General features: G+C 54.7%; 1 protein-coding gene across 1 annotated transcript; it reads left to right on the forward strand.

Annotated features, from left to right (window-relative positions):
* The first annotated feature begins 18,701 nt into the window (after positions 1 to 18,701).
* On the forward strand, positions 18,702 to 45,555 carry OLFM1 (olfactomedin 1). The gene is made up of 6 exons (XM_053558750.1): positions 18,702 to 19,173; positions 21,128 to 21,277; positions 25,868 to 26,023; positions 27,943 to 28,162; positions 35,597 to 35,703; positions 43,878 to 45,555. The coding sequence occupies exons 1-6, from the start codon at positions 19,024 to 19,026 to the stop codon at positions 44,550 to 44,552; spliced, it is 1,458 nt and encodes a 485-aa protein (XP_053414725.1). The 5' UTR covers positions 18,702 to 19,023; the 3' UTR covers positions 44,553 to 45,555.
* The last annotated feature ends 24,480 nt before the right edge of the window (positions 45,556 to 70,035 follow it).

The following is a 70,035-nucleotide window of genomic DNA, read 5'->3' on the forward strand; positions in this document are numbered from 1 at the left end:
AGGCTGACACATGAACCATATTAGATAATAAATCCAGGTTTCCTTCCCTCTCCCTCTACCAGGAGGAAACCTGGGCACTGGGCTGGCCTCCAGAACACAAATCCCAGCGCAGAGGCCCAGGGGCCTTCAGGTTGAAGGGCTGGGGGGCAGGGGGCTCTCAAGCAAGACTCCAGGGCCACTAAGCTGGGGCCAGTCACATCAGCAATTTGCTGGGATGCCCTGGCCTGGGCTTGGGCAGGGAGGGGCTCCCACTGGCTCTGAACATGGAGGCCGAGCCATCACCTGGGGCCCTGAGCTCCTCCCAGCATTGAGGCACAGTGCCAGCTGGGGGGAACCCACCAAGGACGTCCTGGTGGCATCAGCACTGATTGCCTCAGGACTGCTTCTGCTGCCTGGCCTGCCCTGTGGCCCTAGACTTGGGCCTGGTTCATGGGGGACATCCCCACCCCTCCACTCCTCATCTTCAAACTTCACTTCCTGCTTCTCTCCAGGGAGGGGTGAGTGGCTCACGGCATCTTGTCTACCTGTCTCCACGGACATCTCACCAGAGGAGCCCAGCACGCTGTGTCCACTGTGGCCTCACTCGGGACTGCAGATGGCTCTGGCCTCCACCTTCTCGGCATCTCTACTTGGAATCTCCTCCCAGGCTCTCACTCCTATGATGTCCCACGCCGACATGGGCCTCCCTCTCTTTAACCTGCCTCTCTCTGTCTTTCTCCCAGCAATGGGAGCCCCTTACCCGAAGGAGCCCCAAACCGAATGTGTAAGCCATGAACCCCTTTACACTGTCGGGAAGCAGGGAAGGCTTTCTAGAAGATTGCGTCTGAGCGGAGGCCTGAATGAAGCCAGGAAAAAGATCAATCTATGGCTGGGACAACAACTGCCTGGTGGGGAAAGCTGGCACGTCCCCAAGGAGTCCCAGGCCAGGGCAAGGAGGGGCAGCCAGACAGGGCCAAACAAGGAGCAGAGGAGAGGGGACCAGGCAGGAGAGGGGCAGAGGCTGCCCCACAATGGAGGGGTGCTGTTTACTACGTGAGAGGTTCTGCAGGGTTGGGACCTTGGGGCTTCGTGGGACCTGCTGGCCGCAGGGACCTGGGGGATGGGATGAGCAGCTGAGGGCTATGCAAGGCTGTCCCAAGTGATGTGCTGATGGGTTGGTTGTGTGTGAGGTCTGAGGGAAGCTGGGTCCCAGGCAGAACTCCCGGGGTTCCAGCATGAGCAGGGGGGAGAGAAGACTTGGTCTCTCCAGGCCGGGTCTGGAGGGAGATGTGGGGACTGTTGCTATCAGGGTGGAAGGCAGCTGGGCATCAGCCTGGAGCTCAGGGAGGAGGCTGTGCCCAGGACAACGGGGGCAATGGAGGAGACTCTGGCAGAGGGACCTTGGGGGTGCCGTCCTGCATCATGTCAACCTTTAGAGGGTGGGAAACAGTGAGGTCCGGCAGGGAGCCCGAGGTGGGATGAGGGGCCCAGGGAGGGTGTGCCCAGCTCTGCTATTCATTCAAATTGGATGAAGGTTCATGTCCTGACTGCTGGGCTGGCAGCATGGTAGTCCTGGGGAGCCTGCCCAGAGCAGGTGGCCCAAGAGGCTGGCAGGAGAGGACGTGACGCAGTGACAGAAGGTTGTGGCTGGCCACAGGGCTGAAGGGCTAGAGGCCTCTTTGTGTAAGATGGGTGTGGAGTTTGTGGCTGGTGGGAATAGTTCCGTGGAGAAGAGGGACAGGTGTGTAAGAGGCAGAGGGAAGGGCTCCTGGGCACAGAGGCATGGTGGTCTGGGAAGGGACAATTCAGGTCCTTGGAAGAGCAAAGCTGAGCTGGGGGAGATAGATCTTGTGATGAGGCCATGGAAGCTCTTCTGAGCTCAGCTTGTCTGCTCCCAGGGCAGCAAGCATCACAACACCTGTGGGGAAGGAAGCGTGGGGAGGAGTCATGTGGAGCAGGGAGGATGCTGTGAGCACCTGGAGGACGGCCCAGGCTGCGGGCAGGGAAGGTGGGATTTCTGGGAGCATCAAGGCCCCTCGGGGCGGGAGGTCATGACTCCAAAGTGGATTACAGGGCAGTGTGATCTCTGTAGCCCTGCTTGGTTATCTGGGAGCTGGGGGTGTCTCCAGGAAGATAGAGGAGCATGAAAAGCCCAGGGGCTGAGAAAGCAGGAGTGACCCCAAGGCTGGGTCATAGGGAAGAAGGGGAGACCCTAAAGAGGGGTCTTGGCACTGCTGACCTGGATGGACACCTGAAGTCTTACACCTGTGGGCATCACAGGGCCAAGTTCCCTCCAAGGGGACATGTGAGACCTCAGCACTGGCCCGACAGGCAGTGGGACTAACAATTCCCATCGCCCCAGGAGGTCCCGGCCATGTGGGGTCTCCCACGTTCCCGGGAGTGGAACCAGCTTCCTTCCATGCCAGCTTCCAAACAGAAGGAGCTGGCCGCTGAGCACCAGTCCTTGGAGCTGAAAAGGCGAGGCAGCCTTGAGTCCTTGGTGTAAGTCCATTCACTGTGGCCCAAGGCTGGTGACTCCTGTGGCTGGGGTGGGAGGTGGCAGTGAGGTGGGGGCTATCGGCACCCTTGCTCAGCTCAGTGGTACCTGGAGAGGTGGGTGTTGGCAGCCTGAAGGCACAGAACACAGGCGGCCACTGGGCCACGCGGCCACTCCTGTGGGTTTCAGGCCCAATTTGCTGGGAAATTCACAGAGAGGAGGGGAAGAGTTGTCGCTGTTGCCTTGGCAACGCTCTGTCACATTATAATGAGGCTCAGCAGCAGAAGCAGCCTCGCCTTAAAGGAGCACGAAGCTTATCGATTTGCTGGTGTCCTGAGGCAACTCAGCAGGGAAGTGGCTGCTTCTCTGGTGCCTGCTGGCCTAAGTTCCATCAGGAAGGCAGCGGGAGTGAAGGGGGCCGGTGGGGGTGCCCCAGGACCAGAGAGCTCTTCCCAGGGCAACTGAGGGTCTCCAGGCTGGTGTGGAAGAGGCAGGCAGCTGTCCCAGACTGACGGAAGCCCTGAATCCACGCCCCATGCCTACTTCCACATGGAACAAATATAAATATTATAAACTCTGACAGGTTAAAAATAATACAGGCAGGGCTGCGCCAGTGGCTCAAAGGGGTAGGGCGCCAGCACCATATGCCAGAGGTGGCAGGTTCAAACCCAGCCCCCGCAAAAAAAAAAAAACTGCAAAAAAACAAAATAATAATAATACAGGCAACACAATTCAGAGCAAGGACAGAGAGGTCAGAGGAAGAGGAACTAAAAATCGTCCAGCCTTTCAAAACATGAAGGGGCCAATGTGGTAAAAAAAAAAAAAAAAAAAATGGGAACATGGGATAGGAACATGGTTAACAGGCATCACAGACTTTTCGTTCTCAAGCTCAGAAGGCCATTCTAAGAAACAGTATCTCGCATGCTGAAGATTAATGAGTTCACAGTTAGCAATGTCTCAGTTTTGCTTCGGTTTCCCTCCTTCTTTAAATTCAAGTAATATTTCGAAGTTGTGGAGAGTGGGCAGAATGATCTCATCTTTTACACAGGTGTTTGCTCATCTTGCCTGTCGGATTTGTTTCCAGACACAGTTCTAGGCATTTTCTGCCTGCAGCTCCCTGCCTCCACTTGTGCCCAGATCTCAAAATCCCCCCAAAGGCCATCAGGGAGCTGAGTCCGATGCAAAAGCAAAAGGGCCTTTTATTGCAAGCTCGAACTTGGGCTCCCGGGGACTCCGCTGCAACGGATCCGAGCCAGGAGCCCCAGGCTCTGGAGCAGGGGGTTCTTAGAGTCCTATGCAGCAGGTGGGCGTGCACAGTTTGAAACAAAGGGGGCACTTCTGGATTGGTTAGGTGGGGGGTCCCTGATTGGTGGGCGGTTGTCTCATGATTTCAGGGAATTGCCTGGGCTTGTCTGGAAAGTGAAACTTACTGAGTGAAATGGCAGGGAAAGTGAAACGTAACTCTTAAGATGGCACTGGTCTGATTCTTTCACACTCAGTAGGGCTGCCATCGTCCACCCCCAGGAGGTAAGTGGGCACAAGGAGGTGACTTGCCAAAGAGGGGTCACAGCAGCTCCTAAAAGGCAGGTCTGGACTGGAACTCAGCCACGTGGTTTCAGAGGCCGCCATCTTCCTTGCACATTTCACCTCCTCTGACTCCACCCAAAAGCCATAACCACCTGGCACCAACAGGGCTGATTCTGGGTTAGGCGGGTTTGTTGTTGTGAGCTCTTCTTAGCATCCTGTTTGTTTTCTTTTTAAAGTCATGCAATAATGAGACTGCATAAGTTTTTAAAAACTGCTTTGTTAAGATATTTATATAATTAACATATCATACAACTCCCTCATTGGAAGTATACAAGTCAATAGTTTTCAATGTTTTACATTATTATAGCTTTTAAATTATGGCTATATACTAGTCTATCTAGAACATAAAGTTTACCATTTTAACCTTTTTTAAGTGTACAATTTAGTAACATCAACTACTTCCACAGTATTGTGCAGCCACGGCTCACTAAATAGGCAATAGGTTCACTGCCTATTTCTGAACCTCTTTCATCACTCCAAACACAAACATGTCCCTGTGAAATAATCAGCCCCACCCTTCTCCTTCCCCTGAGTCCCTGGCAGCCTCTGATCTACTTTCTGTTGCTATGAACTTAACTTCTCTAGGTCCCTCACAGACATGAAGTCACATAGTACTTGGCCTTGACGGGCTTATGTCACTTAGCGTAACGCCCTCAAGGTTCATGCGCACGGTATCCTGTGTCCGACTGTCCTTCCTTTTTATGCTTAATGGTCCATCGGGTGAATGGACACATTTGTTTGGGCATCGTGTGCTCTGCTCTGGCCCCAGTGAATGATGCTGCTGTGCGTAGGGGTACGCAGACATCTGCTCCAGTCCTCACTCCCAGCTCCCTTGGATGTATACCCAGAAGTGGAATCCCTGGGTCATATGGTTGTATGATTTAAAAAATAAAAACAATTATTGCTAAAATCAGATCCTAGGTCTCGGTCCACCTGAGGTAATCAGTGTAGCCTTTCTTCCCAGCTGGCAGAAACCAAATCTCAAGGACTGGGGCTAGGCTTGCACCCCAGCTCCTTGGGAGACCATGCCCTGTGTCTTCCCAAGCCTATTTCCTCTACCCCAGTGAATGTCAGCAGCCCCTGCAGAGCACGGAAGGGAAAGGTGAGCAAAGCCAAGGTGTGGGGCGGGCGCCTGGTGTGTGGAATGTGGTCAGTGCACTCCCAGAACCTTCCATACAGACCTTTTGAGTTTACAAAGTACTTTGACTATTCCTGTAGTTGATCTTCCCAACACCTCGTGGACGTGAATTACCAGCACCATCCATTCATTCCCATTCTACAGATATGGAAACCAAAGTGCATAAAGTCACTCCTTGGGAGAGTCAGCACAAGATGCCAGCTCCCTCCAGCGTCAAACAGAGTGTTCTCTCCAGCCCCTGCTGCCTCGTTCAGTGATCATAGTGAGGCCAAAAGGCCAGGGCTTACAAATAGCCTTCGTTCTATGACTATGAGAACATTTCGGGTAACAAAAGAAATTGGAGGAATAGAGAGAAAAGGAACACCACATCTCCACCCCTTATTTTCTCCCAGAACCATCTGGTCTCAGAACCTCAGGGGCATCCAGCTGGCATGCCCCCAGGAACTCTCTCTGCTTAAATCCCTTCAGGGCTGGGGAGCCCAGCCTTGTTTCCCCAGTTGAAGCTCTGTTCTGGGGTTCAGAGAACAAGTCCCCAGGGCAAAGCTCCTGAGAGAGTGAAGGGCCTGACACTCCTGTCCTCTCAAAGTACATAAGCCCCGCTCCTCCACTCAGTGCCCTGAGGATGCCTCCCAGGTGCTGGCCAGCATGATACCGGGGCAGGAGGTGGCAACCTAGTCTGCTCTGGAACTCCCAGGTGTTATTCCACAGGCTCCAGTGTCCTCATTCTCCCAAGCATCTCGGCCACCTGTGGTCATTGGGTCTGAAGCCTCTTGCCATCAGATATTTTCCTTTTAGAGTTTATTTTCCAAAGACTGAAAACTAATCAATGGGGAACAGATATGAGATTCATCTAGATACCTATGGCAACCTTGTCTTCTCAGAAAACAGAGGTGTTGGGGAACTTCTCCCCAAAAATGGAGAACTTAAAAATGTGGCCCCTGGGACCAGCTTCCCTAGTCAAAGGCAATGCATGTGTGTGTGAAGGAGGGCAGAAGGTGAGGGGACGCTGAGAAGGAAGAAGGGGCAGCCCACCTCTAGCCCAGCTGGAAGGTGGTCTCTAGGCCAGGGGTAAGTGGTGGCTGGGAAGATAAGCCAGGCCCAAAGGGGTCTGGAAGCTCCCTGCTCCGCTGGGAGAGCTCCTCTTCTAGGCTCTTGGTTCCAGAAACAGGTCTGGGCGGGCAGAGCAGTGTCACAGGGATTCTAAACAGGCATGTATGTTTCCACCCCCACAATCACAGACAGACCCTTATCTATACCCTGCCTGGGGGCAGGAACCCCACACTAATGCTGGTTCCCTGGCCACCCATGCTGACCATCTCACCAGAACAGCTGACCTGGATCCCAGTCTTTGCTTCCTCTCTGACCCCTGCTCCTGGAAACATCCCTCCCGGCTCTGAGACTCAGTTTGCCTCCTTAATGGTGACTTCTAAGGATCTGTTCAGCTTCGTCTCCTCTAACTCCTTACCACCCTAGACCTGTCCGCAGCTGTCATGGCCGCTCCCCTCTGCGGTCCACTCATTGTCCCAGGGCTCAGCCTCAACGTCGGCCACCCCTCTATCCTGGCCCCAGGCACCTGGAGCCCGCCTGGCTCCGTGGCCAGGATGGAGTTCTCTATCCCATTCAATTTCCCCCGCCTTTTTGATGTCACATCCTGTCCCAGCCTGCTTCCCCGCCGGCCGCCGACGCCCTCCTCCTCCCCGCGCGATCAAGGCGCGGGTCCCTCGCGCCACCCCCACCCCCGCCCCTTCCCGAGCAAACTTTTGGCACCCACCGCAGCCGAGCGCGCGTTCGTGCTCCGCAAGGCGCGCCTCGCTCCGCCAATGCCAGGCGCGCGGGGGAGCCATTAGGAGGCGAGGGGGAGAGGAGGGCGCAGCCCGCGCCCAGCCCAGCCCAGCCCTGCCCAGCCCTGCCCGGGAGGCAGGCGCGCCGGAACCGGGACGCGATAAATATGCAGAGCGGAGGCTCCGCGCAGCACAGCCCGCGCGCCGCCTGCCCCGGGTGCTGAATCCAGGCGCCGCCGCGGGAGCCCGGCGAGTCGGAGCCCGAGCGCGTCCGCGTCCACGCAGCCGCCGGCCGGCCAGCACCCAGGGCCCTGCGTGCCAGGTCGTTGGAGGTGGCAGAGAGACATGCCACCGGCCCGGAAGCTCCTCAGCCTCCTCTTCCTCATCCTGATGGGCACTGAACTCACTCAAGTACGTGCATCCAACGCCATTTTCCTCCCTGCCAGGCGCCCAGCCTGGCCCCGGGGGAGCCCCGCCAAGTCGGGAGAGGCTCAGCGCCACCTCGCGCCCCCCGGTCCCAGCGCCTGAGCCCCGAGATTGGGGAGGGGGCCCCGAGTGCCGGGACGACCTGGGTGCAGGGAGGGAGCAGGCTGACAGGAGACTGTGTTCCCTCCAGCCCTGGCCCAGTGGGGGGCCGTGCTGCCCCCCACACCTGGCTAAGTTCAGAGGGCAGCCTGGGTCTTGGGCTGTTTTCACCTGAGGAAAGCCTGAGAGCCAGTAGCCAAGCCCCCAGGCATTCTCAGGTAGGGGGACCTAACTCCTTCCCTCTAACACCTAACCCCTCCCTTTGGGCATAGTGCTGCCCTTGGGAGCTCCCTAAAATAGGCAGTGGTAGTTGTGCCACCCAAGACCTGCCTAGAAGGGTGGCAGGTGTGGGCTGGGGCTCGTTGTTGGCTTAATGTGCGGGCCGGGGCTGTGGCCACATGCTTGGCAGGAAGTGTGAGTGACAAGCCCCAGTGGTGTGTGCGGGGACCATTGGGCATTCCAAGAGGCTTATCTTCCCCTGAACAATGTATGGGTAGAGAACGTGTCTCTGGATGGTATTCTCCATTTTAAAATGCATCTTAGGGCTGGCGGTCTGGGAGGAGGGGAACGGCCGTCTGGGAGCATTGAGCTGGGAGGGCTGCTTTGGCATCAGGGTACCTGGGACAGCCTGACAGCTCCTGGAGCCTCACTGCTCAGGAGTGACATTAAAATGCCCTTTTGACGGTGCCACTGTGCCACACTCTGAGCTGGGAAACTCTGGCCCTTTGGAGTTGCGGATCCAAGAGGTGGGCAACCAGCAGCGGGTGTCAAGCCTTAGTTGCCCCAGCTGTCCCAACCCTCCTTCCCCCTACCCCCGCCTCCCTCTCCCTCTGTGGGAATAAAGGAGGAAACAAAGGAGAAGGGATGGGAGGAAAGGACCACGGGAGAGGGGACACTGGAACAAGCTTCCCTTGTGTGGCTTGGAAGCCCTTGCTGGCTCCCTGGCTGTCTCTCCAAACCCCAACCCAACAGTGGCATTTTGTCATCTCACTCTTCCTCAGAACCCCTCTGCCCAGGTGCTGCCCAGACACTTGGTAGTCCCCTCCCCCAAGGAGGTTCTGCATGGCCTCCAGGAGAGAAGTTTTCTCCGCCCCAGGAGGGCCTGGCCGAGGGGTGGTGGCTGTGCACTGTGGCTGGACAGATGCGTGTGTGGGTGTGCACACACACAGAGATGAGAATAAACACACAGGTCACTGCAAGTGGCAAACTGCCCCACAAGGGCTCTGCTTGTGTCTTAAGGAGAGACATCTTGGCAAAGAGCTGACTGGTTCTGAGTGGCTCTGGAGGTGGCAGCCCCTAAGGGCCCTCTATGCCTTCTAGGTATCCCTAAGCCTCCCTTCCCAGACCATAAGTTGCCCTTTCTCCATAAATTCTCCTATTCAGGTCTTTTTTAAAGATCCCCTATTCTGGGGAGAAACTTTTTTCAACTCCAGTTAGAAGCTTTGTCTCAATGGTGAAAATGTTTGCTCAGATGTGCTGAAGGTGCTGGACATTCGGACCTCAGCCAGCCCCGTGCACACACACCTGCACCCTCAGGCTTTGGAGACAGGGCCAGCTGGCTGCCTTCAGTAACCTGGTCAGTTCCCCCAGGTCACTGAAGCCCTGGGATCCCGCAGGGAAATGATGTTTTCTTTGTTTGCCTCAGAGGCTGAGCCTCAAGATTTCTCAGGAGAATATGTCCCTCAACTCAGCAGGAGACACCTTCTACCTTGCATCGCAGCTCCACCCTCCCTGGGCCAGCCCCTGAAAGTCATGCTTTCAGAATTTTGTGCTGAAGGCCAATTAGCCCCAATGGTGGTGGAATTTTAGAGAAAAGTCTCACTAGTTAAAATCATCACCTTAACCTTTTTGAGTAAAGGAAGGGGTCAGAGAGTGGCTTGGCATGGTGCCCAGCTCCTGCGATCCTGGTTGCCCTGGGTCCACCTGTGTGGGCTCCACTGGAGTCAAGCCCGGTGACTCCCACCTTTAGCAGGGACCTCTAAGGTAGAGCCTGGGGTTGGGAGTGGGTGTGGGTGAGGGACTCAGCTGCCCTGAATTGAAAGCTGTTTGGGGACATCCATATCCAAGAATCCGGCTTTCTTTAACCCACTGTGATTTGTGGTTGGGTGACCTGAGCACTTCACTTGTGAAGTGAATGAAGAAACACCTCCTGGCTTCAGGGAAGGGTGATTGAGCTGTCTGGTGTTTGTCTCCCACAGCCACTGTAGGTAAATTGCTCTCCACAGCCACCCTCTTGCTCTTAGATCCTTCCAAGGACAAGGACACACCATTCTGGGGCCACTGTGTTCATAGATCAGCATATGTCAAAATGGGAACAAGTGGGAAACGTATAGATTTTACCTGCACTTCATAAACGCTGCTTGCAGGATTCAGGCAGACAGGCAGGGGGAGTGGAGCACATGGCCGGGCCATCTGTTCTGCTTGCTTACGATGAGACACTCCATCCGATGCCAGCCATTGATTGATGGCCTACTGTGTGCAAGGCTGTGGGGCCAGATGAACTTTGTCCTTAGACGGAAAGACGTTTTACATGGTTTTGCTCTGTGATTATCAGTGAGAGGCTGTTACTCTGTGCCTTGTGGGAAGCAAGGTGAGGTGGCACCGTATTGAGCTTCCTGGCCAGGGAGCTGAGGGTTGATCTCTCAGCCCTCAGGAGCCGAGCCAGAGCAGGGGCTCCCTGAGCTACAGGCCTCCCCCTTAGGGAGAAGCATGTTTCTTGCATGCAATAATGTGAACCGGGCTCAGAAGCTCTGTAGCAATGACCTTGAACCGAGTTGTCTTACTCTTGCCACAATCCCACCAGGCACTGGCTGGGTGCATTGCAGAAGGGCCCTTAACCTCTCTGAGCATGAGCTTCTCTGTCCTTGTAAACAAGGAGGATTAAAGTAACTGATTCTCTAGGACATCTTCCAGCTATAGACCCCCAATCCTATTCTTTCATTCCCTCACTCATCCTCTCCTTTAACAAGCCTCTCTCGGCTACCAACTGGTTGGAATGAACTCAGTCAAATCCAGACTTACAGTGTTGAATAGTCCAAACCTACAGTTGGGCATCCAAGGGGAGCATCTTTGTTGGAAGGCCTGAGGCTCTGTTGGCTTGTTTTAGCGCTGCAAGCACTATGTGCTCCACGTGCTGTGGAAGGGAGTGGAGGAGAGAGTTCTGTCTCACTGCTGGAGAGAGCTTTGGAGAGGGCATGATGTGCAGTCTGGGGCCAAGGTTGCATCTTGCTCTGTTAGTAAGCTCAGGCTGCAGCAGGGAGAAGGGCCGGGAGACCAGGATTCTCATATCCAATGCTTGACAAATGTGTTGAGAGTATTCGATTCATTTTAAGACTCTTGTGGACCTCTTCTCATGAGCAACACACACTCCAGGCTGGGCTGGTATTAATGATGTGACACTTCTGGACGTTCCTGGTGGGGTTCAAGGTGTAAATGAACGTGGAACAGCCTTGAGTGCCAACTGTTACTGTGGTTGCCATTTGCCTTTGGGCTTCATTGAGTGACTACTGAATGCTCGGTTCCAAAGTGTGGTGAGCTGTTTGCCAGTCCAGGTACCAGCACGGAGGTATGGACAAGCCTCAGACTGTGCTCGTGTGCCGGTGCCATGTGTGGACAGGGCTGGTGGAGGCCACAGGGGTGCAGAAGGGGCACTAACTGGAAATCCAGCACCAGAGGCAGCTGCTTCATCTCCCAGAGCAATTTGCTTCTCATTCCGCTGACTTCAACCTCCCCCAATCAAAAGAAAGAAAGGTAATTTTCTGCCTTGAGTTGTATTTATTACTAAAGTTATCAGGCCCTGTAATCAGTATTAACATCACCGTGTAAAGTAATACAAAACTAATTACTAGCTAAACTGAATTAGATACATGGCAACCGTGAGCCGGGCTGACGGGGAGAGCGGCCAATTTTCAGCTCTGAAAGATGGGCCTCGGATGCTGTTCACACTCAGAAGCCACCACTGTGAGGTCGCTGCCACGGCAGAGCCACTTGCAGTCATCAGTGCTGTCCTCCCTGACATCAGCGTGGGACGGAGGGAAAGGGAGGGAGAAAACAGAAAGCAAAAATGCATATCTCTTTCTTTGTTCAGATTATTATATGTAGGGGGAATTCCTAGCCCTTAACTCGCCTAGAATTAAGGGCTAGGAATATTACCAATGCCGAGGGCTAGTGTGTTCCATGTGTCATTGTGTGTCAAACTGCAAGGCAGGAGCTTTAACCTGGTGCAGAAGAAGAGGTCTTTACAATGTCCTAAAAATCCCCACAGCTCTGGGTCGCTGTCCTCACTCTTGCCACAAGAACGCTGAGGCCTGGGGAGTGATACCACCTGCCCGTTGCCCAGCAAGTTAGTGAGAACCCCAGGTGCAGTCCCACCTCTGTCTGACGCCCGGGAAACCTGAGCTCAGGTGCTTGTAAAGACAGAGAGAAAATAAAAAGTGCAGAAAGCAGCTCAGGGTCACCGAACAGAAATGGCCAGCTCCCCATTTCTCAGAGTCCTGCTATACTGAGTACAACACCCTGGGGGTGCGTTGAGTAAAGTGATGACAACACACCTGTGTTCTCTCTTTGACCCCCCCTCAGATGCCCAAAGCATCACCTCCAGCACCTTTCAGACCCACTCCTGGGTCCAGTAAAACAGAAGGGCCTGGTCTGGTCTGAGATTCCCCAGAGAGCCACTCAGCTGTGTTTTTCTAACCGAGGCCAAATGTTCTGCCACTGTTGACCTGGAAGATTTGCTTTCAGAGGGGCAGCCAGAGGGCAGACAAGAAGGGTGTGGGATGGGCATCAGGGGCCTGGGCGGGTCCCCGCAGCCCTCGGAAATGGAGGGATGTCTGTGAGTGCCAGCTCAGACTCCTCACCTCTGCTCTCCCAGAAGGAATATGAGGAGTTACCCAGGGAACGTCCCAGCACTGATGGATAACTTGAGATCTAAGAAGAAACAGGACACAGAGGCACTGAGCTAAGGTGGCCTCTCGCAGACTCTCAATGCCTGCAGCTCTGGCGACATCATTTGCTACATTTGGCACATTGGGAGCAATAATGAGAAGGACAGGAAGGGAATCGGCTGGGCCATGTGTTTGTCCTCACTCACGGCTGCTCCTCGTGGGAGGTTCTCTGCTCCCTCTTCTTCTGCGCCAGGTTAAAGCTCATGACCACTCTCTGGGTAACAGCTGGTGATGTGGCTTCCGTGGCCTCCAGTAGTGTTTAAAAGACGTGGGCTCACCTACTAAATCGTGCCACAGAGATGTCCGGGACTCAGCCTGTGTATTTCTTATGTACAGTTCAATGATGCTGAAATTCTGCCAAGAGGGTATATAACTGCGCAGGGTGGAGATTGAGGGGCCCAGGGAGAGAGGGGAAGAAGCTGGACCCCTGCCCCCCTGCAGTCAGCAGGCTAACTGCGCTCACCCGTGGTCCTCACCAGAAGCAATCCTGGTGCACCTGCAGTTTTAGCAGAGAAGCGAGTTGCCCTAGGGAGTTCCAGCCTTGCAGGGAGATTTCTCTAGTACACAGAATGACTCCCAGGAGTGGGTCTGACAGGTGCCAGAGGTGATGCTTTGGGCATCTGAGGGGTCAAAGAGAGAACACAGGTGTGTTGTAATCACTTTACTCAATGCACCCCCAGGGTGTTGTACTCAGCATAGCAGGATTCTGAGAAATGGGGAGCTGGCCAAGTGTCAACAATTCTGCTTTTGGGTATGTGAATCCCTGTGCCCCTGTGCCCAAACACACACACACATACACATGCATTCACCAAAATGCACACATGCACACGTACATATGCATGCACACACCCAAATGCACATGTGCATACACATGCAGGCCAGGCACACATGCATGTGTACACAGACATTCACACACACACAGGCGTATTTGCCCACACACAGGAGCTCCCATTCCTGGGGCTGCCCAGCCTCAGAGCCCTGCCCCATTGATCCACAGGCTAAATTAGCAACAGGGGAGAGGACGAGGAAGAAGTTGGGGTCCTCTATTCCATAAGCAGCAGGGATGATAAAACAGGAGTTTTCTGCAGAGACAGCACCAATGTTGGTTAGCAGTGGCTAAGAACATTTCTGAGGCCAAGCGAGTCCCTGCTCTGTGGAAGAAGGGCCCCAATTAGCAGAGGGTGGGCAGGTGTATGTGGAGTCCCCTGGAGGAGGCCAAGTGTCCTCTGGATGCAGATGACTTAGTCTCCACCAAAGGCCTCCGCTGCTTCCTTGGGTATTTGCTACACACCCAGCTGGGCGCGGAGTTGACTCTCACACGCTTTTATAATTGTGACATCTTTTAATTCACGTCAAGGTCAGATACTCCACGGAAACCAGACTGTCCTTCTCAACCAGTTATGGTGAGTTCCCTCCCCTGTAGAGTGGGAAACAGGGATGTTTGTGGGGCCCTGAAAACCATGAGTTTAGTCTCGAGGGTGAGGTGTCTGCTACATTAATCTCATCCCTGTCCCACTCCCAGAATTGGGCCCTATTACTGTGGGCAGCTAAGAGAACACGGGGCTGTGGCCCCCTGAGAGCCTGCCTGAGGCGGCACCTGTGGGAGATGTGTGGGACTTGCCGTCGGGCGTGTGAGGGGCCCGGGGTGGGCTGGGGCTGTGGGCAGTCAGCTGCCTGCAGATTGTGGCTGGATGGGAACAACTATCCCCTGTGACAGCCACCGGTCAGTGCAGTGCCCTCCCTGGGAGGAAGCTTGAATGGAAGGGCAAGCCCTTGCAGGAGGTGAGGTCGCCTGGCTACCCAGCCCTTGCTTGCTGTGCTACCAAGCCCCACGCCTCTGGCACAGAGCCAGGCCAGGATGAAAATCCTCTCTCAGGAAGGGAGTAAAGAGCAGTAATGCTTTCACCAGTTACGAACCCAGAGGACACGGAGATGGCAGAATGAGGGGGACGTTTGCCACCGATTTCCTATGGTGGTCTTCCATGGCTGCTGGGAGAGAGTTCTTAGGGGACCCGTGGCTCCTCCCAGGCTGCCTGCTCCGAGAATGTGGCATCCCAGTAGAGAGAGCGAACAAAAGAGGGACAGCCAGGATGGTGGAGCAGAAGGGGCTCCACGTGGGAGCCGACTGCGCACTCACGCTCTCTCTCTCCCCTCTTCCTTAGTGCCTCCCTCTCAGTCCTTCACTCTCTTTTTACTTCTTTCTGCCCCCTTCCCCCTTAAGCTATTTGTACATTTTCATACAGCAAAGGGGCAGCACACTTTGTCCTTTGGAATGTCTCTTTTTCCTCCTTCTCTCTAAGTGCCACCCCTGGCTCTGGGAGCCTGTGGGGCTTGCTCTTCTGACTGTGAGTTGACAGCAGCTCACTGCATGGTTGTCGTGGGCATCACAAGGCAGCTTCTAGCACTCCATATGTGTCTGTCTGTTGTGAGGACGGCAGCATTTTCGGCAGGAGCATCCTTTCACGGTTACATAACATCAGCCCTCATTTTCGGAGTGTGAAACTCAGGGGTGTGGAGGCTGTTATCCTTGTTTTCACATGTGCCTATGAATCTGTGCAAAACCCATTGAGATCTGGGCCTGTGTGGGGGAGGTGTGAGGACAGAGAGCTGGGCAGCGTAACTTGTCATGGCAGGTGAGCCGGCACCACAGACTGGACAGGGTACATACAGGGAGGATGTCCCATGGACTGGTGGGCAAGGGCAGAGGGATGCTATGGCAGAAATGTCCCCTGGGGAGCCTCTGTGGCTCAGGGAATTGTGTTGGTGTTCGGGGCATCTGTGGCCGTGCAGATCATTCTACTTCTGGGATTCATGAGATTTGACCATGGCCACCTGCCATGTTTTGGAGCCTGGTTCTGGAAATTCTCACCATTTGATCTTGGAAAGATCTTGTCCCATTTCTAAGCCCCAGATTCCTCATATGTAAGTGGAGTCAACAACAGCACCAGCCATGGGCTTCCGTTAGGATTAAGTGACATCATGAAGGCAAATCCCCAGTACGGTCAGGGGTGCAGGGCCATCAGTATCACTACGATTATTCAGAGTGGCAGGTAGAAGTGAGCCTTTGCTGCAAGAGAAGTCGTGTGGAAATCGGGATTTAAATTTCTCTTTAGGAACACTGTAGATATGCTGAATCTGTGGATCCTTTAATCCAAATACCTTCATTCTTCAGCAATCCAGGATTTGCTTTTGGAATGTCAGGTAGCCTCCCAAGTCAGATTACCCTACTCTAGCCTTGTCTGGTGACCCTTTCAGAAGCATTAAAGGCAATAGTCACCCCATTGAGTTATAGATTTCAGAAACCAGACAAGACTTTGGTTTGGGATTAGAACAGTTGGAAGTAATTTAACTAGAAACGCCTAGGACATTACAGCAGGTGAAAATAAGTGTGGCTCAGATGCAGGTTAGAGCAGCTCAGTGGAGGTTACAGCTGCTCAGGTGCAGGTTAGAGCAGCTTAGATGCAGGTTACAGGGACTCAGGTGTAGGTTCGCATCCCAGGTGCGGTGCTGTGTCCACTGCACACCCCTGTTCTGTTTATATGTTCCAGGGGGGCTGAGAACCATATATGGATTGAGTTCTCTATAAACATCAAAGATAATGACTAGGATTTAAAGATATCAGGGTGTGTGTGGGGGGTCATCTTTTCCTTTCATTACTCTAAAATCCTTTGACCTGAGTTCCCAGAGATCTTATTTAGTTCATATTTAGCAAATTCGATATGAGTAACCCAAAAACACATTTTTAAAAGAATGCTTCTCAGCCATGACTTAGGGAAACCATATACCCTCTGGTTCCCCAGCATGACTGTGAGCTCAGAAGAAATAGGACAGGGGGCTTCAAATCTCCAGGCCATGCCTTAATTGCCTGTTCCCAGGAGAGTTGGAGAGCATCCCTGGGCCAGCAGTGGGATTGAAGATAGCTCATTAATTCTTGGTCTTATTGCCCCCAGCAGCTCTGTTGAGCAACGCTTGACATCCTCATTGCAAACTACCTGGATTTAATTTCCCCCATTCAGAGCCCAGCCAAGTTGGTGCCCTTCAAATTTAGAGTAGCAGTTCTAAATCCTCGGGGATATTACTGACATAAAGCCAAATTATGAGTTCTTCAGAATCAGGAGTTTCCTTTCTTCTTCTGTTTTTAATTAGCGAGGTCCATCACTTCAGAAAGGAGAGTTTTTAAATCATTATTGACCTTAACCTTCCTACAGTGTAGCTCCAGTTGCTGGGGTTGTTTTCATGCCCAGCAATACCTCCCCAGGTTTGTACAACTGTACCAAGAGCATCTCTTAGGGATGGTCTTTGGCCAATAGCAGCTCTTAAGAGAGGCAGCAAAGGTTTTCTCATTTTGAAACCAAGCTCTGTCACTAGCTTCTGCCCAAGTCACTCCACTAAGGACCTCACTGAGTCTGTTTTGTTTTCTGCAAAATAGGTGACAATCACCTTTAAAAGGCTCCAGGCTTATTCCCAAACTAAGTCATTTAATCCACAAAATGCCCTGGAAAGGAAAGTTACTATTATTAGACCCATTTTGCAGATGGGGGAACTGAGGTGCAGGAAGGCTGATGACACTGGTGCCGGGTTTCACAGAGCCCAGACCGTGGTGAATGGTTTGAGGTGGTCCTCATTAGGAGGTAGGGGGGTTTGGGTTCAGACCCAGCATCCAGGGGGGCAAGTGCTTGGGAATGTCAGGTGATATCTGTGTTGCTTCTGGTTTGGGATTTGCAGCATACTGTACTTCACATCTTGCACATAGCAGGTGTTAAATTATCTGTGGCTTCTGAAATGACCCAAGAGTTCTGTGTATTGGATTAGGTTGGACCTGAAGTCATCCCAGCAGAATAAGTGGACCTTGTCTTTCCATCTTGGGGAGTGGGTGGAAGTGATTTGGGCAGGCAACACTTGTGGCCCTGAATCTGTGTTAAATATGAGTGGCAAGAGAAGGGAGGTGGGGACTGGAAGGCACCAGCCAGGTGTAACTGGGAGTGGCTCGGCCCCGCGAGCCTGCAGCACCAACTTGCACGGGGAGGTGGCGCCCGTCCCCAACAGTTGGGCCTTGCGGGCATCCAGGACGCCCCCGCCGCCGGTCGCGCGCCTATCCGGGAAGCATCCGAAGGCTCCTTTAGCACGGGTCTGAGCACTCAGGCCAGAGTCCTCCCGGCTGTGACTGAAGTCCCCTCTAGGAACAGGGACCACGCACAGGAAAGTGCCGGTTCGTTTTAGGCAGGGCCCAGAGAGGCCGCTTCTTCCGCTCCGACGTCTGGCTTTCAAATCCCCATCCGGGAAGGGAGATTGATTTTCACCCAGGCAGAAGAGAGCCTAGTGAGTGAGCTGGGGGTTCTTTCCTTCCCAATGGCTGGGGAAGCTTAATGGAAGGCCTGGAGGAAGCGGCTTTCATGTCTGATTAGAAACCTTTACGAATTCGAAAGCCCTATTAAAGCGTTTGACCCAGGCAGGCCTGTGCTGGCCAAGAAACTTGGGCGCCTCAGTCCTGGCGCTGGCGCCTGGGAGGGCCGGCTGGAGAGGTGGCGGGCGCCAGCCTGCCTTTCCTCGGTGCCTGGACCCTACGAGGGACACAGGGAGCTCTGAGAAGACCCCCACCCCCACCCCAGCCCACGGCCCTCGCCCTCAGGGCCTCGGTCTCTGTCCCGCTAGTAACACCTGCGGCCCCCACACCGCGGGCTCCGGACCCGTGCGCTGCCCTGCAGCCCCACATGCCAGGGGGCGCGGGAGAGCCTGGCAGCATCCTTCCTCCCGAGGCTTCAGGGCACCGCGGCGCTTTCCTCTTTGCACGGATGACCCCGCGGAGCCGGCCTACAGTTCTTCCTCCCATATGGGCTTAAGGAGGCTGCCCTGCTGGCCGGGACCCACCGCACAAAAGGCCCCAGCAGCCGGGATGCCGCTGGCCCTCCAGGGACAGCCCTGGCCCCTACAGCGGCCACGGGGAATCTGAGAGGGGTGCGGATCGTGAGGCCTGGAAGAGCCCGGGATGGAGGGCAGCGGACAGTGTGCCCAGCTGAGGCCGCCGCCGGGTTTTTATGGTACGGGGAGGAGGGTTTGTCTCCTCGGGTCACTCCATCCCAACTCCTGTGGCGGACTGGGGTTTGCAAACCTCGCTGTCAGCAGCCAGGGGGCGGCGGGGAGCCGGAGCCGAGGAAAAATCCACCCATTTCCTGGGCTGATTGCGTCGGCCGCCGCCCGGCCGTGTCCCCGCCCCCCGGCCCCGGCCCCCGCGCGCAGCCCGCGCAGCGCTCAGAGCCGGGCGGCCCTTCCCGGCAGCGGCGGCGGAGCGCGGAGACGCGGCCGGGCGCGGCGGGCAGCTGGGCGGCGGCGCGGGGCAGCAGGGCGCGGCGGGCAGCGGCCGCTGGCCACCCTCCCTGGCGCCCGGGGGCGGCGTGGCGATGGCTGGGGCGCGCGGGGCGGCGGCGGCGGCGGCGGGCGGGCGGCGGCGGGCGGAGGGGGCGCGGGGACACAGCCGGGCGCCCCTGCCCGCCGCGGTGCCCGCCACCTGAAGGCTGCCCGGGCGCGGGAGCCGGTGCCAGCTCGGCGCGGGCGCTGGAGGCGACTCGAGGCGCGATGTCGGTGCCTCTGCTCAAGATCGGGGTTGTGCTGAGCACCATGGCCATGATCACCAACTGGATGTCCCAGACGCTGCCCTCGCTGGTGGGCCTCAACACCACCAAGCTCTCGGCGGCCAGCGGCGGGACGCTCGACCGCAGCACTGGCGTAAGTGCGCTCGCCGTCCGCCTGCGCGCGGCCGCCGCCTCCCCTCCTGCGTGCGAGCCGGGGCCGGGCGGGCGCTGCGCGGGACCCAGGCGCCCTGGGCGGCGGCGGGAAGCCGGGCGCAAGGGCAGGGGCAGGGGGCGAGAACCGGTTCCTCGGGCTGTTGGAGGTGACCATGGCTCCCACGACTCCAGCCCAGACCGTTCCATTCCCGCCACCGCGGCCCTGGGGCGATGCTTCCTTCGGCCAGTCCCTTCGCTGTTGCGGGGCCAGGGGAGCCTGCCCGGGGGGTCGGGGGCTTGGAACCCTCATTCCCTGATCGGTCTCTCCTTGAAAAGGTTGGGAAACTGAGGATGGGGACTTGGGGACTTGTCCAAGGTCACTTAGCAAGTGCGGGGTGGAGCCGACGCTAGACCCCGATCTGGGCTGATGGAGCTAGGACTACCGGCCGCCCTACTTTGTAAAAACAGACCCGGAGTCGCCGGGACTGGGGCGGGTGGGGTTCGGAGCTATGCCCTCCCCTGCGTTCCTATAGCCCCATGGCGTCCTTCCTCTCTATCCCCACAGGATGGGTTTGTCCGCGTCCCCTTGGAGGAGGGTGCAGGAGGGCTGGGGCCGCCCCCGGAGCCTTGCCCTGCGGTGCTGGCCCCATTGCCTTTGGCTTCTGCGCACCCCTTTCTTTGGGCCTAGAAATTGAAATCGCTTCTTCCCCTTTCTCACGCCCAGGGGGAAGGGGAGCGGTGGCCGGGACTGCTCCTGGGCAGAGCTGACTTAGGTGGCTGAAGCAGAGGCTGAGCTGAAACCACCATCCCAGGGCCTGCCTAGAAGGGCCCCACGCTGGGAAGGGGCTGCCCCCAGGGGAGCACGCCCAGCCAGTCCCTGCTGAACTGAAAGGGGAATTGAAGGTCCGGGATCCCTGTCGCTCTCTGTCTGCTGTTAAAGGCTGGGTGCTCTAAGAGGGACTCTGTGCTGTGATCCCCCTGCTAAGGGCCACCTCACCTGCTGGTTTCAAGAATTGCACAGCATTTCCTCCATAATGTTTTGGTTCCCTCCCTCTGGGTCCTGAGCTTCTGGGACTGGCAATGAATGAAATTAAATATATCACTACTATAGATTCTCTCTTCCCAACTTCTCCTCCCTGTCACCATGCTAAAAATAGCAGGGAGGTGACCTGATACCACTGGAGAGGAATGTGCTTGGAGACAGCGGGCAGGCTGCGGGGGCAGCGGGAGGGTGTGGGGCGTATGCTCAGAGAGTATTAGGGCTTGGTGTCCACCCTGTGTACCTGACGGTCAGGGCTACCTGAGCCGGGCTGCAAGGTGAGACCAGCCATACACAGCTCTGGTTTCTTGGTTTTGGGTAAACCTCAGTTGAGGATGACCCCTGCACAAAAAAAAATGTCAGCAACCATTGGGTGGGTGGGAGCCCTCGTGGAGTTGGAAGCCCCGTCTTTGCCAGGCTGGCATTAGGAAGGTGGTGTGGCTCGTTGTCACTGAAGCTCCAGGCTAATAAATAGGCTGCTGGATGTGGGGCTATTATGGCAGGTGCTTCATCTCTAAGTATGGGAACAGCAGCCGAGGCTGGGCCACAGCAGCTGCCCGCCGGCCTCATGGCAAGGATATCTTACTCAGCTGGCACTCCTGCCTTTGCTGGCTGCCCCTCCTGTCTGCCCAACATACCAATTTGGTCAGATGCCAAAACTCCAAGCACCCCCTTGGGTCGCACTTGAATTTAAAGAAATTTAAAGAGTCATACCTCTGATTTCCTTCCAGCCCTGGGCACCCTAAACAGAGAGCTGTGTTTCTTCCTTGTGGGTCGGAACATGTCTTTGGACTGTTTCCTTGTGCCTTTCCCCTGGGGTTGGCTGTGAACAAGCTCCCTGGTTGTGATCTCCAATGTGCTTCCTACGGTCTCACTGTCTCTCCCTCCCTCTGCCCCCACACCTGCCTCTCTCCAGGTGCTGCCCACCAACCCTGAGGAGAGCTGGCAGGTGTACAGCTCCGCCCAGGACAGTGAGGGCAGGTGCATCTGCACAGTGGTCGCCCCCCAGCAGACCATGTGTTCACGGGATGCCCGCACGAAACAGCTCAGGCAGCTACTGGAGAAGGTGAGTCTGCGTGGAGCGTGTGTGTGTGTGTGTGTGTGTGTGTGTGTGCACGCGCGCCAGCATCATGGCTCAGCCAGCCTGTGGGGTCCATTCCAGCTCTTCCTTGGAGTGTCCCCACTTGAAATATTTGTGAATGAATGAAATAGTGGAGGATGGAGAGATGGATGAGTGGGTGAGACTCCTCCCCAGGATGACCAAGGAGAGGATGGATAGACCCACCTCCTGGTCACTGCAAGCTCCACAGATGAGTCATGCACGCGTAGGAGGCAGGGTGTAGGGCTCCTCTGCCACCCCACATCCATCTGGGCAGTGCTCTTAACCCACACTCCAGTGGCTCAGAGCTGTTGCTGAGCAGAAACCTGGGAGAGCTACTGTGGACCCAGGAATTCATGGCCATCTGACTGTATGTGGCTGGACCTGGCCAGTGGCTGGACAAGCATTCACCACCAGGGAAGCCTTCCTGGCGGGAAGCAGTCCGCATCGTCATCTTCATAACCCACCTGGGGCAGCAATGTGCGGCCCGCATACACAGTTTGGGTCCATGATTTCACTTAATCTTCACAAGAACCACGTGAAGTTGGTGGGATTTTTCAGTCCATTTTAGGAAGGGGAAATTTGTATCCCAAGAGGTAGACTGACTTGTCCCAAGACAAATAGCTAGTTAGCGGGGAGCTGGTGCTCCCGCCCATGTGGCTTAGCTGACCACTTGATTTTTCACCTCTGCTCCCCACTCGGTGTGCCTTCTCCTAACTGGTTCAGCTCACTAGCTGTCTGGCACATTCTACTCCAAGGACCTTGTTTTCTACTGTTAATCTAAGTGCCAGGGGTCCCCTGGGAGTTACTAAGGGAAGGAGGAGAAATGAGCGAGCCCTTCTTCTCCACCCCTCTCCTTCTCCAAGGAAAGGAGGCGTTTGTAGTTAGCACCTGTGGGAATCCTTCCCATCCAGAGAGGAATGGAGTCACACCACACACACACAAACCCCAGTATAGCCAATCTCATCCTAGATTTAGCCTGGGACTTTCCAAAATGAGTGTTAGCTGAAGAGTGTGAGAGGAGGTCTGTGTGGAGTGGAGGGGCTTCTGTAACTCGGGGACAGGCCCCATGCTGTGAGGACAGTGCTGTTGCTGCCCTCCATGCTGGGCAGGTGGGAGGATGTCATCACCCCAGCTGGGGTCAGCATGCCTCAGGTCAAACCCACTTCAACCACAAACCCTTACCCAATTCTGGGCAAAGCAGGTCTTCCTTCTTGAGTAGATTTCCCAGCTACGAAGGCCAAGGATGGGCTGGAGGTTTCAGAGCTGTGCGGGGCACTGAAGGTGCCAAGATACCACCTCTTCCTATGCCCCTGACCTTAAGTTTCCTGGGGTGGGAAGGAAGCCTGGTCCATAGAGCTTCACCTTCAGGGAATAGTGTGTGTTTTCTTTCTGCCATCATTAGCCACCTGAGTAAATCATTTTAAGAGAATTAAAGTAAAATGCACTTAACAGATTCCACAAACATTTATTAACACTAAACTAGACCAGAGCCTAATTGAGCCTTTAATTATTCAGAATCATAGAGGAGAGAGGCAGCGTTTCGAGGGGCCTTGGACCGCAGGGGCGGGCGTAGGGTGGGGAAGAACGGGACAGAGGAAGGGTAGGACTGAGCCTTGGGAGGTGGCACTCGGTGGGAGGGCTGACAGTCGGGAAATGGATTCCAGAAAGCTCTGCGAGCCCCTGGGAATGCAGGCCTCAGAACTTTCCTTTCTGCCTGTGCGTGCCACAGCACTACTGCTTAAAAATTTAAAGCCCCATTTGATCCCGTGGCAGGCACTCTATTTTCGGAGGGCCTGAGCCGTTTGTGTGAGAGAGGGCACCGCTCCTCAGTGCACCCTGCTGTTTAAAGAGGGGCCAGGCTGTCCCTTTTTTCCCCTTCTCTTCTCTTCTCTCCCCTGTGGGAGGGGGTGGGGCAGGCACAGACTGGACCTGGCCCTCACCAGCAGAAGCAGGGAGTGAGCAAGCCCGGAGGTCACAGAGCACCTGCCCCGCCACCGAGGTCGGGTAACAATGAGCACATCCCAGCAGCTCAGAGTTCGCCCAGTCTGGCTGCGCCTTAAAGCCCCCCTGGCAAGACTGCAAAGGTGCTGATACTGGGCCCACGCAGAGCCTTTGATTTTTGTTGGCCTGGGCACCAGTCTGCCTTGGAAGCTCCACCGATGGTCCTGACTTGCAGCCAGGACCTGCAGGGACGGTGACAGGCGGGGCACGGCCTCTGCTCTCTAAAGCAGCGCTTGGCTCTGAGTGGGAGCTTGTAGGCTTTGGAGTTGGCCCAGCCTTGATGTGGCTGGCCTGGCCATGTGACAGGAAGCACATTGCTTGGCTGTGTGACGTAACGTGGGACGTTACAGGGCTGTCTTGCCTGTGTAACGTGGGACTCAAAGTAGTGTCCACCTTGTAGGGTTTCGTCAAGATCAGTGAGACTGGTAACTTCTCAGGCTCGGGAGAGGGTAGCTAGCATTCAGTTGTCCTCTTGAGCCTAGATGTGCCTTCTGCCATGGCCGACTCCTGTCCTGGCTGCCACAGCAGGGAAAACATGGGGTAGACTGTCATTCAGTAGCTCTGTGACCTTGAGCATGCCATTGGCTTCTCAGGACACGCCCTGCAGGTGAGGGATGATGTGTGCTTGGAGGAGGGGGCTGCAGACTAGGGCCTTCCTGAGTGCAGGCAGACCAGGCAAGCGATTGCCACCCCAGGGCCCCCATCAGGCAGAGGACTGCACGTCCCTGTGCCCTACACCTGGCCAGGGGTAGGGGAACTGTAGGGGATAAGTATTTAATTTAAGGAGGCTGAATAGCTTGGCATCTTTAAAATTTTTTACATTTGTGATCTATTCTTTAAAACTTGTTAAAAGTGTTCTCTCTCTGGGGAACAAAAAGCCCGTTGCACTGCGTGTGATCTCCTGACCAGAGCATGGGCTCAGCAGCTTCTGGTCACATGTCAGCCTTGCTTCGCTCATGTGCACCAGATGTGTTCGGCTGCGTGCAGAGACACCACACAGCCCCTTTCTCCAGACGTTGCCTGCCCAACAGAGTAGAGGGGACAGGTGTGGGGCTCACTCCATGCAGCTGTTGTGCCCACAGGGTGATGCAGTTTCTAAATGGTGTCAGCTGCTCTGGCTCGGCTCATTGGGGACACCTCCCTGAAGGAGGTGGGATTTAGTCTGGGCCTTGAAGGATGCATAGTACAGACTTTCCAACTTTCTCTGAAAGAAGTGCTAGTGACTCAAAGTGACAGAATAAGACAGGCAAAGGGGAAGAGGGAGATAAAGGCAACGGAACAGGTGAAGAGGGATCAGAGTGCGTCAACATTGCCTCACCTTGTGTTTTGCAAATTGAGATTTTAATATAAATTTGTGTATTTCTTTCACATAGCAAGACAAAGTGTCACGCGTCGTTAAGTGCTGAGGTTAGCACTCCTGGTCTTCTTACTGAGAAGCCTTTTGGTTGCTCTGTCTGATTTTATTTTATTTATTTGTTGGGGTGGAGGATGCCCGGTAAGAGGTGGAAGCCACACTTCTATCTCTTCTCATCCCAGACCAAGCAAAGCTAAGCCTCATACGCAAATGATTTTGTTCCTGGAAGGGAGAGCATTTTCAAATGCAGCAACAAATCAGAAAGGAAGGTTTTCCGTCATGGAGGTATCTCCCTCCCTAGTAATTGGATTAGATTCTGAGAAAATGACCCAAACACCACTGCGGCAGTCCTCAGCCTCACTCCACCTCCCTGATCCCTGAGTGCATTTGCGCAGAAGCACGAGCCAGTTTCCTGAAAATAAAATGCACTGGCAGGTGGCTGCACTAAAACTGTTTTTCTTTTAAGCTCTCTGGAATCCTGTTGAATATTAAAGTTCCATCTTGAGGCTACACTCAATTCAGATCTGCCTGTAAAGATGTAAAACAGTGATTCTTCATTTGCTGGGTGATTGATTCCTGACTCTGTGCTGGGAACGTACATGTTTGCAGAGCAGTCATCTCTCTATGATACCACCGTGTGTGATGGATGGCACACGAGATGGGGGGAAAAAAGCTTGATGCAGAGTCAGGCAGAGCGGTTCCCTGGTTCCTTCCTCCAGCACTTAAGCAATCAAACTGCTCAGCAAGGCACTCAATGAGATTTAGGGGAAGGAGGATTTATACCTGGGGGTGGGGCAGCCTAAGGAAGCTGCTCATCTCCTTTGGTATTTATGCTTGCCTAGCTGATTTTTGTCCTGCAATTTTAAGAGATTGGAAACAGTGCCTCCCTCTTATAAAGAGATGGTCAATCACCCGAAGTCCTGTGCCTGGACCTGCACCCAGTGAGGAGCCTGGGGCTCTTGCCCCCTTGCCCGCATGCCTGATTGTAAGAGCATGTTCTGGAAGACCGCAGAGGAAATGTTTACTGAACCAGTTTGCTCTGCGTAGGGAGTCACCTGTCCTAACGGTCCCCAGTGCTGGTGATGGGCCACTGCATTGTGGTGGCTGTGTGAGAGAGGTCCCTGTCGGGTGCGAGCAGGAAAATAAGATCATCTGACACCTACCGCAGCTCTTTCCTTGACCTGTTGCCTTTTTGACAGGTGCAAAACATGTCTCAATCCATAGAGGTCTTGGACAGGCGGACCCAGAGAGACTTGCAGTATGTGGAGAAGATGGAGAACCAGATGAAAGGACTGGAGTCCAAGTTCAAGCAGGTGGAGGAGAGCCATAAGCAACACCTGGCCAGGCAGTTCAAGGTATGTAGGTTCCTCTGCCGCCCAGGGCTTGCTTCCCTGTCTCTGTAGAAATGGTCATTTGGGGCCGGGAGGAGCAGGGCAAAGATTGCTCTGTGCCATGCAAGGACGGTGGGCCTGGAAGTAGAGAGGCAGCCACCCTGGCTCTGGTTTGGCACAAGACATCATAAACGGGGTGGGCCTGGGCAGCAGTCTCAGTGTGTACGAGTTCCCCACACCCCCGCCAGTCTGGCTCAGAAGCCAGGGTCCCAGACCTGCGCTTCTCTAGCCAAGTTGAATATTAGCTGGGAAGGGACATTATTACTGGCCCTTGTCGTTCCACAGCTGCTGCAGGTAAATCACATTAGCCAAGGATTAGCTTAATTGATTAGAGCCATTTCTGAGCAGGGATCTCTCAGGGCAATTTTTCACATCTGACCTAATCTAGCTATGACAGGGCATGTGGTAGACTTGCAGGGAGAAAAGAGAGAGACGCCAGCCTCCTGTGTCCCTTGTGGTACATGTTCCACTTCCCCAGCTAACTCTGGACACTAAAACCTGAGTTTGTTTTACCTAAAATGATATATACATATGTACAAATATGTATATATACATCTACAGTTGACTTGGTTTCAGAACAATTAGACTGAGAAATTATATGTCACCTTAATTAAGGTATACATGCATTGTAATTAGAAGAGAAACCCAGATGTAAATGAGCGGGTCAAGTTACACAGCCCCACTTGACAGAAAACTGCTGAGGTGTGCTCTCTCTGTCCTCCTGTCCTCGGATGCCAATGTTTTTCTTTGATGTGCCTCCCTGCATGAAGCAAGAACTCATTCTCTTTTGAAAATGATACATTAAATAGATGAAATGGCGAGCTAATGAAGTTGCAAATCTATAGTATAAATAAAATAATAGCGGACCTGATCCCGTGGAGGGGATATGAACTGAGTGCTTCTGTCGGAGGCAGGCAGGCATCTTGTCCCTGCCTCTGACAAGTCAAGAATTATCTCGGAGAGAGATTTTTGACCTGTCTGACCAAAAGGGCTTGTGCCCCTCCTTGAAGAGCCAGAATTCCCATCTGTGTGGTCAACGGGCTCCTCAAAGATGGGGTGAGATGGCTCATCTTTGCAGGCATTGTCCACCCAGGTGTCTCCAACTTCCAAAATCAGAGACACTGTGGCTCTTGAGGAAGAGAAGCAAGCCCTTGCCTTTGATCATGCTTTAATTTCATTAAAAAATATCCAGCAGAAATTGTTTTCAGGGAACTTAAATAACAGTTAAAGCAGTTCATTTTGACTAACTCTAGCATTAAAGTGTGACTTTTTGGGGATAAGTGACCATGCAAGTATTTGTTTATTAATGGCTATCTGTTTAAGGCAGGCTAGTGAGCTAGTTGTTCAACAGTATTTCATTTTCTTGCTTGCAGGGCTAACTTAAAAGAGTTTTTTCAATGCTGCAGTGACTGAAGAGGCAGTCCACTCCCATGTAACCCCGAAAGAGAGCCAGAGAGCTTTTTGCACCATGCATTTTTACTATCATTTTCCCATACTTAGCACCATGTCACTGAGGAGCCTTGAACACAACCAGGACCCTCCTTTGCATGCGACCGTAGATCCATTTCATGAATAGTTTGAACCCTCGTCAATGCATTTTTTGAAAAAGAAAGAAAAAAAAAAAAGAACTTTGTGTATGTGACTCAAAGCATGTAACCTTAAGATGTTGCATTCTAAACTGACAATAAAGACCTTTCCCAAATATGCTGGTGTTCTGAGGACTGTTTAATATGCTCTTCTAACTCCTTTGGACCAGAATAAATAAAACTCTGAATAAAGCAGGAGTACCTACATTTTCCCTCACCTAGGGAGAAGCCAGGCCAAGGTAGGGTGTCAGAGTTCTTGCACGCATCGCACTGAACCAGCTTATTTTAACCTTGCAGGCGATAAAAGCGAAAATGGATGAACTTAGGCCTTTGATACCTGTGTTGGAAGAGTACAAGGCCGATGCCAAATTGGTATTGCAGTTTAAGGAGGAGGTCCAGAATCTGACGTCAGTGCTTAACGAGCTGCAAGAGGAAATTGGCGCCTATGACTACGATGAACTTCAGAGCAGAGTGTCCAATCTTGAAGAAAGGCTCCGTGCATGCATGCAAAAACTAGGTAGGCCCAGAACCCTGCGGGGACGTGGCTCTGCACTGGCCGCCTCCAGCACACAAACAGGTGTAGGAAGTGGTGCTGAAGTGGACAGCGCCCGCCTGGCTTCAGGGAGGCGATGGCTGGATTAGGACTCCCGGGTAGGGCAGGGCTGCCTTGAGAGGTGCAGGAGGCAGAGGCGTGTAGGCAACACCATCCTAGGGCACGGCTCGTCGCCAGGTGCTGCGTGGAGGCCGGTCACAGACCCATCGAGTTGCACATCTGGACGAAACAGGATGATAGATGTTGCGTCCCAGCTGGTGGACAGAAGTGCGTGAGTTTGTATACGTGTGTGTGTGTGTAGACACAAGTTTAATAGGGCTGCAAATGTACATCTCAGATTCCTCCAGGTTGAGAACAAGGGCTGATGAAGCTCCTTAGAATATTGAATCCTGCATAGTTTGAATAAAAAAAATAACAGTCACATCACAGTAGATTTGCCCTTTACAGCAAGAGAGGAAGCCCCTCGAACAGCCTAGAAGGGGAGGAGCCTGGGAGCAGATCAGCTCCTTACCCAGACTTAACATTTGCTAAGAAAGACCCCCAGTGTGGGGCGCCCTGTCTGGATTCTTACTCGTGAGAGATCACCCATTTACTTTATCAGCCTTCCAGCTAATTATTGCAGCAAATCTTAATGTGTTAGGGTTTGAATCCCCTTTTGAATACACATTTCAAATCCCATTTTTAGGTTTCTTAAATAAATATTAACCATCCCTCCTCGCCAACTTTTTTAACACAAAGGTAGCAGATTTTCATATTGTATTCTTAGGGCAGTTTTGCCTTCTCCAGATGTTTTCCTCGGCCTTTGTCTGATGTTCTCCCTTCTTCTCTTTTTATCCCCCTGTCTACTCGCTCACACACACACTCTCCCAATGTGTCAGTGTAACACCTGAAAAGAACAAATGCTTTAAAAGCTCTCCAGTGTTGTTAGGCAGGTAAAGGAGAGGATATTCAAGAGGAAAGAAACTAGAGTCTTCTGCTTTGACAGATTCTCATTTCTGGATGATTTGTAGAAGCCATTCTGGCCATCCTCAGTCAAGGCGTAAAGTCTTAAGTTCCTAAATCAGGGCAGTGAGGCATGTTGGGAGTCAGAGGAATGCACTGTTCCTTTCAGTACATGCTGGCTGTGTCCCGAGGGAGGCTGTCGGCTGCACCCTCCCAGCTCTGTGCTCCATGGTGCCCAAGCCCCCCGGTGTGGCCGAGGCTGGCTGCCTCAGACAATCCACCAGGCATTGGGCTTCATGGTCTCTACCACCTCTTCCCATTTTGACTTTCTGGGAGTTGGTGTAGGTGATGAAATGGTTGTGGGGCTGTATTAGTGGTTACAGAGCTATAGGGTTCTTTCTGTTGGGTACAGTCTCTACTGAAGTCACCATCAGCCCTCTAAACTCCCCCACCTTCAGCGGTTGCCCTCAGCCTCTGAAGACCCCAGTGGTGTGGTTGGTCATGTCGTTTTTCTGTTCCCCACAAGCGGTGTCTTCCTCCCTGGTGTACAGAATAGGTATACCAAAGAGAAACCATTTTCCAATCAAGGAATCAAGGGAACAAAATGGAAACGTGGGATAGAAAGTTGCACGTGGTGAGAGGCCTGCCCCTCCCAGGCGAGCCAGCCTTCCCATCTGTGCGCGGCCTATTTTTAGTAGCTGGGTGAGTTTACCTTATGGCTTCAGAGCCCGAGATTTTCACACGGTTACCCTTGGGCTGCTAACACCATTGATTTGGGAGTAAAGAGAGTGGAGGATAAACAGGCCCCCAGAGGCCCTGTTTTTCCCCCACCCATGTGGAGTGCAGCTGCCTGGTCTCACCCCTGCATTTAATTCTTTCCTCAGTAGGGCTGTGGCACGTAGGCAGAGCGCTGACTCAGAGGGTCTGCAGCTGGGGCCCAGGGCTCAGAACGTAGCCAGCTCTGGGCTGATTCTGATGCACAGCAAACTGCGTACCCCCTGGCTGGGGGAGGCAGCTGGGAAGTAGTGTGCTACTCGATAGCCGGGCACCTCTCCCCAGGCATTGATCTTCTCTTGTTTCAGCTGCTTCCTCATCTGTAAACGGTGCAGGATCGCTGGGCCCCGGGATAACTCATGGAATGATAATTCACAGAAGTCATTCATGTTCCAGGTTTAACACGGTGCCTGGCACAGAGGGGGTGGGTGGTAGGTAGGCAGGTGGACAAGAGCTGGAGGGTGGAGGTAGACCATTGTGACTGAGCAGTGGAGAGGCAGCTAGACAGCTGATGGATTGACAGATGCTGGACAGACACAGGTAGATCTGGACACTGCTGCTCTTTCTTCTCCCTTGGCTAAGCCTTTGGTTCAAGCTCAATAACTGAAGGGCCAAATCAATATCCTGTAGCTGCTAAATTTAGCTTCACTTTAGCCTTGCAAGGAGACACCCATCTCAGGACTGTCCTAGCAACCTGGTTCCTTGCAGGGAGGTTGCTGTGTCCTGTGGAGTCACCCACTGCTGGTTGTCCTCATGGGGGAAGGACTTCTATGAGACGTAGTGTCCCAGGGGCTGGAGGTTTCCTCCCTCGCCTTGACCGTGTGGCTCCTTAGTGTACCTGCCACATTTGGCTGGTGTGAGGTCTGATTGTTCCTTGGTCTGGCGAACAGGGTCTTGGCTCTCTTCCTGGGGTGATAGAGGACAGGGTGTCCCTACAGCTCTCCAAAAGTCACTTAATGCCCCTCTGTGCTGCTGTCTTTTCCAAGTTGCTGTTGCTAACAGTTCCTGACTCCAGAACATGCGCAGCAACCAGCAGACAATCCAGGCAAGGACCCAGGTCCCACCCTCCTCCCAGGGGCATTTCTGAAGATCCCTCTCTCAGTGGGATTAGTTTTTTCCTAATTTCCCAGCCAGAAATTGAACCTGAAACTCTCCTTTCTAGAACTGGAGCCAACGTCTATCAGGCATTCTCGGGGAGAGAAGCAGTTGCTCAGAGTTTCCCTGGAGCAAGCCTTGTTGGCAGGCAGGGGGGAGGCAGTGCTGCCCGGACACCTAGTCCCCATCACCCCTGTCCTGGGGCCTGGGACTCTCTCCGTGAGGACACTGTAGAGTCACCTGCTCCAGCTGCTAAGCTGAGTGAATCCAGAAACGTCAGAGCCGGTGTAGAGCACTTCTTACGCCACTGACGCACCAGGCCTCAGTGGTCCCCTCTGTATACGAGGGCCTGCCTGAATTTGAGGACGTCTCTTAGTTACACCATGCTGGTGCTCTGAGACTAAAGACTTCCTTAGTTTCTTTACTTTAAAAGGCTGAGAAAGAAGCCCCCAGACCCTCATAAGCACAGGGACAGCCTTGGCTTCAGGGTCACCGGGGGTCTTTTTGCTTCACTGAGAACACACCTTAACCAAGCCTGCTGGCTCCAGCCCCCAAAGCCCCTGCCAGCCGTTGGGAGCTGGGCCCACCCCAGTGTCCACGTTAGTAAAAGTCCAATTACAGGCTCCTGTCCCAGTTTGGCGATGTCAGGGCATGGTGCTTCTTCTGACGCCGTGTCCTCCACTCTCTCTCCCAAAGCAGACAAGTCTGAAGTCTCCTTGTTCCCTTGCTCTTGAGATGTTACGAAGGGTCCCCAGGCGGTGAGACTGGCCCTGTCCTGCCATGTGCCCTGTGTGGAGCTAGGCAGTGAGCCACTGGCAAGAGCGCTGGGCAAAGCAGCATGCAGGCAGGTGCACTCAGAGACAAGAGCCCCGTCCCTGGTGGGGGATGGTCAGTCTGAAGCAGAGCCCGCTGGGACGGCAGGGGGAGGAAAGGGACCCATGTCTAAAATGAGTGCTGACTTCTGGGGGGGTACAGGTGGGGCTAGGTCTTCCTGCTGGGTTCCTTTGAGGAAGTTCTCAGTTATGTATGATGAGAGGTCTGGGCCTTGCCCTGCCCCCGCCCGTGTAGGAGGTGGAAGGGGCAGATACCTGTGGGAATCCTTCCTTCACAGCCGCCCGCCCTGCCCAGGGTCTGGGGAGGCTGTTTGCTTCCCTGCTTATTTCCTCTGCATCCCAGACATCATTTGTACCAGCTCTGTGTTCTGCAACCTCCGTCCAACTCAATGCTTCTCAGGTTTTAGAGGATGAAAGCTGGGCCCGAGGGAGGTAAGCCTAGCGGCTGGGTGGCAGGCCAGGGACCTAGTCTGCCGGCCTGGTCTCTAAGATTGCCCAGGGACCCCTCTGTCTCTCAGCCAGATTTCCATGGTGGGCGCCTCCCCAGGCCTGTTCCCTGGGTCGCCCAGGCTGTGGTTCAGATGCAGCCTCCTCCTGAGAGTGGTGAGCAGCAGACTACTCTGTCCTTGGGCATCGGCTTGTCCAAGCTCCCAGCCTTGAAAGGCAAAAGGAATCCTGCCTCCTGAGCCCTGTCCAGGCCCTCAGGGCAACCGGACCCTCCCTGTGGGGTGTCTGTCCCTCCCTGCTCACTTCCTCTGAGATGGACCTGAAGCCTGGCCAGCCCTGCCGCCTCCGCTCCTGTCCCCTCCTGCTCATCCTGAGTGCTCGTGACTAGAAGGGACACGACACGCTCCTGAGCTGGATGTGCCAAGATTCCGCGGAGCTTGGCCGTGGGTTTTTATAGATCCTGTCAGCTCCCGAGGTCTTGGCAGAACCGGTCTGGATGAGGAACCAAAAATAGCTCCCTGCCTCAGGAGGGCGGTGGCAGAGGCCGAGGTGCGCCTCGGTCAGGGAGCATGATGCCCCGGAGGTCAGGCTCCAGGACTGCTGCCCGGGGGAGGTCCAGCTCCAGGGGCATCACTCAGGGCACCACCCTCTGTCCTGCACACCAACCAGTTGAACCCACAGTGATGACCACTGCCGACCTCAAGCAGCGCTGTTGGGGAAGCACCCTGTTGGTTAGCTGCCACTCCCTGCGGCCCTCCGAGGGTCACTGTCATCCCTGGCCCTGCACAGGCAAGCAGAGGAACCCCTGGCCTCCCCAGGACAGGCAGCCACATCCCGTCATCCCCTCCTCTGGGACAGAGAGTAGAGCCTCACACTTAGGATTTTCCGAGAGATGAGTCATTCACTCATCTGGTGCAAATCCCCAGGCTGACAGTTGGGGAGATGGGGTGTGGTCAGCAGGACAGGCCGGGTAGGGTGCAGGAGGGCCCTCTATAGGGAAGAGGCATCCTTAGGTGAAGGCAGCAGGGCAGAGGTGGGCGTGGGGCTCCCGGTGGCGGGGTTGCTGGAGCACAGATGTGGGGGCCGTCTGAGAGTGACAAGTGGGGCAGGTGTCTGGTCTACTGCAATGTAGTCATCCCACCAGAGGGGCCTTCTCTGGGTGTGAGACAGCATCGTGGAAGACCCACGTGCCAACTGAGGACTGTGAAATGGCTGGACTGTGGTGGAAACAGCAGGCTCTCCCCCGAGGCCCCAAACCATGACACCCGTTGGGGTGATGGCTCCAGGCCACTAATAAAGCCACAGAGGCAGGGAGACTTTCCACAGGAAGTCACGGTGCGAGACGCTGCCTGGGTGGATGCTGGCTTCTCCCGTTCCCACCCAGTTCAGGGGGAGCTGTGTCTCCCGAGCAGCCGGGCTCCCTGGCCAGTAGGAGCAAAGGACACAAAGCTGGCAGGGCGACTGGAGCCAGCCCTGGGCCCCTGATCCCTGTCTTCCAGATGAAGCTCTTGTGAATCCCCACCCCAACCCCAAAAGGCACATGGGGTGGAGGACTGGTCAGGGCTCCCCTGGAAAAGGAATCTCCCACAAGGCTTCCCAGACCCACCACCTGCTCTTACTCTGGTCGACATAGATGCCGGCTCACCTGGGCCATCCCCTCTCTGTCCAGATCCCCCCACCCCACCACTTCTCCTACTGATGGGGCACGAGTATCAGGGCTGGGCAAGTTTGCCTTGTGTCCAGCAAGGACCCTGGCGCCCTGTGTCACCCAGCCCGGCTGCTGGGAGGCCTTGAGCCATGAGGGGACGATATTTATGCAGAAAAGCACAGGACTCCTCCTGGCTGTGGGGTCAGGAAAAATACCTGGGGAAGGGGTTGGGACGAGGAAGTGTTTGTGGCATTCCTGTTTCCAACCTGAGCAGAGGCGGCAGCCCTGGAGCTGGAGTCTTGGAGCCCGGCAGCCAGGCTTCATGGCAATTTGGGTGCAAACTTGGTCTTTTCCTGTTTGTGGTGGGGTCTTAACCACTCAAAGCCTCCTTTTGCCCAGGTGCACAATCTCCTGCTGACACAGAGGAAGGAGACTGGTGGGCTCTGGGCTGGGGCCAGGAGGTGCCATCGTGCCAGCCTGGCATGAGGCTCCCAGTGGGCGCGTTTGTGGCTTCCAGTTGGGGAAGAGTGTGGGGACGCCCTCCCCAGTGCCAGCTTCCCAGGCCTAATCCTAGCTCATCGTGGTACCTGGGTTAAGTCCCTGACAATCTTCCTGAGCACCTGGATTTTCTCTGAACTTTGCAGACTGCTGTGTACACAAGCTGACATGGTGTGGCACCGCCTCAGGGCACCGCAGTCTGAACAGGCAGGGAGGCCCCCAATTGGCTGTCCTTCAAGGAAGCCCCCCACGTGCCACCTCAGGTTTCCAGGGAATCTGGAGCATTTTGCCCTGTGGAGGTCGGCTGAGACTCACGTGTCCCAGAAGAGTTACATGGCTGTATAGACAGGCCGGCTTCCAGGTGTGGTGGGCGCCGGCTCAGGGGCTCCAGCTGCAGCCCTGCATAGATGCCAGGGTGACCCTGACCATATGCTTTACCAGCTTCCCTGCCATTTTGAAGCCTGGGAGCCCCAAATCCCAGCCCCCATCCTGGGGCTCCTCTTCCAGGTGGCAGAGACTGTCTCACCTCTGCAGGGAAAAGCACTCAGGCGCCTCAGCAGGAAGGCAACTGTGACCCTTCTCCGGGGTCAGTTCCGAGGGACAGAGGCTGCACAGGGGAGCTGTGCGGGGAGCCTGGGCTTCAGGGAAGTGTCCCATGTGCTGACTGGAGTATTGTTGCCACTCTGCGGGTGAATCCTGCCTTGGGAAAGCCTCATGCTGCGCCCAACTCTGCTTGCCCAGGGTCCCTGGCAGTCTTCTAACAGCGTCAGGAGTCGGGTTATTGCTGTGCCCATCTCCCAGAGGAGGAAACTGAGTCTTGCTGAGGCTGACCCCCTCCTAGAGGTGCCACTCTGGCACTCCGTCCCCAGGCCCCTCAGGCAGCATCTTCTCAAAGGGCCATGGCCCCGGAGGTGGCCTGCCTTGGTCTTCCCCTCCTTCTCGGCCCGTCGCTCTATTTGAGGAGGGGGTGGCTGCTCTGGCCTCTGGGGCCAGGGATGATGTCTGTGCAGTGAAGGGTGCCAGCAGCTGCTTCACAGCCTCCCAGACCCAGAAGGCCAGAGGAAGAAGTGCCCACGTGCCCCCGGGGACAGCTGGGGGTGGAGCAGCTGCCACGGGCTGAGGCCTCTCTCTCCTTTGTGACCTGTGTGCACTCTCTTCCAGCTTGTGGGAAGTTGACTGGCATAAGTGACCCCGTGACTGTGAAGACCTCTGGCTCAAGGTTCGGGTCCTGGATGACAGACCCTCTGGCCCCAGAAGGTGATAACCGGGTGAGTGTCCCCCTTACTCGTTTGGATGGGGTGCCTGTGCCAGCCATGCCCACCTTCCGGGCAGACCCCTCCAGGGGCTTGTAGCTCCTGGGGAGACTTTGGGAGGGGCCCTGTGCTGACTCAGAGATGTGAGGATGACAGTGGCAGATGATGGAGCCTGCGGGCCCCTTGGAGACCCCTGCCCTCCAGGCGGGCCGATGCCCTGAGCCTGTCTCTCCTGCCAGACTTTCCCGCCCTGGCCTCTGCTTTAGGGAGAGAACACATCAGGCCTTTCCTGCTTTAATGATGTCTCATTTGTATCTCATTTACCATTCCTTTCATGGCTGATAAGAACTCGTGTTCCTTTTTGATTTAGGAAAGAGGCCATGTTCTTTTTTCCAAGGCTTTTGCCCCTTGAGTAAAACCTCAGAAAAGGAGAGAGAAACAAGCACCACATTTGCCTTGATCCAGGGCCTGAGAAATGGGGGTGAGGGTGGCTGAGAGGGTTTGGCACCTGGCCCGGCTCTGCCACCGCACCCCAGCTCCCACCCAGCACCTCAGACAGCACCGTCATGGCTTCCTGCAGAGGGACAACCTCTGAGGCTCCTGGTGGAGGAAGAAGCTCTCTGGCCTTGACTATCCTTTGGCTATTTCCAAACGTGACCTTTGACTGCCAGAGTGGGCAGCCCAGCAGTCTGGGACGCTTCTCACCCAGCCCACTTTTCCTTCAGAGCTTTGCAGGACACTTAGAAAGTAAACCCTTTAAAAAACCTTAACCCTTCCCTAGGACTGATTAAGAAGGGGGCTAAGAGTCTAAGCTTTGCCGGGACCCTTTGGGCCTCCTCACCGTCTCCAGCATTTCCACACGACATGGCCTGTGCTTCCAGCACACCCTCCTTCTGGGAGGATGGACCAGTGAAGCCAGGACAGAGGGCTTCTTAGCGCCTGCTGCACTGTCTGGGTCCACCAGCGACTGTGGGGGGAGCTCCCCTCTTCCTCCCACAGGCGGCCCAGCCGTGTCCCGGGCCCTCTTCCCATCTGGAGGGGCTGGCTAGACCACAGACCTGAGATCCTGTTGGGGTCGGGTATTTGCTGGGGAGAAAGGTTGTTTTTGTCCTGTTTTCTTAATTGTATCAGCTGATATTTGGAAGTTTTCTAATAACTTAATAGGCTGTTGCTCTGCTATTCTTTTGTTACACATTTCACTTGGAAAAGCCCACCACTGTTTGGAGTTCAATTAGGTACTTCCTCTTGCCACAGATGCTGGTGGTGATGATGATGGTGATATAGAAATAAAAACAGGCCCAGTGTGGCGGCTCATGCCTGTAATCCCAGCACTCTGAGAGGTCGAGGTGGGAGGATCATTTGAGGTCAGGAGTTTGAGACCAGCCTGAGCAAGAGTGAAACCCTGTCTCTACCAAAACTAGGAAAAGTTAGCCAGGTGTGACGGTGGGTGCCTGTAGTCTACAAGGGAGACTGAGGCAGGAGGATCACTTAACCCCAGATTTTGCTGTTGCTGTGAGCTGTGATGATGTCACTTTGTTCTTCCCGGGGCAACGGAATGAGACTGTGTCTCAGAAAAGAACAAAGAGGAAGAGAGGGGAGGAGGGGAGGAGAGGGAAGGAAAGGAGGGAGGGAGGGCACTTAGGAAGCAAGGCCTATGTCCCGGGGAGGGAAGAGAGAGAGAAAGAGGAGAGAAACAGACAGCCATCCCAGGATGGCGACAGCAGAACGTGGAGAGCAGGTCAGGTGTGCCAGGAGCTGTTCTGGGCACTGTGTGTGCGTATTAACTGCATTCTCGTCAGAGAAGGCTTCAGGGCCACAGCAGCCGCACTGTCTGCCCTTCCTGGTCTGTCCCCCAGCGACCCCCACCATTGAAATCATCATCTCCTCTGCTCAGGTGATGAGGAGAGACGTGTTCTCATCCCCAGGGTTGTGTGCTGTGTGCAAGGTCTCAGGAGAGGCTGAGCCAAGCTGAGTCTCTTCCAGTCCCTGATTCCTTGCCTGCCCCACCCCACAGACCCAGCAGGCTGAGCTGGGGTCTGTGGGCAGGAACCAATCACCTCTCTCCCACGTCGGGAGCATCTGTCTGTCCCTGACGCCTCAGGTCTGTATCTTGGCCTCCACTTTGCCCTCCGTCTCTGCGTCATGAGCGCACTGGTCACACCATCTTCAGATACCAAGGGTCTGGGGCTCCTCACCCTGGCTGTTTGCTCTGCACAGTGCAGCAAGGGTGTAGGCTCGCGAAGCTGTTGTGCAGCTGATGGATGCTTTTGATAATTAGACAGCTATTTTCCGCTTGATGACTAGATCGCCCTCCAGGAAAGGAGGTGCTGGTGGCGGGCGGAGCATGCAGGAGTGGGGGGAGGAGGCCTTTGTGGGGAGCTGGCTAAGGCTTAGGAGGGGACGCAATGGAGCTAGGGCTGGCAAAGGAGGCCTGGGGTGCCCTCTCTGAGCACCTGGGCTGTGGCCACTCTGGCCGGGTGCTCAGCATAGCCACCTCTGACCCCCAGCATGCTAAATGACACGTTCCCAAGTCCTGCCATTGATCTGCACCAGCAATGTTTTGTTTTGTTTTGATCTTTTCCAATCTCCCATTCGATGTTGATCACACACATGCAGGAGACCAATAACTCACTCAAAAAAAAAAAAAAACAGGGAAATCAATGTCAGCTTCAGCACAGAGTGCCAAGTTGGGCATTACACGGGGGTGTGACCACAGGCAGAGAAGAGAATTGCAGTGGGACCTCAGGGCACAGGGCCAGCCTCAGGGGGCCTGCCTTAGTCAGGACGCCTGCAGAGGCCTTGTGCTCATAAGACCCTGGGAGGCCTGCCCTGAGCCAGCTTTCAGCATCTTGCTTTCTTTGGGCTGAACAAGGTTAGCTGGGGATGCTCAGTCCTTCCTCAAGTCACTTATTAAGCACCAACTATATGCCCAGCCAGTCCCCACTGTGTGTTTCAGCAGGGAGCTGCTCATATGAGGTTCATGGCCCTGGGCCCCCATGGTCTCGTTTTTTTCCTGCAGTTTTGGTGGCCTGGACTGTCCATCCATTAGGGTTGGAGGAGGGAAAGGTTTTTGGGGCCTGGGCAAGCTCTAGACCTGACACCCATGTCCCCCTGCCAGTCTGTGTCCCACCTCTGAGGCCATGTGGATTCTGGGACCCTGTTCCCTGACTCCAGGCTCATAGCCCAGCCTGCTCTGCCTGCTTCCACCACCACAGTGTCAGGCCAGCTCATCTCAGCCATCAGAGGGGACCAGCATTCCCCTCCCGCCAACCCTGGGAAGTTCATATTCAGAGGGTGGTATAATTACTAAAGTAGTCATTTGACAGCTATCCGTGAGCTTAACTTGGTGTTTGAAAGTTAAGCTCACGGCTTAAGTTAAGCTTTTCCCATCGTCTAAACAGTATCAAAGCCAACCAGATATTTTATCAGGAGCCCACAGGGTCCTGAAAGTCAAATGACATTGTGGGTGCAGGCAGGGGTCAGCCTAGCTGGTAAACACGAACATCCTTTCTAATCTTTTCTCTGGGAGAGAGACGTTTAGGGCCACTGCTCTCTCTCCACCTCCTGTCACTGTGGGGCCTCGGGCCAAAGCCACCAGCATCTCCCACTCCCTCTCTCCACCGTTCAGCTAATGCCTCCCTTCGGGGTGTATCTGCCAGCAGCTCAGCTCCTTGACGTTAGCAATTCTGTCAGGAGGACGTGTGACAGATGCTCGCCTGGCCAAAGGGAGGGAGGGGCACAGCCTGGCCCGAGTGACTATGCCAAGGCCCTTTAAATAGCACCAGCCTCGGGCCTCCTGCAGGCTGCATCACACAAGTTCCCTAGGGTGGTGCCAGATTCAAGGCCAGGACAGACACCATCACCCAGGTCTGCCCTGGACTGAGAGAGAGGGCCCTCTTCATGGAGAAGCAGAGGGACATATTTGGGACAACCCAGCCAATCCCGTGTTCTCAGTAAACTCGGCCATAAGCAGCTACAGTGCAGACAAGATGTGGGAGACCCAGTTCTCCCTACACAGGGAGCCGTGGGGAGATGCCCTTCTTCCCGTATGGGGAGCGTGTGTGGCATTCTGTCTTGGAAAAGCCCTGTCCGTCCCCTGAGAGGAGGCAGGCTGTGGAGGTGTCTCTCACCTCCAAGCTGATGTGAGTGACCCTAGCCACGGGGACTCCCTCAGTCTCCATGTAGGCCCCGAGGCCAGAAAGCTCCAATTGTCCTTGATTCAGCCGATCTTCTGATGCTCGCAGTGGCGAGGCGGCCTGCACCACCATGCTCAGAGTCCAGTGGGGGTTGGGGGACACATGGGCCTGGAGTCTGAGGGCTGTATTCATGTTCTGGGGTGGCAGTAACAGATCGCCACACAATGGGGGGCTTAAAACAACAAGAATTTGTTCCCTCCTGGTTCTGGAGGCCATGCCGTCTCTGAAAGCTCTGGGGAAGGCACTTCCTGCCTCTTCTGGAGGCTCCAGGTGCCCCTGGCTGTGTCCACATCATTCTGGTTTCTACCTCCATCTTCACGAGGCCTTGTCACCCCTACAGTCCCGCTTAAGGTCACTTGTCACTGGCTTTAGGGCACACCCTAATCTAGGACAATCTTATCTTGAGATCCTAACTTAATCACATCTGCAAAGACCCTTCAAATAAGGTCCCATTTGTAAGTTCTAGGATGCGGACTTCCATTTGGGGGGTCACTCTTCATTCCCCTACAGGGTTGGCGCCTACCTGCCTGGGGTCCAGGTGCTCAGGAAATGCCTCCCAGGGGGTGAGAGTGAGAGCTGGGGGCAAGGAGGTGGGCTCAGGGCAGGGGGACAGCTGGTGCAGGGCACAGAGGCATGTGATAAGTGTGTCCAGGACCACAGGCAGGGCAGGAGGTGGCTGTGCAGGCAACAGAGTATAGACTGAGGAGTCTGTGCAGAGAAGTAACAGGCTGGAGTGGGGGCTTCAGGAGGGTCACACCAGCCACGGCGGAGCCGTGGGGGCCAGTTAGGAAGTTAAGGACAGAACTGAGTGAGGTGGCCAGAACTGGGCATTGCATGGGGATCAGTCACGTTCACCTGGGAACAGCTCCTTTGAAAGCAGCAGGTGTGGCTGCTGAACCGCTAACACAGGAGGCAGGTGAAGCCCCCCCAGGGGTGCCGTCCACGGCCCCTGGGTCCCACCCCTGTTCTAGGGAGGGAAAGCTGAAGCTGAGCAGGAATAGTGGATGCTCCCTGTGCCCGTGAGTCTGCTTCCACGGGGGGGAACATACAGACATTTTTCACTCAAGACTGCCAGGGCCACCAAAGGCGGACGGTGGTCTTCCCCTGCATGCAGCCCAGGCCCAGGAAAGAGGTGTCCTCCCTGGTGGGAGCCACCAGCACCTTCAGGCAGGTGCTCTGTCTTCCCCTTTTGCAGACCCGCCACTCGCATCTGGGGCCTCCGGGCCGAGCCTTCAAACCCCACATCCACAGTTGCATCCAAGGGATAGGGTTGGGGGTAGGAAAAGAAGGAACGTGGGTGGAGCTCCCCTTAATCAGGCTGCACCCCGCGTGCCTGGATGGGGTTTCAGGTCGCTGAGACGCAGGCCTGGCTTTGCTGCCCTAGGAAGTAGGGAGGAGAAAGGACAGGTGTGCTGAGGAAAACTGGCCATTTACCTGGCGAGTCTAGAGTAGAGTGAACGGTGGAGCATGGGGGCCAGGGCTTCCCAGCCTCACCCCACAGACATTTGAGACTGGATCAGTTTTTGTTGTTGGGGGGCTGTCCTGCTTATTGTAGGGTACACAGTGGCAGCACTGGCCTCTGCCCCTGGATGCCAGCAGCACACCCTGGCCGTCCCCAGTCATGACAACCTACACTGTCCAGGCATGAACAGTGCCCTGTGAGTAGACTACCTCCGGTTGGGAGGCCCAGCCAGAAAAGCCTTCAAGCCCAGGGTCACCCCCTGGCTCTGTTGACTAAGGAGCCACCAAACTTCCCTGGCCTGAGTTTTCTAGTCTAAAAGTGGGGCAACAACAGCTCCCTGGTGCACGGGCTAATGTGAGAATTAAAGGTCAAAGAGGCAGCCAGCGTCTGGCCCAGCAGATGTCACGGATGAAGGCATGTGAGTGCCCAGGCATCAGGCAACTTTGTTCTGCTCTTGGCCTTTCACTGGGTGCCCTTGGGTCTTATTGGAAAGAACTTGTTGGTCCTTCCAGGAAGCCTGAGGGCCAGCCAGTTCTCTATGAAAGTCCACACTGTCTTCAGGGCCACCTCCCCAGAGACGGAAAGAGCAGGCATTGGCGGACTCGATCTGAGCCCTGGGCCTTGGGTACAGGGAAAGAAGACATTTCAGATGAGAAGGTCAGAGGGAATGAACTCAGGGGAGGGGCTGCCCTCTGGGAAACACAGGGTTCTTTATTCAGCACCCCTTGGAGTTCTGACCCTGTGCTTCTCCTCTGCAGAGAATGGCTTTCCCTTGGGAACTAAGCTCAGCCACAGTGGGAGCATTTACACCATGGGAATTGGCAAATGTCCAGAGCAGCCTTCCCTGAGCCCCACCCCTGGGCCCAAGAACTAGTTGTTCTACACTGAGCTCCTTGTACCGATTTTCCCTCCCATCCTAAGTTACATTTTTAGAAAGTGCTGTATTCCGGGTTCAATTTGCCAGTGTCCTAGAAGAAAAGGTGACTTAAAAATCCTTATTGATGCCATTGCTGCCCAGTTCTGCCCCCAGGAAAGAGGCGCTGGACTCTGGGGGTACAGGGTGAATCACACTCAGGTCTCACGCTCAGGAGCACATTCTTGGGGAGGCTGCTGTGTGAAAATATTCAAAAGTGTTCTCCATACCGAGATGGGAGGGGTGTTTCCATTGGGGGACAGGAGAGGGTTCCGGGAGGAATGTCATTTGAATTGGGTCTCCAAAGAAGCTAGGGGCTCCCTGTCGGAGAAGACAGCAAAAAGCGGGGGCCAGGAGGGCGGCTTCCAGAAATGCAATCCAGGAGGTTTCAGCACATGGCCTCCGTACCCCAGTACTGTTCCCAGTTCTAACCCATGACCCATATCCTAGGGGGCTGGTTCATGGGAGGCTAAGAATAATAACACCCTCAGAAGAGACCCAGCTAAAAAGTAAATCTCGTTAAGAACATAAAGCACATCTGCCTCTAAGTACCCGAATGGATGTCTCAGGAATGAGGTTATGATTTTTCTGTAATTCTTAGCACATGTATAATGCTGAGTCGGAAAGCTCCTGCGTCCTTAATCTCTCCTGCAGCTATCCAAGCCCCGGATGGATAAAGCGGCTGTCTCAGTGTCAGGCGGGTGTGTGAGGAGTGGCGTCTGCCTGCCAGATTGCCTTCTGTCTAACTCCATGGCTTTCTAATTTGCTGCCATATTGGTTGAAAATGACTAGAGTGTTTTATACAACGTCTAGACACTTCTCAAGGCAGCTAACATTTAAGTGATCATCAGAAATCTCTTCCTCTGTAACTTGAACTTGGGCCATGGCCGGGGCTGTTATCTTGCTTGATTTCAACAACCAGAGCCTTCCTCAAGGGCCGGGTTTTTTTAGAGAGGCCCTTTCCCCTGGATTAGGCATGACAGTGAGTGATTACACGCACAGCCTCCCAAATGCCAAGCTAATGATGTTCCTCCCGGCAGTCAAGATGGCTCTATTCGTGCTGCGGTGAGCGCCCAGCACGAAGGAGGAGCTCCTATTGGCATACGGGAGGTGGCCCTTTCTGGCAACCTTGAGGGATAGTCATCACCCCAGATAAGAGGTGCTGTGAATGACTGCCCTTGTCCAGGGCCCCCTCCTGTGAGTGCTGAGTCAACACACCCACAGGGTTCCTGCTTTCCACAAATGTGTGTGAGTGCCTGCTGTGGGGTATAGCAGTGGACAGACAGATGTGGCTCCTGCCCCATAGCCTGGTGACACCCCATGCCAAGGGCTCGATTTCGAGGCCAGTAACTTACATGACCTGCACTGAGTGGCTGAGCCCAGTTGTGCAGTAAGGCTGTGGGTGGAAGCAACGGTCCCGCCATATCCCTTCTTTAAGGTAGCAAAATGGTCCTATTTTCTTTGAAAAGTGCACTGTGTTTGGAAGGAGGACCACCACCCCCTCAGTCTAATTATTCCTTCTTGGTTCTTCTAGCTCCTTTCTTAGTAAAGGTAAATTTCACATTGGAGAGCAGATACCCCCACTTTGGACATGCTGACCAGGTCTTCTCTCCCGCAGGTGTGGTACATGGACGGCTACCACAACAACCGCTTTGTCCGTGAGTACAAGTCCATGGTCGACTTCATGAACACAGACAATTTCACCTCCCACCGCCTCCCTCACCCGTGGTCGGGCACGGGGCAGGTGGTCTACAATGGGTCCATCTACTTCAACAAGTTCCAGAGTCACATCATCATCAGGTTCGACCTGAAGACGGAGACCATTCTGAAGACACGCAGCCTGGACTACGCCGGCTACAACAACATGTACCACTACGCCTGGGGTGGCCACTCGGACATCGACCTCATGGTGGACGAGAATGGGCTGTGGGCCGTCTACGCCACAAACCAGAATGCTGGCAACATTGTGATCAGCAAGCTGGACCCTGTCTCGCTGCAAATCCTACAGACCTGGAACACGAGCTACCCCAAGCGCAGCGCCGGAGAGGCCTTCATCATCTGTGGGACCCTCTACGTCACCAACGGCTACTCGGGGGGCACCAAGGTGCACTATGCCTACCAGACCAATGCCTCCACCTACGAGTATATCGACATTCCCTTCCAGAACAAATACTCCCACATCTCCATGTTGGACTATAACCCCAAGGACCGCGCCCTGTATGCCTGGAACAATGGTCACCAGATCCTCTACAACGTGACCCTCTTCCACGTCATCCGCTCTGACGAGCTGTAGCTCCTTCTGCCGGAGGCTGGAGTCCAAGTCCTCCCCTGCAAGGGAACTCCTGTGAAGCAGCTGCCAAAAAGATAATACCACTAATAATACTGATTTTGAAAATCATCAGCAGTGCCGGTTCCGACATTGAGGGGTGATATTGCCTCCCACTGTCTCCCATGCCAGCCGGCAGACAACAGACTTCAGAAGAAACCCCTGTATTTGCAGCTGGAACTGCAGCCCCAGGCGCCGTGGTCCTCCCCCACCCCATTCCTCTCTGGTCAAACAACACACTTCAGAAGCAAGGCAATGACTGTTGGCCCCATTCTCACCGGAGAACACCCACTGTTAGGATCGCATGGACATTCCCTTAAGTCGTGGTCAGCTCCGAGGGATGTGATTGTCCTGTGTCCTTGAGAGCCCCCGGGCCGCACTGGGCGGTGGCTAGTGTAACTCGCATCCCATTGCAGTGCTGTTTTGACTGTGTTGTTGTCTCCTAGATTAACCGTGCTGAGACTCCCAAGTAGTTCAAGGACCCGTGTCTAGTACTTACTAAAGCAATGGTCAGAGTGCGTAGAATGAAGTTCCTGTACCCACATTGTTTGAACTTGCGTACCCCATAGATATATTGTGCAGAGTCTGTCCGTTATTTCCTTGAGGTGGTAACTTTGTATGTTCAGTTTATGCAATGAATGTTGTAAATGCAATGCCGTAGTTTGGATTAATAAGTGGATGGTTTTTGTTTCTAAAAAGAAAAAAAAAAATCAGTGTTCACCCTTATAGAGACATAGTCAAGTTCATGTTGATAATAATCAAAGGAATTATTCTTCTTGTTAGCTTACCTAAATCACGTATCTGCAGATAAGAAGGGCTTATCTAGGGAAACTTCAGTTTCCAAGGGGAAAGGAATGTCATGAGGGCAACAGTGTGTGGAAAGTACATTTTTTTAAGTAACGAAAAAAAAAAAAAAAGGAAAACTTTGTACTATCCAGTTATCTAAGGAACAATAAAAATATTAGGAGATATTTTTGCTTCACTTGTCATTTCTGAGAGTTTTTTAAGTGATTGAGACGTCCAGAGCCTGGCAGATGTATTCCAGAACTTGAGTGACCCTTTCAGAGAAGGATGAAAGGGAGCAGAGGATGCATTCCCCAATGGATTTCAAACCACCTGTCCCCCTAAAAACTGGAGTCTGGAGAATCAGCCTAAACTCCCCTCCCCCAGGTGACTCTGGGGCACTGCTCCCACTTGAGGTCCCCTGGCCTCAGGCCAACATGCAGCCCTTGGCAGCCCCAAGGAGCTTGAGCCAACACATGCGCAGTCCCTGAAGCCTCTGCAGCACCAGCCCCATCTCAATGTCCAGAGCCTTTCTGGAGTGGCCTGGAGTCTCTTGCCCACCAGAAAAGGAGCAAAGTCAGAGCCACTCCCTGCATAGTACACGTTCTGGCCTCTGCTCGCAGAGGGAGGCTGCCTGCCCAGGTTCCAAGGTGTGGAGCATGGGCATACCCCAATCTCACTTCCCAGTCCCACTGCTGGGCGTCTGTTGGAGAGCAGCAAGTGGATAGCCAGGCAGTAACGTGGAGCAATGGGAAAGCCAGGTGACCTGGGGAGCCTGGCTCAGCTGGTACCTGCTCAGTCCAGAGTGTCATGGCCTCCCGGGGTTTCGTTATTTTTCCTGGAATGACAGGGAAGAGCCCAGTACCCAGGCAGGGCTGCTGGTGGCACGTAGATGTCTGTGGTGCTCCGTGCCTAGTGGAGTCCAGAGTCTGAGAATGCCTCAAGTGCGTGACACTGGTTGCCATACCCACATGAAAGCCGGGGCAGCTGGCACGGTGAGCCCTGGGGACGGAAGCACATGGGGGCATCTGGTCACAGTGCTACCCTTGCTACCTGGCCCTGAACAATAGTTGGGAAAATTTAGGATACTAAATAGGGCAATAGTGAACCCTACACCCTAAACCACAGGGTGAGAGGGAGGGGTCGCAAGGTGTTTCTGGAGGCATGCAGGGTTCTTGTCCTTGTCCCCTCCAGACGCCCTGCTCTATGGTCTTCCTCTGTTAAGAGTGACTCCACCGCCTCAGGAAAATCCTTCCTCATCCCGCCTCCTGGGGGCTTCCAGCTCTGGTGACTCCCTTCCTCCTGGCACCTGCGGCTCTCTTGCAGCCAACATGATGTATTCTTTGAGATTTGGGGGGTGGGGGCTGGGGCATTTTTAGTACCCCAAATAGGTGACTTTCTAAACCCAAGACAAACCTTTCTGGATTCCTTCACGTTGCCGGCACCTACACTTCTTCAGCCAGGGAACTCAGAGTTCCCACTGAAGGTGACATTTGGGGGTCGGGGGTGGAAACGCCTGATGCCTAATTGTGCCTCATTAGCAGGAAGTGCTCCTGAGCACCCCTGCGGGATGAGATTCCAATAAAAACTTGTAGAAGTAGGCAGCATTTTCATACTTTCATGTTTACAAATTCTCTGGGAGTGAGACAGCATACAAATCCCTCCTGTGAGACAGAGGAGCTGGTTATTAATATAAAAGCCCCGAGTTTCAATAAAGCCGTACTTTGTCTGTGAGGCCGCCGACTTTATTTCTGCCGCGATAGAAGCCTGTCCAAGCACAATGGGGAAGGAATTGTGTTGTAATTACAAGCTGTAATTATGGGCTGGTTTCTTTGTAATTTCCCCTTGATGACATAGTAAAAAACAAATGTACAAACACCTATTTTGTGAGTCACCAGAAGACAAAATAATGACCTCAGAGGTCCAGAATGGATTTTCTGTCTCAGACTGAGTATTTGCTAGGAAAAATATTCCTCCCGGATATTAAATATACAAGAAAAATGGTTCTATCCAGAGAACAAATAAAATAACCGGCCTGCCATTAAATCTCGCAGATTCCAATAACGGAATATATTGGCTGATGGCAGAACATCTGTGGATGAATTTTCTTTATTAAAAGCTTGGCCTGGGATCAAAATCTGACAGTTCTTTGGGGTACTCAGAGACCAGCGCATAGGACACCCAGTTCTGTTTGCGGCTGGGCCTAAATGGCCCTAATTTGCACAGGCCGGTCCTTCCTTCCTCCCTCCCTCCCTCCATCCTTTCTTCCTTCCTTCCCTTCCTTCCCCAGATCATCACGTAGCTCCTACAGAAGGCTCCAAGCTCTCAGGTGAGCAGGAGGCAGTGTCCCTTGGGAAGTGCAGGTGGACAACCAGGATAAGACTCTGCCCTTGGGAGGGACCAGGAAATGAAAGGCAAGGTCATTTCAAATTGGGGGAGCCAATGTCAGCAGGCCAGCTGACACCAAGGATGTCCTCAGCACTGCCCGGGTCATTGTCTTAGCCTGAGGGACTCTCCACTCAGAAAAACCAAGGGCTTCAGATTCATAGTCTGTAGAGTCACTGAGTGTGAACATTTTGTTTTTTTATTAAAATGTTTCACCTAATTTCCTTTGAAGGTGACAAGTGGCAACTTAGGCACAGAACACACCTGGAAGACTTCCTTAGGTGTCCCTAGGAAGTCATACCACCCCTCCCATCCTAAGATGCACAAACCCAAGGTCCGAGAGGCCAGCAACTTCTCCGGGCAGCTGGGCTTCCAACCCACGAAAGCACATCCACAAAGCACAGGCCATGAGCACAGGCCAAAGTCGAGAAGGATCAGAAATGTTTCCTGATGCTCGGGGCTGAGCTGAACCTGGGATTTGGGATAACATGGTTCCTGGGAAGCATCTCCCAGGGGCTGAGCCTGGGATTGGGAGGCAGAGGGAAGACGGTCGGATCCTTGTCCAGACACTCTCTGTGGCCTCTGTCTCCACTCTCTGGGCTGCAGGACAAGGAGGGGAACACCATCATTTGGGGCAGAAGGGGAAGGGGACACGTCACCTAGGGCGGTGGGAGGACTAGACGGGCCATTCTGCAGCCATGTTGTCTGTGAACTGCCTTTTGCCCATTTTTTCCATTCAGTTATGGGTCTTCTCATCCTCAAATCACATGCGCTCTTAGCTGCACAGAAAGCAGCCTTTGCTAGCCTCTCTCTGGGCTGGGACTCGCAGGTGCTGTCCAGTTTGTCATTGTCTCTTGATGTTTGGTCATGCGTTAGGTTGGTCTGTCTGTGTTGCTGTAGTTGAAATTATTAATCACGCTTGTAATGCTTGTAGCTTCAGGGTCATAGTTGCAGGTTTTTCTACTCTTGTGTTATAAGGAATCTCCCTGTGCTTTTTCTAGTATTTGTACAGACTTTCTCCTTGTGTTGAGACTGCCATGCCCTTGGGGTTTAGTAGCACAGAGTGTGGAGACAGTTTTATGTGTTTGCAAAGGCTGCCAAGCCCTCCCAACACTGTTTATTAAATGGCCCAACTTCCCCACTGGGTGCTTTGTACTGGGTCTGTCCCTGGGCCCTCATGTCACTGAGTCTGTGCCAGAAGCTGTCCTGGGAAGGCAAGCGCCCGCTGACACAGCCGGGCCGGGGCCTTTCTCCCACATTCTCTTCACGTGAGCATGCCTTTGTTTTGTAGAGATCCTTAGAAAGCTGATGTGCCCTGATGTCCAAACCCCCAGACGGGAAGCCTCACCCAGGAAATCTGAGTGGGATTCTCAGCCCCTTTCTGAAATAGCTCTCGGTTGTTCTTGACCAAGTGCTGATTCCCAAGACTTTGCCAGCATTCTAAGGCGAGGCCAGGTCCTGTCCTCTGAAGGTGTTTTGAGGAAATCTCTCACCCTTTGTGACGCTGCCTAATCTCCGTTTTACAGAAATAGACACAAGCAGGTGGAGCAGCCACCCAGAGCGGGGCTGGTGAGGGGCGGGGCCGGACGTGACCCTGGGGCTGAGCCCTGGGCCCTGCTCTCTCCCGCCCTCGGCTGGCCCGCTGGCACTCATGACGTGTCCTCCAGCTGGTGAGTCACCAGCTGCTTATTCATCACACGGCAGGCAACGGAAGGTGCCAGAACTTTGCACCTGGCCAGGGTCTGTGCGGGTGAGTCACTGCTACTGGGCATACAGTAGGGCTGCGGTGGGAGGCAGGGCCCTGTGAAGACGGCTGAGCCAAGGGCCAGGCCTGCACCTGAGTCAGCCCCTCTGGGGACCTGGCAGATGGGAGCAGAACCTGTCCTCCATGTGCCTGCCATCCTGCTGGCCCACCACGTGCACATGCACGCAAGCACAGGTGCAATGCACACACACACACACACACACACACGGGAGCAGTGACTCCGCCCTGCCTGCTTCCAGGGAGACTTGGCTCTCCTAGCCTGCCCCATCCTTCCAGCCTGGCAGGAATCCACCAGCATAGTCAGGGAGGGGCAAAGCTGTGACATGAGCCACCCAGATCTGGTCTCAACCCGGCCTCCACCACACACGACCCACTCTGAGACTCGGTTTCCTCGGCCGACACCCAGGGTACCAGTGTTGGCCTTGTGAGAGAGTATGGGACCTGATACTAGCAGACATCAGTCCTCACCCATGGAGGTGGCAGCCATGGCTCTCAAGACAGCTCTGCCCAGGCTGCTGGAGTCACTCAGCATCATGCCAGATGACCTTGGTGTCACCTTCACCCAGAAAATGCTTTAGTGCTGAGCTTTTCCTGGCCTCAAGGACAAAGACCCTCCAGCGCATCACCTCCCCTCCTGCCCTGGTGACGCTGCTCCTCACCAGACAATCCCACAACCCTTTTCTCTGCCTCTGAGGTGCCGCTGTCCCCACTCAGTGGGCAGACACCATGAGGCCCGGGAGACTGTTAGCACCTTGGCCGAGTTAGCGCAGCTGGGGGAATGGCGGACCTGAGATGGAATCCAGGTCCCCTGATGCCCGGCCTTGGGCCCTTGCCAAAAAGCCATGTTTGAAGAAATTGGTGTGATGTGATGAAACTATCTTCTAACTGGCCAGAATTTTCAGATTACTAGGGGACAAAGCCTGCTCCCTCGGGGGGGCGGGTGCGTTTTCTTCCCTCCCGAATCAGGCCCTGGCAAGGCAGCTGAGCAACACTGGAGATTCCAGCCGCTGATTCTGTGAAGAGAAGCAGTAATTTCCTTATTGATCTTTTTCTTCCCACTAAGGGCTTGAAAATAAGGTCGCCAAGAATGATGTTGTTGCCACACATTCCATGGTGTTTCGGTTTCGCTTATTGAATTCTTATTCCTGGAGGACCCCTCACCCCACCCTCAAGCAGCCTCTTGCTTCAAGGACATTAATGACTCTCTCAGATCCCCTGAAAAGTGCCACCTTTGGCCAGAGCCTCCAGCACAGCCCTGTGGCTGTCACTGCTGCAATGGAGATCACAAAAGTGCATCTGCCTGTCCCCCAGTATCACCAACGCCCCGGCAGGGCCTCCTGCCTCCACGTTCCTCCTATTAGTGGGACAGGCTCTCCCATCAGCTCCTAGGATGTTTGTCTCACTTAGGCTGGCTCCTGTTGTCCCTGTTAAATTGGCTGTGGCAGCCTGTAATAAAGAAGAAAAACAGTGGCTGCATCAGGTCATTCCGAGGAGCTGACATTAACTCAGGCAGGGCCAGGAAAGGAGAGATTCAATTAAACTTTTACTGCAGCTTAGAGGTTTCTGGCCTGGCCTGCAAATCTTGCAGCTGGGCTGAGGTTCAGAAACGACTGATGGCCAGATGAGCCCCCCTCGGGTCCTTCCTCCAGGAAGGCTGTCGGCCCGAGCTACCCCAGGAGGCCAGCCCTGCAGGTGGACGGAGAGCAGCATGGAGCCACCGCTGGAGGCTCAAGCCACGCACCAGCCTCTGGGGCTCTGGTCTAGCAGAGACAGAGACAGACATTGCAGAAGATGCTCAGGAGTCTCCAGCTCTCAGATACGAAGCCAGCAGCAAATTTTTGCCATAAAAATGGAACGAATAATAGACAAATTTTGGCAGCTTGTGCAGCCCTCCATGACCTTAGAAACACAGGCTAAAAGTAACCTCTGAGACCATTTTCTAGGTAAGATGCCCCGTTCTTAGACCCCATCTCCTTGTCCCACTCCCATCATTGGCGTGGGCTTTTAGGGGAGCCCTCTGTCCCAAAGGAAGCAAAAAGGAATGCACAGAGTTAACACCAAGGAAGTTTCTGTGGGCACCGAAGTAGGTGGGGAGGTGGGGAGGTCCCTGCACCTGGGCCGGTGTGGAGTTCAAATCTGGAGAATGAGATTCTCGTGAGACCCACCCCATGGGACCACCATGAGGAGGACCCAAGCCAACCCTTGGAAAGCAAACAGGCATGGGGGTGACACAGAGGTAGGCTTCAAGGATGGGAGGTTATGGGGTGACATAGGGGTGGTGCTCTGGAGTGGGGATGCGGTGACACGGGCTGGAGCTGAAGAAGAAGATCGGCTGAGGTGACATGGGTGTCAGGAGGGGACGGGTGGCATAGATGTAGGGTTGGGGGAGAGGCTAGGGTGACACGGGATGGAGCTTGGGGGAAGGAGATGGCGTGATATGGGTGCAGAGAGAAGATGGGATGACATAGGTTGGGGGATGGGGAGGGGACAGGGTGACACAGTGGTGGGGCTCGGGGGTCAGGAGGGATGCTGGTGCAGTGGGGTGTTGGAGGCTGGTAAGTATCTCTTGCCCATCACTCCCTGTCCCCCGAGCACAAGGGCTGGGCTTTGGGCTGAGCCCCGGCATCCTCGAGCTTGTCTCATTGTTATACCAAGTGCCATTTCCCAGACAGGAAAACCAAGGCGAGGAGCCATCGGGGGCCGCCAAGAGGCGGGTATGTCAGCCACTCGGCCACGCCCATGTCAGGGTGGCCTCCACACCCCACCTGTCAGCGGGGGCGATGGATTCATTGTGGAGTATGAGGCCACACACAGATGGGACTGCATACGGGGCTGGCTGTGCTGGTGGCTTCCCCACCTGCAGGTGAGCTCAGGTCCCCTGGGCATGTGGTCTGCAAGAGTCCGGCACACATTCACGAGTGTCTGGAGAGACGGAGGTGGAGATCTGAACCATCACATCCACCCCTGCTCAGCCCAGGGCCCGACCATGTGCCTGGCATAGGAGGGCTCAGAAGATGTGGGGGGGCCACAAATGATTGACGGGCGGGGCCCCAGAGCCATGAACGCATTCAGGAGGAACTCTAGTGAGGGTTGGGAACAGGCCTTCAAATGCCTTAAATTGAAATCCGGACATAATCAGCCCTTGGCTTCTAGTACCTTCCATGTGTCACTCCAAGAGAACAGTATTTCCAGAGTTCCTCGGAGGTGTGCTGAGCTACAGGGGCTATGAAGAGGTTGTTTGCTGTCCCTCAATGCAGAACCTGGCCTGACTCTGGTTCTAGCCCTCCCCTGGGCCCCAAGGACATTCTGCTTCTCAAAACCAAGTGGGGTCACAATACAAGAGGTGGCGCCCCAGGAAGGCCCGAGGCTGACACCAGAGACCTCTGGGGGAGAGGGAGGCTGGCTTCGTAACCATCATCTTCTCTTTCGCTTTATTTTGAAATGGCCCAAGGCCTCTCATCAGAAACAGCAAGGAGGAAGCCAGCGGCTCCTTCCCAGCCGGCCCGACAGTGGGAAGAGCAAGAAGCAATTTGGTGCGTGTGAATTATTCAGAACAGCCAGAATGAAATAAAGAGTTGAGGAAAGATGTACAGATACAGAGAATCAGAAAATAGATCCCAACTCAAAAGCATTCTCAAGGTTGATCTTGAAAACAAATTAGCAGTGAATTACGGAAGACATTGTGTGATTAGATGCAACCAATTGTTTCAGGAACCATGCTCGTGGCTGTTTTCCTCCACACAGGTTCACGCTACACTGTTCTGGAGGCTTCCCGGGAATGTTTGCTGCCGCCACCGATCTCCTGGCAGCCTGGCTTCCTCATGACCCCGGAGGGCAAGGATCCTGCTGACTTTCCCAGTGTCTGGTCCCAGCCACTATACAGTGGCTGGCACATCCCAGGGCACAGAACTCCCGGAGGAATGAAGGAGTCATATCTCCAATGTGCAGGAGCCATTCAGATGGGCCCCATCCCTGACCCCAGTGCCACAGTACAACCTCACTGGGACTGTGCATTACCCCCTCTCACAAATCATCCCAAATTTGCTGCTGCTGGCTGGGGGTCTGTAGCCCTCTTGGTACCATCTCCAAATGCTCCGCCCACTTATGCAGCAAAGGTTTATGTTTGCCCCCAGATGCACTCCATGCCAAAAAAGTAGGGCAAAGGTAACTGCAGATATTAAACCATCAGGTAAGGAGCAGGGCAGGTGGACAGCGAGGCTGTGTCTGGTGGTCCTGGGCCATTATTAAACCATCAGGTAGGGTGGCGCCTGTGGCTCAAGGAGTAGGGCGCCGGTCCCATATGCCGGAGGTGGTGGGTTCAAACCCAGCCCTGGCTAAAAAACACACACACACAAAAAAAATCATCAGGTAAGGAGCAGGTCAGGTAGACAGCGAGGCTGCGTCTGGTGGTCCTGGGCAGATATTAAACCATCAGGTAAGGAGCAGGTCAGGTGGACAGCGAGGCTGCGTCTGGTGGTCCTGGGCAGATATTAAACCATCAGGTAAGGAGCAGGTCAGGTGGACAGCGAGGCTGCGTCTGGTGGTCCTGGGCAGATATTAAACCGTCAGGTAAGGAGCAGGTCAGGTGGACAGCGAGGCTGCGTCTGGTGGTCCTGGGCAGATATTAAACCGTCAGGTAAGGAGCAGGTCAGGTGGACAGCGAGGCTGCGTCTGGTGGTCCTGGGCAGATATTAAACCATCAGGTAAGGAGCAGGTCAGGTGGACAGCGAAGCTGCATCTGGTGGTCCTGGGCAGATATTAAACCATCAGGTAAGGAGCAGGGCAGGTGGACAGTGAGACTGCGTCCGGTGGTCCTGGGCAGATATTAAACCATCAGGTAAGGAGCAGGTCAGGTGGACATCCGGTAAGGAGCAGGTCAGGTGGACATCAGGTAAGGAGCAGATCAGGTGGACAGCGAGGCTGCGTCTGGTGGTCCTGAGCAGATATTAAACCATCAGGTAAGGAGCAGGTCAGGTGGACAGCGAGGCTGCGTCTGGTGGTCCTGGGCAGATATTAAACTGTCAGGTAAGGAGCAGGTCAGGTGGACATCAGGTAAGTAGCAGGGCAGGTGGACATCAGGTAAGAGCAGGTCAGGTGGACAGCGAGGCTGCGTCTGGTGGTCCTGGGCAGATATTAAACCATCAGGTAAGGAGCAGATCAGGTGGACAGCGAGGCTGTGTCTGGTGGTCCTGGGCAGATATTAAACCATCAGGTAAGGAGCAGGGCAGGTGGACAGTGAGACTGCGTCCAGTGGTCCTGGGCAGATATTAAACCATCAGGTCAGGAGCAGGTCAGTTGGACAGCGAGGCTATGTCTGGTGGTCCTGGGCAGATATTAAACCATCAGGTAAGGAGCAGGTCAGGTGGACAGCGAGGCTGCGTCTGGTGGTCCTGGGCAGATATTAAACCATCAGGTAAGGAGCAGGTCAGGTGGACAGCGAGGCTGCATCTGGTGGTCCTGGGCAGATATTAAACCATCAGGTAAGGAGCAGGTCAGGTGGACAGCGAGGCTGCGTCTGGTGGTCCTGTGCAGATATTAAACCATCAGGTAAGGAGCAGGTCAGGTGGACATCAGGTAAGGAGCAGGTCAGGTGGACAGCGAGGTTGCGTCTGGTGGTCCCGAGCAGATATTAAACCATCAGGTAAGGAGCAGGTCAGGTGGACAGCGAGGCTGCGTCTGGTGGTCCTGGGCAGATATTAAACTGTCAGGTAAGGAGCAGGTCAGGTGGACATCAGGTAAGGAGCAGGGCAGGTGGACATCAGGTAAGGAGCAGGTCAGGTGGACAGCGAGGCTGCGTCTGGTGGTCCTGGGCAGATATTAAACCATCAGGTAAGGAGCAGGTCAGGTGGACAGCGAGGCTGTGTCTGGTGGTCCTGGGCAGATATTAAACCATCAGGTAAGGAGCAGGGCAGGTGGACAGCGAGACTGCGTCCAGTGGTCCTGGGCAGATATTAAACCATCAGGTAAGGAGCAGGTCAGGTGGACAGCGAGGCTGCGTCCGGTGGTCCTGGGCAGATATTAAACCGTCAGGTAAGGAGCAGGTCAGGTGGACAGCGAGGCTGCGTCCGGTGGTCCTGGGCAGATATTAAACCGTCAGGTAAGGAGCAGGTCAGGTGGACAGCGAGGTTGCGTCCGGTGGTCCTGGGCAGATATTAAACCGTCAGGTAAGGAGCAGGTCAGGTGGACAGCGAGGCTGCGTCTGGTGGTCCTGTGCAGATATTAAACCATCAGGTAAGGAGCAGGTCAGGTGGACATCAGGTAAGGAGCAGGTCAGGTGGACAGCGAGGCTGCGTCTGGTGGTCCTGGGCAGATATTAAACTGTCAGGTAAGGAGCAGGTCAGGTGGACATCAGGTAAGGAGCAGGGCAGGTGGACATCAGGTAAGGAGCAGGTCAGGTGGACAGCGAGGCTGCGTCTGGTGGTCCTGGGCAGATATTAAACCATCAGGTAAGGAGCAGGTCAGGTGGACAGCGAGGCTGCGTCTGGTGGTCCTGGGCAGATATTAAACCATCAGGTAAGGAGCAGGTCAGGTGGACAGCGAGGCTGCGTCTGGTGGTCCTGGGCAGATATTAAACCATCAGGTAAGGAGCAGGGCAGGTGGACAGCGAGACTGCGTCCAGTGGTCCTGGGCAGATATTAAACCGTCAGGTAAGGAGCAGGTCAGGTGGACAGCGAGGCTGCGTCCGGTGGTCCTGGGCAGATATTAAACCGTCAGGTAAGGAGCAGGTCAGGTGGACAGCGAGGTTGCGTCCGGTGGTCCTGGGCAGATATTAAACCGTCAGGTAAGGAGCAGGTCAGGTGGACAGCGAGGCTGCGTCTGGTGGTCCTGTGCAGATATTAAACCATCAGGTAAGGAGCAGGTCAGGTGGACATCAGGTAAGGAGCAGGTCAGGTGGACAGCGAGGCTGCGTCTGGTGGTCCCGAGCAGATATTAAACCATCAGGTAAGGAGCAGGTCAGGTGGACAGCGAGGCTGCGTCTGGTGGTCCTGGGCAGATATTAAACTGTCAGGTAAGGAGCAGGTCAGGTGGACATCAGGTAAGGAGCAGGGCAGGTGGACATCAGGTAAGGAGCAGGTCAGGTGGACAGCGAGGCTGCGTCTGGTGGTCCTGGGCAGATATTAAACCATCAGGTAAGGAGCAGGTCAGGTGGACAGCGAGGCTGCGTCTGGTGGTCCTGGGCAGATATTAAACCATCAGGTAAGGAGCAGGTCAGGTGGACAGCGAGGCTGCGTCTGGTGGTCCTAGGCAGATATTAAACCATCAGGTAAGGAGCAGGGCAGGTGGACAGCGAGACTGCGTCCAGTGGTCCTGGGCAGATATTAAACCATCAGGTAAGGAGCAGGTCAGGTGGACAGCGAGGCTGCGTCCGGTGGTCCTGGGCAGATATTAAACCGTCAGGTAAGGAGCAGGTCAGGTGGACAGCGAGGCTGCATCCGGTGGTCCTGGGCAGATATTAAACCGTCAGGTAAGGAGCAGGTCAGGTGGACAGCGAGGTTGCGTCCGGTGGTCCTGGGCAGATATTAAACCATCAGGTAAGGAGCTGGTCAGGTGGACAGCGAGGCTGCGTCTGGTAGTCCTGGGCAGATATTAAACCATCAGGTAAGGAGCAGGTCAGGTGGACAGCGAGGCTGCGTCTGGTGGTCCTGGGCAGATATTAAACCGTCAGGTAAGGAGCAGGTCAGGTGGACAGCGAGGCTGCGTCTGGTGGTCCTGGGCAGATATTAAACCGTCAGGTAAGGAGCAGGTCAGGTGGACAGCGAGGCTGCGTCTGGTGGTCCTGGGCAGATATTAAACCGTCAGGTAAGGAGCAGGTCAGGTGGACAGCGAGGCTGCGTCTGGTGGTCCTGGGCAGATATTAAACCGTCAGGTAAGGAGCAGGTCAGGTGGACAGCGAGGCTGCGTCTGGTGGTCCTGGGCAGATATTAAACCATCAGGTAAGGAGCAGGTCAGGTGGACAGCGAAGCTGCATCTGGTGGTCCTGGGCAGATATTAAACCATCAGGTAAGGAGCAGGGCAGGTGGACAGTGAGACTGCGTCCGGTGGTCCTGGGCAGATATTAAACCATCAGGTAAGGAGCAGGTCAGGTGGACATCCGGTAAGGAGCAGGTCAGGTGGACATCAGGTAAGGAGCAGATCAGGTGGACAGCGAGGCTGCGTCTGGTGGTCCTGAGCAGATATTAAACCATCAGGTAAGGAGCAGGTCAGGTGGACAGCGAGGCTGCGTCTGGTGGTCCTGGGCAGATATTAAACTGTCAGGTAAGGAGCAGGTCAGGTGGACATCAGGTAAGTAGCAGGGCAGGTGGACATCAGGTAAGAGCAGGTCAGGTGGACAGCGAGGCTGCGTCTGGTGGTCCTGGGCAGATATTAAACCATCAGGTAAGGAGCAGATCAGGTGGACAGCGAGGCTGTGTCTGGTGGTCCTGGGCAGATATTAAACCATCAGGTAAGGAGCAGGGCAGGTGGACAGTGAGACTGCGTCCAGTGGTCCTGGGCAGATATTAAACCATCAGGTCAGGAGCAGGTCAGTTGGACAGCGAGGCTATGTCTGGTGGTCCTGGGCAGATATTAAACCATCAGGTAAGGAGCAGGTCAGGTGGACAGCGAGGCTGCGTCTGGTGGTCCTGGGCAGATATTAAACCATCAGGTAAGGAGCAGGTCAGGTGGACAGCGAGGCTGCATCTGGTGGTCCTGGGCAGATATTAAACCATCAGGTAAGGAGCAGGTCAGGTGGACAGCGAGGCTGCGTCTGGTGGTCCTGTGCAGATATTAAACCATCAGGTAAGGAGCAGGTCAGGTGGACATCAGGTAAGGAGCAGGTCAGGTGGACAGCGAGGTTGCGTCTGGTGGTCCCGAGCAGATATTAAACCATCAGGTAAGGAGCAGGTCAGGTGGACAGCGAGGCTGCGTCTGGTGGTCCTGGGCAGATATTAAACTGTCAGGTAAGGAGCAGGTCAGGTGGACATCAGGTAAGGAGCAGGGCAGGTGGACATCAGGTAAGGAGCAGGTCAGGTGGACAGCGAGGCTGCGTCTGGTGGTCCTGGGCAGATATTAAACCATCAGGTAAGGAGCAGGTCAGGTGGACAGCGAGGCTGTGTCTGGTGGTCCTGGGCAGATATTAAACCATCAGGTAAGGAGCAGGGCAGGTGGACAGCGAGACTGCGTCCAGTGGTCCTGGGCAGATATTAAACCATCAGGTAAGGAGCAGGTCAGGTGGACAGCGAGGCTGCGTCCGGTGGTCCTGGGCAGATATTAAACCGTCAGGTAAGGAGCAGGTCAGGTGGACAGCGAGGCTGCGTCCGGTGGTCCTGGGCAGATATTAAACCGTCAGGTAAGGAGCAGGTCAGGTGGACAGCGAGGTTGCGTCCGGTGGTCCTGGGCAGATATTGAACCGTCAGGTAAGGAGCAGGTCAGGTGGACAGCGAGGCTGCGTCTGGTGGTCCTGTGCAGATATTAAACCATCAGGTAAGGAGCAGGTCAGGTGGACATCAGGTAAGGAGCAGGTCAGGTGGACAGCGAGGCTGCGTCTGGTGGTCCTGGGCAGATATTAAACTGTCAGGTAAGGAGCAGGTCAGGTGGACATCAGGTAAGGAGCAGGGCAGGTGGACATCAGGTAAGGAGCAGGTCAGGTGGACAGCGAGGCTGCGTCTGGTGGTCCTGGGCAGATATTAAACCATCAGGTAAGGAGCAGGTCAGGTGGACAGCGAGGCTGCGTCTGGTGGTCCTGGGCAGATATTAAACCATCAGGTAAGGAGCAGGTCAGGTGGACAGCGAGGCTGCGTCTGGTGGTCCTGGGCAGATATTAAACCATCAGGTAAGGAGCAGGGCAGGTGGACAGCGAGACTGCGTCCAGTGGTCCTGGGCAGATATTAAACCGTCAGGTAAGGAGCAGGTCAGGTGGACAGCGAGGCTGCGTCCGGTGGTCCTGGGCAGATATTAAACCGTCAGGTAAGGAGCAGGTCAGGTGGACAGCGAGGTTGCGTCCGGTGGTCCTGGGCAGATATTAAACCGTCAGGTAAGGAGCAGGTCAGGTGGACAGCGAGGCTGCGTCTGGTGGTCCTGTGCAGATATTAAACCATCAGGTAAGGAGCAGGTCAGGTGGACATCAGGTAAGGAGCAGGTCAGGTGGACAGCGAGGCTGCGTCTGGTGGTCCCGAGCAGATATTAAACCATCAGGTAAGGAGCAGGTCAGGTGGACAGCGAGGCTGCGTCTGGTGGTCCTGGGCAGATATTAAACTGTCAGGTAAGGAGCAGGTCAGGTGGACATCAGGTAAGGAGCAGGGCAGGTGGACATCAGGTAAGGAGCAGGTCAGGTGGACAGCGAGGCTGCGTCTGGTGGTCCTGGGCAGATATTAAACCATCAGGTAAGGAGCAGGTCAGGTGGACAGCGAGGCTGCGTCTGGTGGTCCTAGGCAGATATTAAACCATCAGGTAAGGAGCAGGGCAGGTGGACAGCGAGACTGTGTCCAGTGGTCCTGGGCAGATATTAAACCATCAGGTAAGGAGCAGGTCAGGTGGACAGCGAGGCTGCGTCCGGTGGTCCTGGGCAGATATTAAACCGTCAGGTAAGGAGCAGGTCAGGTGGACAGCGAGGCTGCGTCCGGTGGTCCTGGGCAGATATTAAACCGTCAGGTAAGGAGCAGGTCAGGTGGACAGCGAGGTTGCGTCCGGTGGTCCTGGGCAGATATTAAACCATCAGGTAAGGAGCTGGTCAGGTGGACAGCGAGGCTGCGTCTGGTAGTCCTGGGCAGATATTAAACCATCAGGTAAGGAGCAGGTCAGGTGGACAGCGAGGCTGCGTCTGGTGGTCCTGGGCAGATATTAAACCGTCAGGTAAGGAGCAGGTCAGGTGGACAGCGAGGCTGCGTCTGGTGGTCCTGGGCAGATATTAAACCGTCAGGTAAGGAGCAGGTCAGGTGGACAGCGAGGCTGCGTCTGGTGGTCCTGGGCAGATATTAAACCGTCAGGTAAGGAGCAGGTCAGGTGGACAGCGAGGCTGCGTCTGGTGGTCCTGGGCAGATATTAAACCGTCAGGTAAGGAGCAGGTCAGGTGGACAGCGAGGCTGTGTCTGGTGGTCCTGGGCAGATATTAAACCATCAGGTAAGGAGCAGGGCAGGTGGACAGCGAGGCTGCGTCTGGTGGTCCTGGGCAGATATTAAACCATCAGGTCAGGAGCAGGGCAGGTGGACATCAGGTAAGGAGCAGGGCAGGTGGACAGCGAGGTTCCGTCTGGTGGTCCTGGCCCGTGTATGATGACACTGTCAGTAAGGGTATCCCAGAGAACAGGATGTAACACCGTGACTTCTCAGGAGCCTGAGAGGAGAGGGTCAGGGTCAGCATGGTGGGGCCTGAGGCTGGGGGTCAGTGCTCACCCACCCCAACAAGGCTGCACAGCCTGGACCAGGCCCCATGGCCCCTCCACATCGTTGCCCCTTCTGAGCTTCTGGAAGGCTGTGCTCAAAGTCCTCAGGCCCTTTTATCCCTCGCTCTGTATCCCACTCACTGGGCACCTGCTGTTGGGGGAGGGATCTGTAGCCCTATCTGCCACGTTAGGCAAGAGGGAGCCACCCATGGGGGCAGGAAACAGCATTCCCTGGTGATCCTGCTGGGAACCTGCCCCCACCCTCAACAGCCAGGGGTCCAAGTAGGAGGGTGGAGGGCGATTGGGCAGGGGAGGCGCATATGGGTGACAGACTTGCCTTGAGAGGCCCAGCAGTAGGGTGCAGGAGGGCAGGGTGGGCTCCGACAGGGGAGCAGTGTGCTGGGGCAGAGCTGTCAGGGACCCCAGGGGAGCAGGCAGGCCTGAGCTGCTCCCTCTCCCTGGTGCTTGTGAGGTGTGAGGACCCTCTTCCTCCTCGCCCCAGTGCCCATAGTGGCTGGGCCCAGCTTCAACTCACTCATGCGTCTGCTGAGGTCCTCACCCACTGATGTGATCCCTCTGGGCCAAGCACGTGCCAGACCTGGTACCCAGCCTCAGCATGCCGGGGTGCATGAGCCACTGGACCAGAAACTTGGTTCAGTCTTGGACAGCACCCCACACACCTTCATATCTGTGTGCGTGCACATGCTGGCACACAGCCACCATAGAGGGGGTGACGTGACCAGGCCTGGTGGGCTTGCAGAGAGAGTAGCCGGAAGGATTCCTGGAGGAGGCAGCTTCTGCACTCTTCTACAAGGTCAGGGGTGTGTTCTGGAAGGTCAGCACAGCCTGGGAAGAGGCTGAGGGGAAAGGCTCTGGGAAGCCACGAGGGTCCCCCATCAGTGGAACTCCCAGTCTCAGGTGCCCTCACCCCCTATTCATGTAGTGGACAGAGGACCACGTACACTGAGGGGGGCCATGCACAGCCTCACCTCTGCTTTTTGGGGCCACAACTGGGTGGGAGTCAGGACACTGTGCCATTCACATCTGGGGGCCTCCCAGCCGGGTGGGGACAGGAGAAGCATAGTGAGTCCCTAAAGACAGTGGCATTTAGGAAGTGAAGGGTAGCAGGAAGCACCTTGCAGGGAGAGAACAGTGTAAACTGAAGCCAGAGCAGGTGTGCGGGGCAAATTTGGAGGGTGTGGAAGCTGGCCTGGCTGGGGGAGAGAGTCCATGCTGGGTGAGACAAAGGGAACCGGGACACAGGCCTGGGATGGGGTCAGTGAGTGGGGCCCCTGGGAGCCAGGTTCCAGGAAGCAGCTGATGTTCTGCCCAGCGGGAACCCTGGAGGAGGCAGGCTGTTTGGTGTTAGTTGTAGCCTCCACTTCTGAGGGAGGCAGAACTAGACTTCCTCCCTCGGCCTTAAGATGGAGCCACCAAGGAGGGAGGTCTCAGCTCCATGCGAGGACGAGCCTTCCAACAGGGGTGATCTTCCTGTCACTGGTGGTATGCAAGCAGAGGGAGGAAACCACCCTCCCTCCCAGCCCCGCTGCGTGTAAATCTGTCGCTCAGCAGCCTCTGCCCACTGAGTTTCATGAATAGGCAGTCTGCCAGGCTGTAGCTCTCCCACCAGGAGTGGGCACCAGCCATCGAGTCGGGGTAACTTCTCCAGCACTGCTCAGAGAGGCACCGGCTCCACCCCAGGACCATCTGTTTGTGCCCAGCACCAGATCGTTTTTCAATACATCAGCAGCACGGCTGAGAAATCTCTCTGGCTCCTGCTGCCCTGCCCAGCTTCCCCTAGTCAGGGCACACCCCCCAGGATGACATTTCAGCCTTCTTTTCAAAGTGAGCAGAATATGATTTTATTGATTGGAGATGCTGGGCTTGTCGATTTCCTATGTGGGGAAAAGCATGCATTTTCCTGTCTCTTTCTTAAGTCGTAAAATGGATTGTGCATTTAAAAGGGCGACATAAAACACTGGCCATGGCAAGCTTCGTGGATTTGCTGACTACATAAATCAGGGAGATGAGTTTCAGAGAAGTCTTGTTCTCCCCTTCTGGTTATAAAATGGTTGACTTCTAATTGCGAGAGAAGTCAACCCAAATGTCCCCAAGGCTGCCAGTGGGCACAGGGCACAGAAGCCCCTGGACAGGGAGACTGGGCTTTCCAAAACACACTTGCCAATGAGAAGGTGAAAACTGACAGCCCCACGCTGGCCCTGAGCCTCAGAGTTTGGGAAGCATTTTATTTCTCTTGGAGAAGCAGCAGGGCCTGGCTCTGGCCTTTTCAAACTTCATTCACAGCCATCTACTTTCTGGACACCTTCCATTTCCACTGACCACCTGTGCTGGTGATTTACTTAATTTTAGTAAGAGAGCACCCCTCCTCCCATTGTGTAGCCTCATTTTAGCAAGAGTGGTATCTCTAACCATGGTTGGAAAGAAAGGCTGTATTTCTTCTGATACAGTGGATGAACGTCTCCTGGTCTCCCCTCTCCTCTCTCTTCCATGTGGTGTTGCAGGAATCCAGGCATCTCCATCTGTGAACCTCCAGGGTCTTTGCAGAAGTGGGAAGGCTCTGTCTGTATCTCATTGGCTAGAGTCGATCATGTGAGCCCAGCCTGGGTGCAAAGGAAGCTGGGAGGTATCATTTCCAGGGCACTGGAGAAGCAGGAAATAGTAAATAAAGGGACCAGTCCCTGCTACTGTTATTAAATTTAAAAAAAAATATATCTCTGTGGACCTCTCAGGCTACCCTTGGAAAAGGTGGGCTTTAGCTTTAGGAAAGCTGAGGTGCTGTGCTGAGTGACTTTGGACAGGTGACTCACCCTCTCTGTGCTCCATTCTGTCCACAGCAAATGTGTGTCAATCCAGGGAGTAAGTGATTTTCTTCAGGACACCAGCCAGCTTGTTGGGGTGATGGCACCCTCAGCGGCTATGGGTCTGTGAGATGGCTGCTTCTGCCCACCCTGGGCTGGGAGCACCCTGTGGGCTTGGAGTCCCTCACCCAAAGGTGCTTCAGGCCTCTGGGCCCCATCAGGAGGGCCATGAGCAGCCAGTATGGGTGTGGGGCCAGCAGGAGAGGCCCTATAGCAGGCTGCCCTCATGGATACTCTTACTCCTGCCCCAGAAACCAAAATTAAATGAGTCCATTAAATTCAAATTGGAGAAGGTAGAGACACAGCCAGAACTAGGGTCTCCGTCTGGGCAGGGACTGACTAAGAAGGTGGGATGGGGACCTGAGCTGACATCCAACAGCTCGTGGTGGGGAGGGGTGTGCTCTGCAGCAGCGACTGGGCAGGTGCCAAGCAGGTTCCCACTTACCTGTGGAAAAATAGCAAACCAGGGCCAAGGAAGAGCAGAAGGGATGGCTTGGGGAAGGAGAGGTGGGGGCAAGGTGCAGCTCAGACCTGGGTCGCCAAGCCGTAGTCTCCTGCAGGGACCCCGGGAGAGAGCCGAGGGAAAGGAGCAAGAGGAGGGCCAGGCCAGCAGAGTCCCCTGATCAGGATGCTGATGAGCCCGGGCCCCTCTTATCCCCGATGGGTCCTTCATCACGGCTTTGGTGGTGCCGTGGCCTGCTCCTGAGCATCTGGCCATATTATTTAGTTGCTAAATGATATTGGGAGAAGCAGGGAGTAATCATCCATGTTAACATGTAATTTATTACACATCCATAATTACGCTTTGCAGCCAGTGAAGAGTGTGGTGCCTCCTGACCAGACAGCACACGCCTAACGAGCTTTGACTCCCTTGGAGCCTCGGTCAGGTGGGCCTGGTTCTAGGATCCACGGTGCTGGGGCCGGGCTGGGTACCACACAGGCAAAGCCCCGGAGAGCCTGTGACTCTGCTGCCCCAGGAGGTCCCTCATCATAATCCCTGCGCAGAGACTTTGAACCAGAATGGGGGATTATTTTGGATCATCCGGCAGGCCCCAAATGAGCATAAGGGTCCTTATGAAAGGAGGTTTGGAGGCTCAGAGTCAGACAGAAGACTCAGGACAGAGCAGGACCAAAGGGGACAGAAGATGCGGCTGGCCTGGGCAAGAGCTGCTGGCCTGGGCAGAGGGGGGAGCTCACGGCCTCTGACCCCACGAGGGGCAGGTGATCAGAGACCACTGCCACACACAGAAGGCGAGATGCAGCCCCATGGCCCAGCTGCCCTTTGGCAAAGCCCTGCGAGGACAGAGGGGCAGCTACCCTTGACACCCTAATGCTGGAGCATAGCTCCCCGGGGCTTTTTGGTCCTGACACTGAGAAGAATCAATAGTGCAATGGTGACCTTGTTTTTTAACTCCCAGCAACTGAGATTGAGGCCCCACTGGAGGCAAGAGGAGGGGGAGGAGTGAGAAACTGGGACTTCAAGCCATCTGTGACCCAGGCCTGAGCCCACCTGAGCAAGGTCTGGGCACAGGGACCCACTCCACCCTGCTGGGAGCCAGGAGCTGATGAGAACCACCCTCTAATTCCCTCACCCCCAAGAGCCAATTTCCTGGAGGATTGGGCTAAAAGACACCTGGTGGGGGTTGGAACAAATTTAGACCTGGAGAAAGTGCTGAGTCACGCTTTGCCTGTTTGGAAAACAGAGAGCTAATTAAGTTACTGTTGGGAGGAAGAGGCTGGCAGCACGGCCCAGCAGTGGAAAAAAACCCTGTGTGACGTGAAGCTCCGACGAGCTCACAGATAAACATGGATCGCAGCGGGAGGGAGGGTGGGCGGCCTCAGCAGTCGAGCCTCTCTTTGCCTTTGCTCCAAGCTGGAGCCCCTGACTGGGACGTCCTTCCCTGTCCTGGCCTCTTTCCTGGTCCCCTCCTCCTTATCCTTTCAGGCCTCAGCTGTGCAAAGCAAGAGTGCACTGGGGTGGCTGATGAAGGGGGTCCTGAGGTGAAGAGAACGCGGTCCCTGGCTTCCAAGGGCTCCTGGACAGCAGGATGGTGGCAGACAAATGACAAGTGGGTTCTGGGCTGGGGATCAAGATATCCACAGAAACACCTGTGTCCTGCTAGACGCCACACGGTCCCAGGCCACTGTCTTCTCTCTTGTAATTATTTTATTGCTTCGTTTTCTCCTCACTCACCAGAGTCTAGTTCCATGAGAGCAGGACCAGCTCTGTCTCACTCACTGAGGTGTCCACAACATGCATAATACTGTCTGCTCAGGACTCAGAAACATTTGTTCACTGGATAGATGGGTGGACCATGGATTGAAGGATGCAGGGATGGATGGATGAATTAATGGACAGATGGGTAGATTGATGGATGAATAGATTGATGGATAGATGGATGAATTAATAGACAGATGGGTAGACTGATGGATGAAATGATGGATGGATGGGTAGAATGATGGATGAATAGATTGATGGATGGATGGATGGATGGATGGATGAATTAATGGACAGATGGGTAGAATGATGGATGAATAGATGGATGGATGGATGGATGGATTAATAGATAGATGGATAATGGATGGATGGATAGTTGAATAGATGGATGGGTAGTCATATTGATGGATGTATAGAGGATTGATTGATAGATGGATAGGCTGATGGATGGATAGATGGATAGATTGATGGATGGATAGATGGATTGATTGATGGATGGATAGATAGATGGATGGATGGATGGATAGTTGGATGGATGGATGGATGGATGGATGGATAGATGGATAGATGGATGGGATGACGGATGAATGATGACTCCACAGATAGATTGAATAGACAGGTGGATAGATTCATAGATTGATAGATGGATGAATGTGTGATGAATGTATATATAATACATTGCTATGGATCAGAGGTGGGTGGATGGATGGTCAATAGTGCTGAGCTGTCCAGCGGTGCTCTGTTTGGTCTCCTTGACCATTCAATGGCCACCCCTTCCTGCTGCATGGGCCTTGTCACTGTCTAGTACAGATTCTGGTGTTTACTTATACACCTGTTCACTGACCATGTCCTCCCCTGGGGCTGAGACTTTCATTGATATATCCTCAAGGTATAAAAAAGTGTTCCCGATGTTTAGTAGGAACAAAATAAGTCTTCATTGAATGTAATAATTGCGCTAGCTGGGTGGCGCCTGTGGCTCAGGGAGCAGGGCACTGGTCTCATATACTGAGGGTAGCGGGTTCGAACGCAGCCCCAGCCAAAGCTGCAACAACAACAACAAAAAATGGGTTAGCTGCAGAAGGAACAGGACTACAGGCTTGACGTCAAGGACTTCAACATGTGGATTTGGGGGACACAATTGACCACACGGGCTTCTGTTCTCCCGGTCTGACTTCCCACATCACACTTGTCCTACTGGTTTGACTGATACCAAATTATATTCAAATCATTACGTAGATGTTCCCTCAGCCTCTCAAGTAGGAAGCCAGGGTCCCACTGTCCTTAGCACCCACTGAGCCTGGCCCAGACATGGGCATCATGTAAATCTCACAAATTAACTAGAATGTGGGGACATTTACTTTTGCTCCACCAAATCTGTGTTCAAGTCTCTTTTTTTCAGCAAAGGGAAGGATTTCTGTCTCCAGAAGTACTTACAAGGCCAGGGAGGACAAGGAAACATGCACCCCTCTCCAGGGCCAGGTGGGTGCAGGTGGGCTAGCCTAGTGCTCAGGCCAGCAGAGGACAGCTCACCAGCTAGGCCCTGGCCCTCGGGTCCTACCAGCCCTCTCCTACCTGGGAGTCCCCAGGCGAGGTGTGCTAGGGGGTTATTAGAAAACCATGAATCTCTGTTTCCCTAGGAATCTCTCCAACCCATGTCTCATCAGCACCCCTTTGGCTTGCCAAGGTCATATGTGAGAAAATGGACCTCACTGGCTCCCAAGGACTGGTGAGCAGGGCGGAAGGATGGCCACAGGGGACAATTGTGTTAGGGGCCTTGGATGGGGCATAGCAGGCACCTCTGCAGTGGACTTTGACCCAAGGCTGATGCAATTACCTATCTCAGGAAGACTGGGTTGGAGGTGTGGCCCATCCCCACCTTCTGCCTGGATGGAAAAACTATGTCAGGTCCCCAGCCTCCAGCGAGGGCCCCAAGGCAGGCCCTAGAGGTGCTGCACGAGGACCGCAGGGAAGGCGGCCAGTGGCTCCTCCTGGGCCTTCCTTCTGGCAACCTGCTGGCATGTTTCCCAGATCAAGGGCAGCTTGGTGGAGGCCTCTGTCATCTCTGGAGCCGCCCCCGGGACAGCCCTACTGTTCAGAGTTGCCCCTATGCCCACCTCCAGCTCTCCCATCTCCTTCTAGCTATTGAGAAATTCTGTGGAGCAACAGCCTGGCCCCGCATCTGCTGCACCCGCCCCGGCGGGCACCCTCTCACTCCAAGGACTTGGAGGTCACGTGCAGCCCCAGCCTTTCTCCTATCTCCAGACTCACACCTCCCCTCTCATCCAGCCCCTAGCCACCTTCCGCAGCCCACCACAACTCTGTCCCAGCTCCTGGGCAAAGCTCTTTCCTGCATCAGGGTTTTAGCTGGTCACTCCTCTGCCTGGGTTGCCCTCTTCAGACCTTTGGGAGGCTGAGCCCTCCTTGTCATTCTGACCCAACTAATGTCACCTCCAGGAGAGCACCCTGACTGGCCCCACTCTCCTGGGCCTCCTTTCTACTCCGCCCTGCTCAGGTCCGTCTGGCACTTATTTCTACCTGGCATCTCCCTGTCTATGTATTTGTTTACCCCCCCCCACTGGAAATGGAGCCTTACAAGAGAGAGTCCGTGTCTGTCTTGCCTCATCTTGCCTCACTGTTGGTGCCCGGACCAGAAGGTGGGGGTGAACCACGCCAGCCCTTGATAGGCCTGTGACAGTGTTGCATGTCACCCAAAACGATACCTCCAGGCCCTTTCCTTCCCCTTCTTTCTCCTGGCCAGCATTTCCGCCTGCCAGGAACGGGGGTGCTGGGACACAGACAGGGGGTGTGACGCGAACTGCACTTCTCAGACACCCCGGGCTCTGGACAGCCCCCTCCTCCTCACTGGGGAGCATCCTCAAGGCCCGGGAGCCCCGAGAGGGCCCCACTATTTAGTGTTTGGCTGTGTATCAGTTTTCTGGGGCCGCCATAGCCAATTATCACAAACTTGCTGGTTTAAAACAACTCTCCCCGTCTGACTACCCACATCACACCGGCCCTATTGGTTTGACTGATGCCAAATTATATTCTAATCATTACATCACTTGTTCTCACAGTTCTGAAGACTGAAATCAAAGTGACACCAGGGCCGTGCCCCCTCCAGTGGCTCCAGGCGACGGCCCTTCCTGCCCCTGTTCCCTGACTTGTGGCCACGTCACTCCAGCCTCTGCCTCAATTCTCAAGAGGGCTCTGCCCACCATCTTCCCTCCTTCTTTTCCTCCATAAGGACACTTGTCATTATTGGTGCCACCTAATTGAGCATGGTTCCATTTCCAGATCCTTCAGTTAATTACGTCTGCAGAGACACTTTCCAAATAAGGTCACAAGCATATTCTGGGTGGGCACAGCTGCTGAGGCTGCCGTCCAGCCACATCAGTGCCTCTGCTCCCTTCCCCACTCTCCCGCCTCTTCAAAGCCACAAAGGTGAGCCCTATGCCCCCCCTTATGTGCCAGCTCCAGTCTACACTTCTCCACATGCCCCGGACCCCGGCCAGGCAGATGTCCTGTAAATGCTCAGACTTTCCCTCCATACACTCCTGGGCAGGATGGAGGGCAGGAGACCCTCTGGGTACTCCAGCCCCAGGCAAATGGGACATGCAGCTTGGTGTCCCAAGACTGGGACTGGACGGAGCCCCTCCACCAGCAGGATCCACGCCCCCTGCCCCCCAAGTCTGTGTATCACACGTGGCCCCTGTCAGATAGCCTGGAGGTGGCATGGAGATCAGAATCCCTCCCAGTCTTCCACTGTGGAATTGTAGGCAGGCCTTGGAACCCAGAAATAAATCAGCACCCAGAGGTGACAAGCTGGTGGACAGAGTCCCCTTCAGGCCGGTGGCTCATTACAGCAACAGGCTGCTCAGGAAGTAGTCAAGGCATCCACTTGGGTCTGAGGCGTCACCACTTTACAGAAGTCCAGGAACAAGGAGAAGGCGAGCGTGTGACCCACTTCTGCTGGCTGATGGGTGTCGGCTGGCAGGAGCGCTATGGCAACCAGGCGCACAGGCGTAATTACAGCAGCCCGTGGTGCTCCCTCACAAAGATT

This window comes from Nycticebus coucang, chromosome 2, assembly GCF_027406575.1.
Source record: "Nycticebus coucang isolate mNycCou1 chromosome 2, mNycCou1.pri, whole genome shotgun sequence".
NCBI lineage: Eukaryota > Metazoa > Chordata > Mammalia > Primates > Lorisidae > Nycticebus > Nycticebus coucang.

Bases quoted from the DNA above. Each gene is read 5' to 3' on its own strand.
- OLFM1 (XM_053558750.1), top strand. From the start codon at position 19,024: ATGTCGGTGCCTCTGCTCAAGATCGGGGTTGTGCTGAGCACCATGGCC. The intron at 19,174-21,127 runs GTAAGTGCGCTC...GCCTCTCTCCAG, and splicing joins CGCTCGACCGCAGCACTGGC to GTGCTGCCCACCAACCCTGA. The intron at 21,278-25,867 runs GTGAGTCTGCGT...CCTTTTTGACAG, and splicing joins TCAGGCAGCTACTGGAGAAG to GTGCAAAACATGTCTCAATC.